Genomic DNA, 72,089 nt, shown 5'->3' on the forward strand with positions numbered 1-72,089 from the left:
TGTGATATTTGAGGCTCGATGTGCTGCGGTGATACACAAATTCCTTGTTGTATAGCTTGCACACTACCATGCTCTTGACGACGCTTCCATTCTTTCGTTTTTTAAAACAAAATTTCTCATCCACGGGGCCGAGCAAAGCGGTCTCATCAGCTTCTTCGTTCATGTTCACTCATGCCCTGCGCCTCAATCAGCTCCCTAGTTCACTAGTCAGGGCACTGATCAGGACATAAGTCATTGGACTGACTCCCTGATCAGTTTCCTGACTACTGAACTAGGGAGCTGATTGAGACGCACCCATGGTTTGTTGTTGTCGTGACTCCAAAGCGAGCGCTAGTTGGTGTTCCAGTATAATCGGTCCGTCGAAACTCATTCATTGAAAAACGTTCTGCGGTGCAAAAATAAGAGTGGTTAATTTTTTTTTAAAAACATTTTTGCATAATTAATTAACGCGTTAAAGTCACGTAATTAATTAATCTTAATTAACGCGTTAAAGTCCCGGCTCTAGTAAATATTTTACGTTTTGGCAAGTTGATGGTGAATTTGTGATCTTGTACGATTTGCTTCATTTTTCCTAAAAGGATTTTGGACAAATCGAATTGTCAAGAATTTGCTAAAACATAAAATAGTTATGTGTTCTCATGAGAATGGGTTGTTGAAGCACAAGATGCTTTTTGATGGTCTAAATATATGCAGGACACATGATCATTGAGTTTTAACTTGTTGCGTTCTTGCAGGAGGACAAAACAACTGATAAGAATTATAATAAAGATTTAGAATAAAACTTTTAGACCTCACAAGTACAGTATGTTTAAAATGTGTACATAATATATATTTGGGCATATATCCATGACTGCTTCAGATGCAAAAGGTCCTGACAATTTGTCAGTATAGGTTTCTACCTAAGTACTGGTACTTCTTAATGGGCTGAGGCTAGGATTTAATGGGTTTGAAGTGAAACGATTATAAGTATGTATGTATGCTATATGCGGAGAGCATTCACTCAGTAATATTATCTCATTTGTGTGGCTTTGAGAGGCTTTTGCATCTGAACTCTTCACATTTATATGTTGGGACCATTCTGTCTAATAACGGTGTGTAAATGCTTGTTGTTAAAGTGAAATCTTGAAGTCCTGTGAAACTTGGTTTTGGGAAATTAACCCCTGGTTTCACAGACAAGGTGTAAGCCAAGTCTCAGACTAAAATGTGTTTGAGCTGTTTTACTTAAAGCAACTTACACTGGCATATCTTAAATATATATATATATATCTGTGTCATTGTTTTGTCTCTTTGTCTTTTTTGACGAGTTTATAAAAGCTATTTAAATGGCGTAAATTAACTAAGGCCTAATCCTGGCTAAATCTAAGTCCTGTCTGTGAAACTAGGCTTAAATAAGTCAGGACACTTCTTAAACATAAAAGTGCATCTGTCCATCTTTGAGGTGTCAATAACTTTGTTTCTTATCATAGTTTTCAGACAATGTGTGACACTACTGCCCACACAGGCTCTGACCAAATATTACTCTTATTCCACTTAACAGCAATATATTTTAGCTGTGTATGGGTACAAAGTGGTTTAAGTTTAACATTCTACTTATTTAGCTGACCTTTTTGTATTGAGTCTCACTGCAATGTGAGACTAATAATTTAGACTGCTTGCCACTCTATTAACATGTTTAGCGCATGAGCTTTAGCACTTAACTTGTATCTGTGGCCACAAGCTTCAGCAAATCTGCAAAAAAAAAGTAAAATAAAAGGGTTTAGCATAAGCATATGTGTTCTCTGTTCCTTCATGTTGGAAATATTTAGCTGTATGTGTGTGGTTTAGGTATTCCCATATATTAAGTGCTCGAAGTGGGGCGGTACTTCTACATTTTACTCTTAAGCTTACCTGTACTTTTGTGTGCATTGCTCTACTTCTCGCATGTACCCGGTACCCACAGACAGAAAAAGCATCAGTGTCAGAGAGATTGGTAATGACCTAATGTTACATAAACTACACTACCCAGAGGGCACTACGTGACTTACTTCAGATCTTGACAAATCATGTTAAGGCAAGCAGTCGACCCACCCTATCAGAAGTTCGCTTCCCAGCGGACGCAAGTTTGAAAAAGCCATCTGATGCCTCCGGCTTTCACCTGACCGTAACAGATTTTCAATGCTGAAATTGAAAACTTAGAAACTAAAAAGAAATGTGTTGAGTACCAGAATGGTCCTAAAAGAGCGCGTGTGGCCAGAGCCAGACATGTCAACAGAGGTCCAAATCCAACCAGAAAAATCGGGTATGATTCATGAACTTCAAACTAATGTTAACATTGATGTGAGCGGAATAGCTAGCGTTAATGAGGAGTCAACAATAAGATGAGTAACAAACAACATGGATGGCCTGACTGTTGGTCAAGTTTCGTCCATACAATTATGCTAGATCATGGTTAGCAAAGGGACAAAGATCTGCAGAAGGACTTGCATGTGAAGCCCCTCACCATTCAGCAGCAGCTGGCTCTAAGACCTTCTGGAGCCTTTTTTAGGTAAACCAGGGGTCCCCAAACTCGGTCTGAAATAAGATTAATGTGCCTCACAAAGGCACCAAAAATATTATTAATAAATATATTTTTTTATACCAGAAATGTATGCTCCAGTCTTCAGTGTCATATGATCCTTCAGAAATCATTCTAATATGACTCACTGCTCTAGAAACATTTATGAATATTATTATTGTGATTATTATTATTTTGATTATTATTATAACTTTGTTGAAAACAGTTGTGATGCTTCATATTGCTGACTAATAAGTGTGACAAATTTCCCCCCAAGCATTTATTTGAAATAGAAATCTCTTTACTGTCACTTTTGATCAGTTTAATGTATCCTTGCTGAATAAAAGTATTCAATTTCGTTAAAAAAAACACTGACCCCAAACTTTTGAACTGTATTAATTTATTTATAGCACTGTGTGTAAAAAAACAACATTTTGTGTAATACTGCTCAATAAGTGACTAAATAATGCCAACATTTTCCTATTTACATGTTGTGATGTGTATAGTTACATTGTGTACTAAGCGATGTTCTAGGCCAGGGCTATTCAAATCTTACCCTGGAGGGCCAATGCGGTGCAGAGTTTAGCTCCAACCCTAATCAAACACACCTGAACATGCTAATCAATGTCTTCAGGATCATTAGAAAATCACAGTTGGGTGTGTTTGATTCAGGTTGGAGCGAAACTCTGCACCGCATTGGCCCTCCAGGGTAAGATTTGAATAGCCCTGTTCTAGGCCGATATGGCTAGGAACTACACTCTCAATTCTGCATAATAATCAAGGAACTTATACTGCCCTAAGACAGTGGTTCTCAAACCTGTCCAGGGGACCCCCACCACTGCACATTTTGCATGTCTCCCTCATCTACCACACCTGATTCAAATAACCCACTCATTAGGAGACTGCAAGACTCGAATTGGGTGTCTGATGAGGGCAACATACAAAATGTGCAGTGGTGAGGGGTCCCCTGGACAGGTTTAAGAACCGCTGCCTTAACCCTAGTTTGTGCTTTGGGGTCTATATGACCCCAAAGCACTTTTCTTTAGTTAAAAAAAATGGTTCCCTTTATCTCAGTGGAATAAAACTTTGTGACTTTTCCTAAGTTATCTATCTGTACATGCACAAAAAAACTGGGCTTGATTCGGTTGTTCTAAAGGCATGTAAAAAAATTTGTCACACTCAGGAGCTTTGGGGTCAATATGACCCCACATTGAAATGAATGGGAAAATCGAAAAAAATTTGTTTTTTATTTTTCATTTGTCAAAAAAAATATATAAATCCAGAATAAATCTGAAAATTTCCATACCACAATGAAGCCCTGGTACTAGAGCACAAATGTAAAGTGGAACGAACATGATCACTTGCACACACACATGCTCACGCACACAAACACACATAAACAAACACACAGGAGTGACTCCAATTGAAAGCATTTTTTTTAGAAATTGACAAATAAAATCAATAATTCCAGAAAAAAATCTGAAAATTTCTACACAGAAATGAAGGCCTGGTACTAGAGCAAAAATGCAATGTAGAAAAGACATGCTCACTCAAACACACACACACACACACACACACACACACACACACACACACACACACACACACACACACACACATACATACATACTAACAGGAATGACTGCCATAGCCAAATAAAATCAGCCACAAATGCAGAACAAAGATAAAAGGGGTGAGACCTAATGCACACACACACACACACACACACACACACACACACACACACACGCACGCCCGCGCACATGTGCACGCATACACGCACATGCGTACTGAGGCACCACCCACATACGCACTGGCGCATTACGCACGTGCGCCTATGCGCACGCGCACATGGGCACGCGCGCACACACACACAGAGAGAGAGAGAGAGAGAGAGAGAGAGAGAGAGAGAGAGAGAGAGAGAGAGAGAGAGAGAGAGAGAGAGAGCATCTATGGAATTTGTCAAATGAAATCAGCAACAAATGTGAGTACCTGAGTGAATCAGTGAGACCTAATGCATGCACACACACACACACACACACACACACACACACACACATACACGCAGAGAGAGCAAGGGAGAGATGAAAGGAAACTGACCCGTTCAACTTTGAGAAAGTTTACTCTGAGATCTAAGAGCTGCAACTTTGTTTTGAAAGCAAAGTAATTGTTCCCATAACATATATTCCCATACAAAAGAGGGCCAGAGCATGGACTGATTTTTGTTCATGATACATGTTCATTCACAACATTCTGAACTGCTTTTTTACCATGTGAATTATGTAATAATTTTTGTAGCTAGTTATTGCTTTTATGGTCAGTGTTCAGAATTTGATTATCAAAAAATTATATTGTTATTCAATGTTCATTCTTCACTCCTGGTCATTTATGCATATTGCTGCTGTTTTTTTATATATATATTATTAAATTAATATCTTCAAAATTCTAAAGTTAATAATTTTTCCCCACATTTGGTTCATTAAAATAAATAATATTCAACTACAATCCGATTCTAAGTCTTGTACTTTAGGTGTTTCTTATGTGGCGATTTATGTGGTATTTTGTTAAAACAGACATTTCAAAACTTATCAAAAACTACCAAAATTCTACTATTTGAAGGAATATTTATTTTTTTATGTCTTGTATAATGTTTATACATGTATAAATTCACAAAATGTATAACAAAAGTTATGATATGAGCAGTTGGCCACATCCAGTAAAATGAATGGATCTCTATTGCCCCCTATGGACAAAACAATTTCTTTCTTAAATTGTAATTCCTTCAAGTTTGTCTTTGACCAACAGATGGCAGAATTGTACAGCTAACACCTATATCAATATCCAGAAACAAATTGATTTTAATTTAGATCATGATTTAAGTATTTTTTTCATAAAAATTGATATTTCACACGCAAGCTAATGGTATAAATGAGGATTTGTGTGGTAAATAGGTACAAAAGTACTTTGAATATCCAAAAACACAGCATTACTGTATAGATGAGAAGTGAACAAAAAAAATAATATATTATATGTAATATTAAAAATGTAAATTTTTTTTACAATCACTCTTTACATTTTGGGGTCATATAGACCCCAAATGCACTGAGTGTAAACAGGAAACTAAGGACATATTAGGGTTTTAAGGCTGCGTCCAAAACCTGGAAAAAGCTGCCGTTAGAGGACACATTTGAAGGCAGGAAGGCTCCCTAGTTCAGTAGTCAGGGCACTGATCAGGGAGTCAGCCCATTGACTTACTTCCTGATCAGTGCCCTGACTACTGAACTAGGGAGCTGATTGAGATGCAGGGAATGGCTTGAAGGCAGCGTTTTGTGAAGGTCCCTCACAAAACTAATTTTGGACAGACTTCTAAACGTGTAACAGTTCAATGATCTACAGCAAAACAGAGAGAGCTTTGGTGGGAACTAAACAAATATTTAATTACTACATTAGCCTACCGGCTGTGATTATTATTTTTTAATTTATGAAAAAATGTAGGCCTAAATGTAAACATGTAAATGTAGGGATTTCACAAGTACCGTACTACCGGTACGTATTGGTACCATGTCTTAAGTAAAAATGTAAAAAAAAGTGACGATACCAGCATTTCTAGTAGGCTACCGACTCCCGAGCCTATGTTCGGTACCCGCAGCCATAGATATCCACAATAAAGGCTAGATGTCTTACGGCGAAGTCACCATCGACAAGGGTACAAAAAAATAGGATGAAGTATTGGAAGTGTTTTAACAATATCGTGTGTTGAAGTCAGGATGTAGCATGTATAATAAAGTTGTGAAATTCAGTTTCTCATGTCTATATTTCTGACATAAATTATACCCTGTCACAATCAAATTAATTAACCATTTTCAGTTCGAAATGTATACAGAAATCAAAGGCAAGCACTTCATAGGGCTTTTCACACTGAGCTTATCGTCATTCTAAACACACTTTTAACCTTGGGTAAAGTAACATTTCACACTTTTATATTTACCTGCTTTGGACAGTCACTGAAACACTGTGCATTCTATATAAATAATAAAGTCAGCATTGAAGAGGAAAAACATCAAATGCAAACAGAAAACACAATTGCAGCAAAGAAGAGACCATTTAAATTATTGTATAGTCTGAAATGTCCATTCAGGATATACTTAATACAAGGACATGCAAAGCTTGAGCATTTATAAAAACATATTGTGTGCAGTGCAGTGTCTGTCAGTGACCCTGATACTGCACATATGTTATCCCATGGTTTATTAAAGTACAGTGTGGAACGGCAGTGTATTAATACCCAGGATTAATTGTTCATCTCGGGTAAATGATGATCAGTGTGAAACATGAAGCAAGATAACCCAGGATTCTGTATATCCGGAGTTTACCATTTCAAGTGTGAAAAGCCCTCATGTTTTTTATCCTAATGAAGGGAAGCTTGTATTTTAAAAAAGTTTTACCTTTCCCTTCTTTTTCTTAACATTAACATGAAGATCCTACTATATATATATACACACACTTGAAACTTTGTAACCAACTAATTCAAAAGAGACAACAAATAAATACTATTTCTTGTCACTGTGTATAAACAAATAACTCAAAACCTTCATTCCTCCATGGACAGCTGCTTTGTGAAGTGAATTTGAAGGTGTACTGTGCCATCTGGTCAGTTTAAAACACTGGGCAGTAGAATCAGAAACTGTTGCAGAATGTCTTGCATGATGTACATGAAGTAAAGCTGATCCTCTCCAAATCGTAATGCCTCTATAAATTTGTGTGAAAAACACATGAAACACTGATCAGTATCAGAAAAAAGCAAATAACAAATACAGCGCCAACAACAAAGTAAAATCACAAACAATTATGTTTGACCATATCAACAGACGCGATAGACATCGTAAAGCAGAGCACATTAGAAAAAAACAGCCACGTTCTGTATAAAGTGTTAATACAACAATGATGGATCAAATACACAACACATATAAACTTGATAGATTAAAACCACAACACAAAACAGCTGTTTACCGTGTTCTCTTCTTCCGCCGTGCAGATTGTTTAGTTTTCGTTAACTCCGCCCACTTCCGGCATGAAACAGTGGCGTTGCGCTGTTGTCCTCAGACGGTTGTGAGTGACGTATATGGTTCTGCGATTCTGTAGTTGTTGCGTTTGCGTGCTTCTAGTAAACACAGAAACAGGCGAACGGTAGGGCTGGGCGATATGACGAAATATATCGTCTGGACGATAGAAAATGTCTATCGTTTTATATAGACCATTTCAGAATGTTTGTAAACAATCGCCTCAAGATACTTCCGGGTGGCAGAACGCGAGCGGCTTCTACTGACAAACTGAAGAGATCAGCCGGCTACTGTAAATAGTAACATAGTTAAGAACATTGCTGTTGTTTAAAGTTGAAACTATGACGAAAACGTGTTGTGTTTGGGGTTGCGCCATCAGATATACAGGAAAAGGTGTAGGATTTTATCGATTTCATTCAGAAAGAAGTAAATATATGCAGCAAAACCTGTGGGTGAGGAGGCTAAAGCGAGTGGACGTCGTCAAAAGTGGCGCTACAGAGAAGTATTCTCAAAATGGTCCATCTACAAAATCACAGCAGAGCATAATTATCTTCAGCTGGGGAATTTCGAGACTAATATTAGTAAACTTTAGATCTCTTTTAACCCCTTATGATTCAAAGATCATACGGCCTCAGATTACTATTGTTCAACATTCACTGCTCATCACACATTATCTGGACAAACATCATCATCAGAAAGATTTAAGACTCCAGCTTTGATATTTGAACACTGTTTATGATAAAACTGGGTTGCAGTGACATTCAATTCTTAATTTATGTCAGGAGTGCATTATTATCGATCCGTTATGAACGATATTTTGAATAGATTATCAGACGCACTTTATTCTCTCGTCTTCACTGGCTCATTTGTGTTCACAGAGATCGCAAAGAACAGCTTTCAGTTAAGCTCTTAGTTTAAAAGTCCTCATATTTGGAGAAATATTGACATATCACGTTTGCAAAATATTTCGTCATACAGAATACCATTTCTATTCATTTCTCACGGAATTATTCGATATAAAAGAGTTAAAACATGCGCAGACCTCTCTCCTACTGTCTCGGACATTTCCTCATTCTGGCTCGAACGGGCCTATTCTAAATTTCTACGCGTGAACTAAGAAGCTAATAAACACACGATAACTATGGAATAAGGTTTTTGTGTGATTGTTCATGTGATTTCGGCTATTTTATATCAATAATGGATGTTTACATGACTGCTAACAGGTGTAGTGATTAGTTCCATATAAAATTATAAATGTAACATATTTTAACATCGGGAGTTTGTGAGATATTGCAGATGCCACGAGTCATTAAAGTGGATCATTGCATCAAATCAGCTGGGAAACAGCATGACTGCACCGCGAGCCGGCCGCAATCACACAAGGTTTCGTGTTAAACACAGACACCGGAACTTTCAATGTTGCTGCTATAGCTTCAGATACAAAAAATAAAGAAAAAATGTGTGCAAAGGATTTGTTGAAAAGCAGAGAACAGGGAAATAGACTATCTACGATAGCCTAACATATTGTAATTCAAACAGCAACAGTCACTAAAATAACTACTCAATGGTAGGCTGAAGCTCATTTAAAAATTGTGGTATTAGACTAGCACTACATCTACTAGACCAAGGTTAGGCATTTCATGTATTGCTATCTCCTGAATTAATTAATCGGTCCCTCAATAATCATGTTAACTATGTCTGAATACTAGCGTTGCCATAGGAACGCTTCGGCTTTTGCCACCCGGAAGAACGTTTATTACTGTTGTGACGTCATGGTGAATTGTCGTATTAGGCTCTATCGCTTACGCCACGATAAGGCGTTTATGGCAGAATTTTACGTCAAGATGCACCTCACGCCACGGCATGCCCATGCAATACATAAACAAACATGGAGGAAGACGGCAGTAGAGGCGGTGCAGACCAGGGTAATTCTCAGAGTAATGATGCCAGAGTGGGGGCATAAGCGCTCAAAACACACTTCAGACACAGACGCTGCAGCGGGCTTTTACGCGTGGCACACCATATAGCCATATATTGAAATATTTTAATGGCAGGTGTAGGGATGGCGAAAACTAAACATTTTCTTGACCGACCACCGAGCCTCATTAGCCGGTTGAAACCGGTTAACCGATTAGTTTAAAATATGCTGCGCTATTTGAAATAACAGCCGCGAGCCGCGCTCCCTCTGTCTCTCTCTCGCTCTCTCACTCACACACACGCGCTGCCGCCTCCCTTCCACTCACTTCACTTTTTTAAAATCCCCCACAGCGCGAAACACGAGTCCCGCAAACGCGCCGCAGAGGAGCTTGTTTGTAATCAGAGGACAAATGGCTCCTTAGTTTCGAAATGGTTTGGTCAAGGTGATCGCGTTGAAAATAAAGGCGTTTGTCCAGCGTTAGAAGCTCATTTGAATCATTGCCGCGGCTCATTTAAGAAAATGACAGCTCTGAAGAGACGCCGCTTTAGTTCGAGGTAGTGCTAACAATAATAAAGAGAGACGATCAACACCTTATGTGTTTCCACTGAAATGAAGATGTGATATATTTCCAAATGTAAGCCCATCTTATGCGGAATGACGCTTCATCCTGTCGTCTGCCCGGCTCTAACCTCAAGTGTTTACTTTCTGTAAACCTTGTGAGCGCGCAAACCCAAACGCTGTGACCTCGCGCCAAATGTTCTTATTGGTTTATTAAGTACAAACAGGCGAGTTATGAAGAATTGAGTGCGTGGGATATGTTCAATCACACAAAAAGGTTTCGGAATGAGACGGCTAACTGTAGTAGCGTTTAGTCCACTGTATAATAGCCTAATTTAGAGATCACTTTTTTATTTATTTTAACCGACAACTTTGATCGGTTAACGTTGATACGGTCAGCCATCGGTCAAACAGTCATCGGTTAACATCCCTAGGCAGGTGTTAACTTTACCAACAGTCTTGCTTTAAAAAAAGGTTCTGAATAAAATAAAAATGTAGTCCATACTACCTTTATTTGTTTTGTATATCATTTCAAACTGCATTTCCACATTGCAATTTTGTATAGACTATTCATAAACTGAATTAACAGAAAAATTGCTATATCGTTATCGGGATATCAAATGAGCTATATCGGGATATGAAATTTTGGCCATATCGCCCAGCCCTAGCGAACAGTGGTCTTTCGAATCAGCTCTGACCGCAACTCTGGAAGACTTGGAGTTAAGCTTTTCTCTGAGAAAAGGACAAAGAACGGCACTGAAGTCATTCTTAAAAAAGGTAAGATGTGTTCTGAGTTTTGCCTATATGGCTAATGTTTAATCTATCAACAAGCTCTGTTGCTCTGGTTGGTTGTAGCGCTATCCTATCGTGTACAGAGGGAGTTTGAAAGACAACCGTTTATCCCGCCCCTCGGATTGAGCCCTGTCTATGGTGAGTTTCCAGACCAAACATCTTGATGTGGGTCTGGCTTGTCAGGCTAGCGTTTAGTCGCTTCCGCGTTATTCCAAGCGCAGGGCTCCAGACTGTGTCTCTGAATATTAAACTGCAAAACACTATTTACACTATTTCACTTCTTGAGAATTTACCGTTTCATTTAAGAAAACTATCATGAACCGAAATTAACACTTATAAAAAATAAACTTATTGAATTTAATTACTTTTTTTAAAGAGTTAAGTAAAATGAAATAAAACAAAAAACATTTTGCTCTGGTAATAAAATACTGAGTATAGTGTAAAATCTTTATGTTATACCGACTAGCTCATGGAACTAGCTATCAAGTGAAAAAAAGGTTGGAGACCCCTGTGTTAGACTAACTCTAACACAAAGAACCATTACTGCATATAAAGGGTTATTCAAGACAAGGTCCTAAATATATAGAAAATATAAGAAGGTTCTGATATATTTGTAAAGAACCTTTAAAGCACATTCCTTTTTAAATTCTTTATAGAAAGAACCAATAAACACTAAATTCCAACGTGTGTGCGTACGCGTGTGCGTGTGATTTTTATTCCATAAGAATATCTTCTTCTTTCTCATTATTGACCACAAATTCTCTGCTTTAAATGCAACATTACATGCTGTTATCATTTCACCATCTAATTTGAACTCTAAAGTCATTCTCAGTCACTGCAGTAATTCTAGTCTTTTTTTATCCGCTTATAAGCTCAGCAATTAGCAGAATAGTTATCTCAGAATAGTTCTGTAATATGAAAACCATTTTTTAGTAGCCTAATTAGTTTGATTTCGTTCAGCAAGTCAGAACTCTGTGTAGCTACTATATTGTCAAATTGGTCAAAGTTTTTCCATAATGAATGATCAGTTAATGGTTGTATGAACAGCATAGAATTTATAAAACACTGTAACATATGAAAAACTGAGCAGTGTGAACACATTGCTATATGCGTGCTGTGGCCTTCCCTTAGTGGTGCACTTCTGAAAGAACTACACTGCCAAATCTTAAGAAATTTCTGAATGACACATGGATGGATGCACTTTTTTGAGCTTCAAACTTGTGAGCTCCGTTCACTGCCATTATAAAGCTTGGAAACCTCAGGATATTTAAATATAACTGATTGTGTTCATCAGAAGGAAGAAAGTCATATACACCTTGGATGTCTTGGGAGTGAGCAAATCATGGGGTAAATTTAATTTGAAAGTGAACTTTCCCTTTAAGGCTACTAATGTGCATATGTTATACAGAGACTCAAAAATAATCCATCTGTAATAATACTGGAAGGAAAAACAAGAACATAATCCAGCACAGGAATGTTTATCACTTATCAATGAGGACGAATGGCTAATGATGGCCTTGACTGACGTGCTGGAGGGAGAGCAGGCTGTGATTCAGATGATGTATTGGAGTTTAGCATGTGTAGGCCTAATTGGCATCACTTATGCTCTGATGCAAACCACAAAGCAAATGTATGACTTATAACCACAGGGGTCAATAATGGTACAAAATTTACTTCTTGTTCTGCATATTCTGTGCCTTGAACACACAACACCACCCAGGGGGAAGATCATTGGGTTTAGTTTACAATCATCATCATTTTGCTTGAGTGATGTCAAAGTTAAATGAAAGCTGTTTCATATGACGTTCTTTCATAGCGATTGAAGATTACAAAGACATTATTTTTTTCAATGGGAGTAGCCTATCCACCGATGAATTGTTCACAGTAAGAACAGCAACGCACATTAAAGGGTTGGTTCACCCAAAAATGAAAATTCTGTCATTATTTACTCTCCTTCAAGTTGTTCCAAACCTGCATGAATTTCTTTCTTCTGCTGAACACAAAGGAAGATATTTGGAAGAATGTTTGTATATAAGCCCCATTGACTACCATAGTATTTTTTACCCTACTATGGTAGTCAACGGGGCCCAAGATCTGCTTTTATACAAACATTCTTCCAAATATCTTCCTTTGTGTTCAGGAGAAGAAAGAAATTCATGCAGGTTTGGAACAACTTGAGGGAGAAGGAGACAGAATTTTCATTTTTGGGTGAACTAACCCTTTAAGAAAGTCAAAAGCATTTGAATGTACATCCACACAAGAGGGAGCTATAGAGTCATTTCTCATTCATGTGATTATTCGAATTAATTGAAGATATGGAATTTGCTGCCATCTACTGGCCAACAACTTGTTGTTGAAATGATTTGACTAAGTGTGACATTTACAAGCAAAACACAGAGATCTAAACACAAATAAAAGTAACAATAAAAGCAAATGCTGTCAGTAGAGTGTATGGATCCTGGCCATCTGCAGATGGCATTTATGGCAGCTAAAACTTTGATTTTGATATTGCTAGATATTGTCTGGGGAAGACATTGAGCAGGTGGATTTAGATGGATTGTTCCTGGGTTTTAACTCCCTCGATTGAAAAGGGAAGAGGCTGGAACAGAGAGTTTTCAGGTGTGATTTTATTTTTTTGTCTGGAGCATTAGGCTATTATGGAGTCCTATAGATCTGTGAATGAGTGGAGATGGCAGCGGCTCATCTTCTCAGCACATCACATAATGTGTCTGCTTGCCTTTGTGTGCAGTGATATCATAAACTAATTTAATTATAGGCTAACAGGTGCTTTTGGCTCGCCAATTTTTTCTTTTTTTTCTGTAGTAAACCAACACACACAACAACAACACCCACACACAGAATCAAACACATTTATAAATGAATCTAGGTCATTAACCCTGGTCTATTAAATACAGATACAGATGTATTCATTTCATTTATTTAAATACTGTAACTAAATCTATTACAAACTGTTTTTGTAAATTAAAATAAAAAGACTAAAACTGAAACAAAATAAATCTAAATAGAAATATATACAATATATTACAATATATATATAAAAATGAAAACTAAATATACAAAAATAACAGCTAATTCAAAATATTAATAAAACCTATAATAGTATAGGCCTACACATAATTCTAAAATAACGGTTAGGAGGGGTTTGCATTTACAGTGTTTAACTTAAGATCAATTATGTGTGAAAACACTTTTTACTCTTAGTTTACCCAGAAATGACTTGCCCTCCCTTTTCATTTTATAAAAATAAATCTTCTTCTATGAATTATGTAATTAAAGAGTGCATCATGACGTTCAGCCATTCAGAAGTCAGAAAAACTGACCTCTATGGTGCTTTTCACTTCTTAGAGTCTGATAGAACGCTGTTCTTTTAAACAGTACGGGTTTGGAGCAATATATGGTTGAGTAAATAATTGTCATTTCTGGATATTAATATAATGGATATAAAGAGCCTAAGTATACGGTTTCAGCATGACTGTCATATTGAGTGTATTATTCACAGGCAAATTCATATTAATTATTAAAATGATAAATGAATAAATCATCCAATGGTCTTTTCACAGGTTCGCAGAACATAAGGAAAGTATAGAGGATATGGAAACAAACAGAAGGTGATGGTGGTTGATCTTAACCCTTTAAAACCGAACGTGTCGTCGACGACACAGCCAACCAAGCTGTATTGAAGTTACCGTAACTCTTCAACCCTTTGCACTATCATAATAATTTAAATTGCTCCTGAAAGTAGACATCCTGCGCTTTCCGCCTATATACGGCTTATTACGGTAATGTCATGTTTTCCATCGGCAAATCACCGCGGCTTTCGGGGGGGAGCGGGAAGGGGCGAATAGAACGGAGATACAGAGCGCGGCAGAGTTTTATAGGATTTATAGATTTCAAAACACAATTAAAAAAGGACAAAAGCATGGTGAAGACAGTGTATACAAGATAGGAGGCTATTGAGTTTATCTTTGACACTTGGAAAGCGGCTGAGAGGGACTCTTCAGACCCAGAGACTGCATATTCAGATGTTGAGGAGGCATTTGTTGCTACCCTTGATCTAGACATGGATTGGTAAGTGAAGCTTGTCTTTTCTATGCTGAAACTGTGAGAAATGTCGGTGAAATAAGCATAGATTCAATGTTTTAGTTAAAAATATCCCTGTTTCATGCATCATAGTGTGTGTGTATGTGTGTGTACACGCGCGTATGCGTTGCATGTGTCGTTCATGTGTTTACATGCACTACATTCATGTGTTTGCGTGTGTTCAAATGTGTTTGCATGCATGTCGTTCATGTGTTCATGTGTTTGCATGCATGGCATTCATGTGTTTGTCTGTGTTCATGTGTTTACATGCATGTGTATGTGTTTACATGTGTGTGATGTGTACATGTGTGTGTTGGCATGTGTGTAAGTAATTATTTTGTATTATTACGTCATTGTTATTTGGTTGCATTTATAAGTGTTTATTTTGTTTTTTTACAATTTTGCTTTAATGTATTATTTTATAATGGAAAATACATTTATGCATATATTGTGAGTTTGTAATACAAGCTTGTTTTGTTTTTTTCCCCAGTGTGGCTTGTACAAAAGCAATCGAGCCCTCCACAACACCACCTCAGAGGGGCCATGGGGTAAAGAAAAAGGCTCCTGAGTGAAAACTCTGCAACCCAGTGTCACAAAAAGACTTGTATATATGTATTATAGTTTATTCTTCAAGTTTAAAGTGTTAGATTCTTTCGTTCAGTGGGTTTCTGATTTTTTCTCAATAAAAAGCAGTAAAATGTATTCCCATTTTTGCAGTTTTTGCCTATTTAAATTCTATTTTCAAACTTACCATATACAGTGAGGGTCAATAACTGTAATTTATTGAAAGCCAGTTGTCTTCTGAAAAAAATAACACCTTGCACTTGAGGATAGCACATTGTGTTATAATTCTACAGTCAAAAAAACAAAATATGTGAAAACGCCCCTTTTTAGCTTTAGGTTCTAAAGGGTTAAGTATGTCGTCTTCTTCTAAGTTCTCTGATCTCATTAAAAATCTGAAAATAGAAAGGTTTAATTACTTTTACAGCTTAGAAATCATGTTCCACATTAAAAGCTAAAGCATCCTTGCTATGTTGATTCAGCACAGTACTAAGACCTTTAGTGCTCTGTCTCTTTGGGTAAATCTGCTGCAGTGCTGAATTACTTAATTACTTCTAATAATTCAAATCAAATGCAAAAAGAGATGAGGTAAATCAGCTACATTTACAAATACTTACCCATATGCTCACAGCACTGAGGATGAGTTTACTCAACGCTAGTCCTGCACAACCCCAAAAGACGGTTAAAATAAAGAGCTCCGATTCATTATCCACACGAGTCAATGGGATGCTGTTGTTTGCCCACGACGCATTCATAAACTTAGTGGTGGAGAAATCAAAGATAATGGGTAAAGGTGTTGACACACAATCTGGGGAGACAAATAGATCTGTATTATCTCAGCAGAAAAGATCTACACACAAATTACAGATTTGAAACTGAAAATCCATATGCCGAAACTGATGTTTTGTGTAGTTAGCCAAAACTGTGTCACCATTTCAAAACATCAAACAAAATACAGTATGTATGACATCATGCAAAAATATGATTTAGTTCATTTTTTTTTTTTTTTTTTTTACATTTGTTTATTAATAGTGAAATACCTGAGATATTCAGACTAAACTGTGTTTGACAGTTCATTCCTCCAGCCTTGGCTCTAGTTAAACATGTGTAGATCCCAGAATCTGAAGGAGCAACTTTCCTTAAGACCAAGGATGTGTTTTTAACCGGTGACACAGAATCATTGTGCTCATCAGTTTGGATGACATTTTCTAACCTTTTGAGGATTGTCATTGCAGATTTGCCACTGCTGTTATTGTAGACCTTTTAAAAAGAGAGAAAAAGATTTAGATATAGAATAGATTTAATTTGATTAATAGCCTAATATTAGTGTGTAAATGGTATGTTATTTCACTGCAATGTCCCTATATGTTATTTTCTGAAGAAATTTAAAACACAATAACATATATAAGAGGAATGGGTGTAAAGGAAATGTGTGTCAGCAGCATGTTTCCTGCTTAAAGCCGCAGACGTTATAGCTGAAGGCAGAACACATTTCACTAAACTGCTTTTCCATTAAGCTTCTAATTTTCCATAGAAGCTTAAATATAAAATCAAATAGGCTATCAATTTGGTTCAAGCCTTGCAGTTAGACATGTGAACGACATGCGGTGTTCCTCAAATCAATGTGACTAGATGTTTGAGAATGTTTACCTGTACATATCACATGATTTATGGACATACCGGTATGTCATTACTCACCTTGTACCATGTAAGAGAGGTGTAGTTCTTGCAGTTTTGAAGGGCAGTACATGGCAAAATTATGTCACCTCTGCAATCTGCAGTGACGACGGTGAGTTCATCGTTGCCGACTACTATACTGAGGCTCAACGCTATAACAGACATTACAGAGCTAAATCACTACTGGAAAATAGTCAACAGGACAAAAGACTATGATGTATCTACACTTTAGTTGCTCGTTTTTTGTTTTGTTTAAACATATATTGTAATACACACTTGTTACATGATAGAGCTTTTGCATTATTATTGGCATTTACTGCTTTGTAACTTATAGCAAATGTTAGAATTTGAGGGGCATGTTTAACCCTTTACAATTAACTGAAAGCTGTGAGTAAAACAACAAGTAGATAAATCTTACTTACCCAACACTATCAAGCGAATCATCATTGTATGATGCAATGCATGAACTTCCTCTGAAGGGCTGCTTCCCACAGTTATCAAGAAACACATCAGAAAACTGGGTTTGGCAATTATGTCTTGCGGTTTCGTCCCCCCTGCTCGTTTTAACCATGTTGTTTTATTGCAAAGTAGCCTGTTAAAACAATTATTTGTAAATTGATTTGACGTCACATACATTTTAAAGGAAGCTGAACCATTCGTATAGGCTGCTGTAACGGTTCACAGGACATATTTGTAGTTGTGGAATTCATTTTTATAGAAATATGAAAAGTCCTGAAATAGCCTAACCCCGTTCATTACGGTATATTTTGCCTTCTTTGAGCCTTTAAGCAGTGCGGGGCGATTTTGATCACACGCTCATTATTTACCCTACGCAATATGATATCTATGATATATCATTAAAAATAGTGGTGGTGTTTTTCCTTTTTAAGACTGACACTATAACAAAACATTGAAATTTATTTGTGTTTTTTAAGTGTGTTGCCTCAAGGCAACATTGTAGCTACCACAACGGACAAATTGAAACATTGGACATTTTCATGTAGAAAAATTACATTTATTAATCCACTTGAACAAACGCATTTATATAGTTTTTTATGTATTAAAATTCTCATATTTAATAAAAAGTAACATTTCAAATTCAGCCGTTGCAGCATTGTACCACAGTTGTGGAACACAACTACCAAATCATCCTCATATCAAGTTATCATCTCTATCTTCAGTCTCACCCTCACTCTCTCCATCATGACCTTATCTTCCTCGTCCCAGTTTGACACATTATTCTCACCCTCATCAACCCGGCAGTTGTGTTTTTATACCTTTAAGTTCTATATAAAATGTGCAGATTATAATATGTGCAGTTATAGTGTGTGAATTACTATTCTTATAAGTGCATTACGAAATCATACAAAAAAGCAATATTTATATAATTCAAAATCTTTTCCTTTATATCCAACATAGTCTGGAATAGCCTTATGGGATTCCATTATAGTACAATGTTGCCTTGAGGCAACACAAAGTTCCCTTTTAAGGGCACTCGTGCTCTGTCAAATTCTGCGGGAACGCCTCTGTGTGATTGCGTCATGAAACACTCATGAAATCAGTCTAATGGCATGACAAGACGTCATAGGCGGGTGACGTCATTGACCAGGAAACTATAAAGCACCCCTAAACCAAACAGTGTCAGCTTCTGTACCTTCACAAGTGCTCTATGTGAAATTTTGTCTATTTGATGTGTTTGTCTCATATATATATATATATATATATATATATATATATATATATATATATATATATATATATATATATATATATATATATATATATATATATAAATAGCGAGTCAACAATTCAGACAGCGTGTTACTCCCTGCTCTTGCTACATCACAGGTGGGGATACACAAACTCTGTGTAACGTGTTTGGGACTGGAGCAGCCATGCCTAGGCAGCTCTTGAGGGTGCTGGCTGTGAGCATTGTGAGAAACTGGCAATGAAAACTCTCTAATCGCACCGAGCACCCTTTGAGGAGGCTGCTTCGGCTCGCGTGCCTCAGGGCTCAGGCACAGTGCTGCCGAGGCACAGTGGAGGCTCACGTCTTGGGGCTTGCAGATGGACCTGTGGAGTTGGGGTTAGACACGGGTGATCCCCTATCTCTGCCCTTACCTGTTAAATCTGATGCTTCAGTTCGCGGATCAGAACCACATGCTGCGGTTTCTTCTGCTTGCGTTGAAGCACAAGTGCAGCAGCACTCCAGTTCTGAGGAATTGGATGCTGTGACCCTGGAAGTAGTAGAAAATAAGGAATTTTCACCATCTCACACACACACATACACACACACAACTGCACAAGAGGGAGCAGCGGAAGCAGCCCAGCCAGTTACGTCCTCCTCTCATACAGCCCAGTAAAAAGAGAGCATGGCTTCCCATGCTCCCCCCCCCAGAGAGACTGGGGGTTGGGACAGCACACTCAGCAGAGGTCTTCCCAAGGTAGAGCAGATTTGAGGACTGTTATTATCTCTACAAAGGTACTCGACAAAGAAGTTCTGACGACAGAGGTGTCAGTCTTCTGATGGCAGTCCCCTCCAGAGGGGAACCGGTGCATCGAGGCGCCCTTCTCCTCTCGGTGCCATCAGGGGGCTGTTCCACCAACCCTGCCACTTCTGGTGCTCTGGGCGCAGCAGTCCTCAGTGAGTACAAATCTCCATGTCGGCCCAGAAACATAGCGGCATGGGGAAGCTCGCACCATCCACGGAGGATTCGAAGTGGGTCAGTTCAGTTGCTTCCTGCCTGTGCTCCATTTCAGGACACAGAGGTGACCGCTCAAGTAACACCAGAGGCCAGCCTCGAGAGGCTGGTTACCTTAGTAGATTTTCTGGCAGCGTGGAAACTTCTGCCAAATATCTCAGATAGGGTCCTGGGTACAATAGAAAAAGGGTACAGAATTCAGTTTGGTTTACACCCGGCCAGGTTCAATGGGGTAGTACACACTGTAGTAAACTCCGAGCAGGCTCTGGTTATGGAAGGAGAAGTACAAACGCTTCTGCAGAAAGAGGCTATAGAGAGGGTTCCTCCCTACAGCAGAGTCAGGGTTTTACATTCTAGATCTGCATCAGCTAAATCGAGCAGTCAAAAAAATAAATTCAGAATGCTCACTCTGAAACAGATTGTGTGTCAAATCAGGTCAGAGGACTCACGATAGACCTAAAAGATGCATACTGTCATGTCGCCATCCTTCCACAACACAGAAAGTTCCTCAGGTTTACTTTTGGGGGCGATGCTTACCAGTATCAGGTTCTTCCGTTTGGCCTAGCACTATTGCCTGCACATTCACGAAGTGAGTGGAAACAGCTATGGCTCCCTTGAGACTCCAAGGCATTCGAGTTCTGAATTATATAGACGACTGGCTCATTGTGGCACAGTCAGAACATCAGGTGGCTCAACATCGGGATGCTGCGCTCGCTCATATGAAAACTCTGGGGCTGAGACTAAATATTAAAAAGTGTATTATCTCCACAACAGAATAACTCTTTTTTGGGCCTAGTATGGGACACAAAGACCATAAGGGCCTGTTTGGCGTCCACCAGGGTAAAATCAATCCTGGAAGCAGTGCACATAATAAGACTAGGCCAGTCACTCACTGTAAAACCGTTTTAGAGACTTCTGGATTTGATTGCAGCAGCGTCCAACATGATACATTTTGGCCTGCTGTAAATGAGACCCTTACAGTGGTAGCTAAAGACCAATGGATTCTACCCAAGGGGAAATCCGATTCGCATGATCAAGGTCACACAGCGATGCCTTCGTGCCTTGGTTATGTGGAAAGATCCTTGGTTCCTGTCCCAGGGACCAGTGCTGGGAGCTCCAGGTCGTCACGTTATAACGACAGATGCATCCCTCACTGAATGGGGGGTGATGAGTGGTCACTCGGTTCGGTGTCTGTGGAGCAGCCATCAGCTCTCCTGGCAAATAAACTAGTTGGAGTTGATGGCCATGTTCCTGGAACTCAGGCACCTTCTCCCAGACCTCAGGGGCCATGTGTTGGTTCGCACGGACAATACAGTTGTGGTCTCCTACATAAATCGCCTGGGGTGATTACAATCACGCCGACTTCTAGTTTGGGCCCACGGAAAGTTGCTATCAGTTTGAGCATGTCACGGTTCATGGATTCCCTGTCTCACTCTTGGGTGCGTGTTGAATGTAGGTGAGGGCGGAGCCTGGGATTGGCTCATCACGCACCTGTGGCTGATCACCTGCACCAGCTGCAACTCATCACCTTCACCCTATTTAGTCTCTCTGTTTCTCTCTTGTCTTTGTCAGAGCGTTGTTGGATGTTTCCCCTTGTGTCTCCGTGTTGGTTGTCGTTTCCCCCTTCCGTGAAACGCTGGATCCCTTCCCGGATTACCTCTACCGATCTCCCGAGTCACAGCTGCTCACAGCCTGCCCGTGTCGCCAACAGAGCCTCTCTCACTGCTCCGTCTTACCCGGACTTCAGTGTTCTGAGTTTTGACTTCTGTGACACTATCTGTCAAATTAAACTGAGTTACTTGCAATTGAATCCTGCCTCTGTGAATCCGTTACAGAGCATTGTATATTCCAGGGTATCTAAGGCGGCAGACTCCCTGTCGAGGCAGGAAGTGGTGTCGGGGAATGGAGACTCCATCCTGAGGTGGTGGAGCTCCTTTGTGGCCGATTCGGTGAAGCTCAGGTGGATCTGTCTGCGTCTTGAGAGACCGCTCACTGTCCCCTATATTATTCCCTCACGCAACCATCTTTCCTTGAGGTTCTTCCGTGGAAAATTCCGGTCAGGGAGGACCTTCTCTCCCAGAGGTCAGTTCTGCATCCATGTCTGGAGTTGTGGAAACTGTGGGCCTGGCCTCTGTGGGGTCTCGGCACATAGTACTCTGAGGCTAAAGCCCAAGCTATACTTCTGTGTCAAGTGCACGCAGAAGGTATGGTGTACCATACACATATACGCATTACATACGGTGTACCCTGATGCGCACCTCTCCAAAAATGTAGCTACGCGTCAATTCTATGCGGACCGCAAGCGCCGTGATTGGTCTGCCAGAACCCCTCTCTCATTGTGTAAATAAATAAATAAATCTGCAATAGGAGTGCGTGTGTCCAGAAATGATAGTTTCATCCTGATTATCTGCTATATAACACAATATTTTGTAGTGCAGAGATTCTTTATGTTACTGAATAAATACATAGATCCGCTGTGTATAGTTTATTTATTTTCTTATTAAAACCAAATATGTTAATAAGTGATTGTATATCAAGAACAGGGACATGCAATGACAGTGTAATCAAGTCACTTCTTCAGCGTTTGCCTTGAGACTGGGGGTTACCAACAACATGCCTGGGGACACTGCCCACAAGCGGTCTGCATGTGTAATTGCATATTGACGCTGACAACAATGCAGAAGTATAAATGAAAACCAACATGTAACTTGCGGTGTAGAGGATACGGTGTAGGTCCAACGCAGAAGTATAAATAAGCCTTAAGGCCTGCTCAAGGGTGCCGCCCTGGGATTTGGCCATAGTATTAGAAGGTTTAGCCCGACCCCCTTTGAGCCAGTTGAGGAGGTGCCAGATAAATTTCTCACGTTAAAAACTCTGTTCCTTCTTGCTATCTCATCCTTTAAAAGAATCTGGGATCTGCAAGCGTTGTCAGTTGCTCGCTCTTGTCTTGAGTTTGTGCCTGGTATGGTGAAAGCGTTCCTGTTTCCGAGAGAAGGATATGTGCCAAAGGTCCCCACTAATGTGGCAGGCCCAATAATGCTGCAGGCCTTTTATCCACCTCCATTCCAAAACCCAGATCAGGAGAAATTAAAACGGCTCTGCCCAGTGAGGGCTTTAGATGCATATGTCCACAGAGATGCCCTTTGGCGCAAGTCTGATCAACTGTTTGTGTTTTTGGTCCCAGAGTAAAGGGAAGCCCTTTGAGTAAATGGATAGTCGATGCTATTTAACTCTCATATGAGTCGGCCGGTCATCCTTCACCACTAAAGGTCCAAGCCCACTTGACTAAGAGTATGGCTGCTTCTATGGCTCTGTTGTCAGGAGTTTCGCTTCAAGAAGTATGTGATGCGGCAGGGTGGTCCTCTCCGTATACATTTGTAAGGTTAAATAACCTGGACGTGGCCTCTACTCCAGGTTTTCGTGTGTTTGTAGTATAATGAGCATTACGAGACGGTGAGAGGGAGCGTGGCCTACAAACTCCTTGTGAGACTTGAAGCTGGCTTCTGATGTTGAAACTGCAAACTATTCTTAAGTAAATTTTTCTTTTAATTAATTACACTCCTGACTCTTGGTCTTTATTATTTACTACTGGTCGTGGGTCATAAACCCTAACAGGCTGCTTACCTCAGTTCTTAGGAATCACATTTGCTGAGAAAACTCCTTAGAAAACCCTTGTGTGGGTTTGGGAATGCTGTCTTGTTTTGTCACCCATTCAGGATCATCTTAAATTTGTTGTTTCATTGCAATGTAACTCTAATAATAATAATAAAAAATACTATTATTATTATTATAATAATAATAAACACTTGTAAATTGTTTTGATATCAAATAGTCTAAAGAAAATTCAAGGAAGCTGAACATACTCATATTGTACAGTAGCCTGACAGTAAACACAGGTGTTCAATATGTAGCCTTGTTATGGAATTCAGATTTACAGAATTATGAAAGTAACACTGTCCTTCAGCGACACCAGTCAATAAAGTATAGTCTATTTTGCCTCATTTGTGCCAATTGAATCCACGCGAAAATGTAATGATTGACTCATTTCCCTGTCCTTGCGATTATGCCCACCTATCATGTTCTTTTCATCACTCTGATTGGCTGCTAACTGTGTTAATCAGCAATACCTGCATGCTCGCAACCTATCCACTAGAGATAAACAAAATGATCCGAAGCCGTGAGTCTGTCTGAAATCGCGTACTCGTACATAGCAGTAAAGGGCACTATCATAAATGAGTGAATGAAATGGAGTGAGCAAATTCGTACGGCAAAAGAGTAAACAACTCACCCCCTTCGATATCATCACTTTTTGTAGCCTAAAAATTAAAATGAATTTGAAATTATTTATAGGTCTACATAGGCTACATATTCAGCTCAGTCAAATTAAAGAGCATCTCCACCATCATTACACTTGCAGTGTTTATTAAAAATGGCCATTAAAAGTTACAATTAATAATAAATAAATAATTAAATAGCTTGGTGACAAAAAACAAGAAAAATTGCTACTTCATTGATGTATTTACATTGGCTTAACAAATACATTTTAGTGTTCTTTTTTAATAAACATTGTTATTTTAATTACTGTAGGTATTATGTAGCAAAAATACAACACCTAGTTTCTTCTTGATATGTAAGATGCTGTTCCAGTGGTCTCCAACATGGCGCCACTACCAACTCTTTTTGATTGCGCGCTGTCATTTGCGTTGCGTATAAGAAACGTCAAGTGGCAAACACTCCAAAAATGGACAGAAAATCATTTGATGTGCGCAGCAAGGACATTAAAATTCAACACAAAGTTCTCTACCTCTGCTATGACTCTGTGATTTAAACTAGTTTAAAGCCAGACGAAACAGCACTGACATTATCAACATATTAATGCAAAAAACATTATTCCGAGAGGTTAGAAGACATTTCACTCCACAACTCATGAATTTAGGCTAATGTATAAACCAGCTGTTTTGGCAGAAATGTTGTGTATATTCATAATTGAAATGATGTTATTATAGTATATAATTATTATAGTAATGTATACATGTTTTAAACGTGTTAGAGTAGTGGAAAATAATTACAGTAGGCCTAGTTTTTTTACACTAAATGTTTGGACTACTGTTTTTAATAACATATAGGTTTATAGAAAACAATTGAAGAGCCATGCATGGCTTTACCTGTGTTACTGTGATCTAAACATGTATACTAAGGAAGAACAAATGGAAATTGTAATGAGAAAATAAAAAAGCAAGGGGTCCCAACTCAGTATTTAATAGTTCAAATTTACAGATATATCCAATATAAACACATTTTTGCAAATCTGTGGAAAAATATACAACTGAAGGAAAAAATAGTTAGTCTTTCATCATAATTGTATACCATGAGTTATATGATTTCATCAGTTTGCACAATTTTTTTCATAATATTATCTTTCTTAATCATTTTATGTGTCAGAAACACGATAACAGCACAAGCCATCAGACTCAGCACACATACGGCGGCTATGATGACTTGATGATTGGTAAACAGTTCGTCTTCCTTACTGCTTACCGCTTGCAGTTGAGGCTTTATGCAGTCTAAGCACAAAAACATACACACACAACATTTTTAGTTCACACGTTTAGTTAACATCACAACTATCATTTAAAGATTGTTCACCCAAAAAGGAAAATTCTATCATAAATTACTCACCCTCATGTCATTCAAAAAAAAATTGTTACATTGATCAGCAGACATAAACAGAACCTGCTTGACCCACGAGAACAAACCTCATTAGTTCTTGCAGAAGTTCAAACGTGCTGCGTAACACACGAGAATGAGCCTCATTGCTTCTCGCACGTCAAGTGAACGTTCTTACCACAACTGCGTTGTCACAACAAAAGCTGCAAAACATTTTAAAACGGAAATGGTGGTGTGTTGAACAACCTGTATTGATTATGTAAGAGTTGAAACTATGGCAGCTGAGAGGGCCATTCTTTTTTCTAATTTTAACTTTTTTAATACCTTGTATTTTCTTTCTCATGTTTCTGTAAAGCACTTGATTAACCATTGTTTATGATATTTGCCTTGCAATAAAGCTAAAAATATAAACTACAACATTATGTTGATATTCTATATTTTTTACTATAAAACTCTTATGACAAACATGTCTTCTAATATCTTCAATTGTTGCATATACCGAGCTGCAGCGGACACATTTTTACACGACTTTAATCGCTACCCACTGAGGGATGTTTCTTTAATAACGCGTGTTTTATATACATGTTACTGCTGATTGGGATGACATTTTTGACACACCCACCAAAGAAGAGAAAAAGTATCTCCTGTTGCACACCTTTCACACCAGGAAACATTTAGTTCGACCCAGAACCCGTAGCAAAACATTGCACACTAGCTTAAGCTTGAACGTACCACTGATGTGTGCGTTGAAGAACAAAAGCCTAAATTAAATCTGTTCATCATATAAATCGATCTTGTCACTTGTCACGTCGTCCCTGTCACTTGTCAGTTTTACGATCTCTTTATGACCTTTTTGAAGCGTCTAATTAGCTGCCAACAGAGCGACAGAAATCTCTTGAATTTCACCAAAGATCTTCATTTGTGTTCCAAAGTTTTGGAACAACATAAGGGTGAGTAAATAATGACAGCATTTTTATTTTGGGGTGAAGTTTGGTGAACTGTCGCTTTAAGTGGGTTTTTCATTCCAAACACAAACTGTGAAAATGAAACAAATGTATCATGCATGTCAGTTTATAAATAAGGTTTTTTATGGTTGGCCTACTTCTCCTATAATACCTATCCTACAATAATGAGTTTTTAAGTCACCATGAACTCAAAATTAACCACTCTTTATATATATATATATATATATATATATATATATATATATATATATATATATATATATATATATATATAAAGAGTGGTTAATTTTGAGTTCATATATATATACACACACACACACACACACACATATATATATATATATATATATATATATATATATATATATATATATATATATATATATATATATATATATATATATATATATATATATATATATATATTGCAGTAGGCTATGTATAACTGATTTATCCATGCATATCACTATTTGTTTTGTGTGCCCTCGTAATCTTTAATCAAAAGAACTTCCCCTCCTCTTCTCACCTGCTGTATAATACTCTGTATTCCCTTCCTGAATGTAATGACCCAGTGGCGGCCACAATGTGCATCTGTAAACACCACAGTCTTCTTCGGCAGTACCCGGAACCAGGAGAGAGTTGTCCTCCCCCACCTCATAGGAATGATTTGCAAACTTAAAGAGTGTTGTTGTGTTTTTTAGCAAATCTTTCAAAACAAGCCCAGTCAGCAAATCAGAAGAACTCTTTTCAACCTGAAAAACAACTTTGCTTTTATAACACATTGCCTCCGGAAACCAGGAAATATAGGCTATTCCTTCTTTTGTGTCCAATGAAATAAACAATGTATTCAGACACAAACCTTGTACCAGGTTATCCTCCTGTACTTTACACCGTGTTCAGTTTTAGCCCGACATGGTATTTTAGTCCAGCGGTGCTCATCAATTGACATTGAGAAGTAAACCATATGAACTGAAGGATTGAAATTATAACATAATTTAATATATATATATTATTATTAAAGGCTGTAGCCTACACGGTGTAACTTATTGTAGCCTATGAAAACAGTCTAAGACGAACGCGGAAACTTGCAAACAGATTAAACTTGCAAACAGATTAAACTTTAGAATTCACATGTCCTTTAGCCTACGTGTTTCTCTTTTTGCAATTTTATGCATTGTGCATGTAAGATAGGCTAATAAATGTATTTTCTACTTACACATTAAAAAATAGATGTGCAGCATGATCGTTGGTTTGTTTCGGTTTCTCTTCTGTGAATCTGAACTGTAAAATGTTTCATGAACCAGGGTTGCCAGGTTTCCAACAAAACCTAACTATTCCTAAACATATATATATATATATGTTTAAAATTCCCATTCCGCGGGATAAATGTCACTGGGGTGTGGGGTCGCTTTAACCCACGGACATAAAAATCAGACCGCGGCAACATTATTAAGGTACCCCAATTTAACCGCGGACTTGGCAACACTGCCGGAAATGAAGATTCAAATAACAACAAACACGAAAGGTTAAAAAAAACAAAAAAAAAATTGTTGTAGCATTTTTAAATTTTGTTTTTGAACTGTTTAATGCATTTGTAAAATGTTATCCAGTACATAGTGTGAATGAACTCATCTCATCTCATTTGTTAGTAGGCTATTATATAGCAATGGGTAGCATAGTGGCGTAGGCCTAATTAGGCTACAACTGTAAAAAAAAAAAAAAAAAAAAACTATATCTAAACAGGATGTCGCCATAAATAAAAAGGGGTAACATTAAACACGAAATAGCCTCCGTGTTTCTTACTTTCATTTTCATTTCTCCCTCTCAGTCTCGGTTCGACTTTTCACCACAATGGTATAATTGTGAAACTTCTTCTGGAAAACGGGTAGGCTACTTGACAAACAATTCCAGTGAAAGCACCAGAATTAGATAGAACTGAACTAAAACATTCAGCAATTTAGATAGGTCTACTGATGAACCTCAGAATAATTAACTCAGTAATACAGAGAAATGAACTGAACTGAATTCAAACCATTTAAGACCTGTTGAATATTAATCCGTCCTAAACATGATGGATATATAAATATTTATACAAATATTTATTGCCTACTCATGTATTATCAACATTTTTATTATATATATATATACATGCACACACTCTAAAAATGCTGGGTTAAAAACAACCCAAGTTGGGTTGAAAACAGACAAACCCAGAAATTGGGTTGTTTGAACCCATTGAATGGACCCATTCAAACAACCAAATTTCTGGGTTTGTCCATTTTCAACCCAACTTGTGTTGTTTTTAACCCAGCACATATATATATATATATATATATATATATATATATATATATATATATATATATATATATATATATATATATATATATATATATATATATATATATATATATATATATATATATATAAATCAATTATAAATATAAGAAAATATATTTAACATTGAGATCCATAAAGTAGGCTTCATAATTCAGCTATGGACAGTAAACATATTTACAGAGCATGTGCAATTGAAAAGGGAAGGAAGGTAAAAGCAAACAAAATGCAACAGTGTGCTTCTGTGACAGAATCCAGGCCTAATGAATTACAACCAGCCATGTCTCCTGTCCCTCAACAGCCATAAAACAGCCCCATAGGCCATCCCTCCTCCCCTAGGAATAAACCAACTATAAAAAGTAATTAAGAATAGCAAAAAAGCACACAGAAATGGAACAAACACCATCAACCCAACAGTGCCAACAGCCTTGTAAATGTTTACAAGCTTGTCGACTGTTTTATCTTGGTTAATGGATGCGTAAAACTAAATAGGCCCCATCAGCTTTTGCTGTTGTTGTTGTTGTGAATCTCAGTCTTTCCAGCTTGAACTTGTTCCAGCCTTGCTTCCGCTTACTCCCTGCTTTCTTCGTGTCATGCTAAAAACTCGATCACACACCTGTGAAAGGAAATTGATATCAGCAAGGCTTCAGAAGCACTGAAACACACACAAAAAACTCTCCCACAAAGCCCACTCATAGCAATCAGCCATGTGGTTTGTCACTTTAATTATCTCTGAAATCATAAGGGTTTTCAGTTTTTACAGCAAAACAATCAGTTAGTAAAATAATAGAAATTCCATCACAGAGGGCTGATGTCTATAATACTGCTTGCTACACCATCAAAGGGTTCTGCAGAAAGAAAGAAAAACATTACTTCCTGTGATAGATAAACCACAGAACGTGAAGAAAGCAAGTAAGTGAGGGGGATACGTGTGAAGCGAGGGGACTTATGGGCCTCCCCATCTCGTTTTCCTGTTGTGCAACAGTTTCTGGAGAAGTTAAATGCAAAAAGAAGGTGTAAAATAATACTAAAAAAACAATTTGCTGCAGGTCTGTGCTGCATGCTATAACCACAATAAGTGAAAATCAGACCAGAAACACAAATGGAGGGTAGTGGCATAACCATGAAATGTAACCATGAAACCTTAAATATTTTAAAGGGGCTGTTCCGTGGTTTTTTTCTAGGCTTGGTTGTGTTTATGGGGTGCAGTATAATATGTCTTAATACTTCTTCTTTTTTAAACGCTGTTTTTTTCTTATATTTTACCTTTATTCCACACCGCTGTCTCCACTGTCCTTTGAACGGCTCGTTTGCTTCCTGCTTCCTGCCCGTTTGCAACTCTGTTGAGATTTAAAACTATTGGATATGCCCTGAGCCACTCTGGATCTGCCATAACCAATCGCTAACATTTGGCTGTGACGTATGTCATGCGCCCTTCGCCTGCAACCATATGTTGCTCTGCAGGGGTCAAAAATCATTATAAACAGTGAATTTTGAAGAGATACAAAATTCAAACTCCATTGCCTCCTACTTCTTATGTAAATCTTGTGCATGAAAAACACCATGGGGAAAAAAGTGCTTCTCAACATAAACCCAACCGTGACGCAAGCGTTGGGGATCATTTATATGCACGCCCCCAACATTTGCATCTGTCCAAACATGTGCATTGTCAGGCGGAACTGACGGTAACTGGGACTGCAGGTAACACACGTCATGTTCCAGGCTGTGCAGGAGTGAGGCCTTCTAACATGTCAACAGTCATGGTTGATGCTTATAATCAGATACCACAACAATTTAATTCAAGATTGTTTGTTTGTTCGGCCCGAAGAAAGTGGCATTAACAACTGTATTCTTGCAACCAGTAGCGATTTTATCCACTTATTGACTATTTAAACAATTTCTGATTAAATTGAAAGTTTCTTAGAGAGACCACATTGTCTAGATAATGCAAGCAGTAACAATAGGAAACACAAAGTACCATACAAAACTAAATAGTGTGTCTAATGACAAAGGTTAATATTTTGTATTACAAAATACAACCGTAGATACTTTTCTTACCTCAGGTGAAACGTCACCTTTTCCACCATATAACCTAAGTTAAAACGACAGTCATTTGATAAGTATATATTCATTCACGTTATATAAACATGCAATATCGTTGACAAAAAAAGACGAGTCATCACAGGTTTTGGTTTGGGAAAGAAGATCCTTCGTGCGGTTGCCAGATTTCAGTAATTTAAATCCCCCAAACAGAGCTTTTCTGTGTTTTACCTAAACATGCACAATATGGCAACCATGCACGCAAGCTCTCTCTCATGCACGGATGATCGGAAAACACCAATAAACAAGTAAGCTGCATTTTATCAATCTCCATTTGAGATGTTCTGCTTAAAGTGTCATTCAGTCTGTCTGTGTTCTGTCAGGACTCATGAGCTGAACTGCTGTGAGCTGCTGAAATAAGCCAATCAGAGCAGAGCTCAACATTAATATTCATGACCCTTCCAAATAAGGCAAAAACAGAGCATTACATCCTAGGGACAATTTATAGGGTTGTAAATGGACCTGTAAAACTGTATCTGGACAATTTTTGACCTTAAATAAGTCACCCTCTATTTAGATATCAGAGAACAATTTAACATATTGTTTCAAATAATTCTAGGGCACCTTTAAATGATGGCAATACCTTCCGACCCCACGAGAAACAGTTACCGTCCGAATACAGCAACATCACTAACAGAGCGAGCTTGAAAATCAAACTTTTCCCGAATTCCCCCTGTTGGGGAGGAGGGCCACCAACAAACCCCAGCAAAGATTGTTATTGCTCCGGCTTTAACTTCTGGATATTCGGCAGCGTTGTCACAACGGAATGAATGGTTTCATTCGCATCTTTCTCTGCTGCCATTACTGAACTACAACTCAAACTAGTGCATGACATTAACGTCATCGTTCTCAGCCACTCCCCCATGTTGGCTGCCCCGCAGAGTGTTATATTGCCAACTACATCATGGTCAACGCTCAGCTGGAGGGCCGAAGAAGCGCTATAAAGATCAGATAAAGAATGCCTTGAGGAAGTGTAAGATCAGACCCGATCGAGGAGCTAGAGAATAATGCTGCTGACCGTATCATCTGGCGCCAGCTGTGTAGAGATGGGACTCATACACTGGAGATAGAGAGGACAAACAGAAGACAGCAGAAGCGAGCCAGGAGAAATACAGCCATGGCTGCCACCGCTACCACCACCATCACATATACATGCCCCACCTCTAATAGAGCTTGTGGGTCCATGATAGGACTGTTCAGCCCTCAAAGAACTCACCATTAAAGGCATGGACGTCGTCATCGGATTTCGATGAACAACTGAAGTGTGTGTGTGTGTGTGTGTGTGTGTGTGTGTGTGTGTGTGTGTGCGCGTGTGTGTGCGGGTGTGCGGTTCACGCTTATATCAACCGATTGTGCGGGCCATATAATACAATCGCGGGTGGATGAGAAATAAATCATTCTGTTTGTTTGATAAAGACAAGTTGCAGTTGCCGCTTTCAAAATAATCCCTCCTCATGTGAACTGAGAGGGGCATAGATATGACAGCTGAAGCTCATTAAATATGCAAATCTTCTCCAATCCTAGCCGTGGGCGTTTACAAGTCTCCATTGCAGCATGCCCATCAAAAGCCAGCGTTAGGAGACAGCCTCAAAACCAGTGGAGAAAATAGCCTATTACTTATTAGTTATGATGTTTTTGAATGTAAAAACACACAAACGTCATTATTTGGCCTCAGACAACAGTATAAAAAAAGGAAAAAAAGCCAGTGCATTATACATTTAACACGGTTAAAAATGCTTGTTTAATTTCCACACCACACATAATACAATGAAAATAGATCTATTGGCTTTATACCTTTCTCCCAAGTGTGGCTTTATATTTGGAAATGTGACATAAACATCACCTCTTAACAGATCGGGGATGGTAAGATTTAAAAAATAATTTTGAAAGAAATCTCCCATGCTCACCAAGGCTGCATTTATTTGATCAAAATACAATAAAACAGTAATATTGTGAAATATTATTACAATAAAACAAGCTTTTCTATTTATTTCTGTGATGGCAAAGCTTTTCAGCAGCCATTACTCCAGTCTTTAGTGTCACACAATCCTTCCGAATTCAAGAAATGTTTCTTATTATTATTATCATCGTTAAAAAAACTGTAAACTGATAACTGTTTTTCATGAATCTGTGATGAATAGAAAGTTCAAAAGAACAATCAAAGATTCAAATCGTTTGTAATATTATAAATGTCCTTACTGTCACTTTTGTTAATTTCTATTCATCCTTTCTAAATAAAAATATGAATTCCTTTACAAAAAAAAAAAAAAAACGTAATGACCCCAAACTTTTGAACGGTATATTTAAAAAATTATCCGATATCAAGTGGGCAAGCATTAATTTAATGCCATTGTTTGAATGTGACGTGCATTGCTGTTTGTGCATTTCCTGGAAATCTTTGTGGGAAAGGTGAAAGGTCATTTGATTCACTGATTGAAACTGATATTATACTCACCACCACAGTTACAATGCAAAGGATGATTTTGCATATGCTGAAGAGGAAAAGGCCTAGCACAGCCCAGGAAACGGTTAATTCTTCTAGAGCAGAACAAGATTCGGTAGGGATCGCGACAGATGGTGGCATGGCTGTGGAATAAACTGTGTTGGGTGTGCTCACATCCAGACATTCTGAAAATGAAGAGAAACATTATTTGTTTTATATTTAGTTTTCTGAGATATCGCATGCAATTACAAATTCAAAAAGAAGAGGTTTGGTTTTGGTGACACCAACATAAAGACTATCAATAGTACTGTCGAATAGATTAAAGAGACTAACTAGATTGAATGGGAAATTACCTGAGATATTCAGGCTAATGTACGATTCATCATTTTGACCCCCAACATCTGCAGCCAGGTAGCATTTATATACTCCAGAGGTTGAAGGCTGCACATTACTTAACTCCAAGGCCCCTTTTTCTCCCAGAGAAACAGATGTAAAGTTATAGTATGTATACTCTCCATTTTTTTTCTTGATGACAGGCACACGCTAGGAAAAAAATAATTGATTGTGTTAGGGGATTTTGTTGTGGTGTGGGGTTTTCTGCCAGATGATATGCCACTGAGGTGTAGAGGCTGCCACTTTATATGCATCTTTTTTTTCTTTTTTACTTAACTCTTTCACTGTCATTGATGAGTGATCTCGTCATTTATGAGAAAACGAGTTTTTACGGCTTTCCATGTTTTCACTGTTATAAAGTAGGCGGCGCCCCTACATTATCTTCATATCAAAACACAGGAAAAGAAGAAGCAGAAACGGGTTTCTCATATGTAGTCAGATGCATATGAAAAATAATGTGATCATCAACAATAAACAGCATAAAAATCCAAACTGCCTAATGTTACTGAATAAAATGTCAGCGCAGAAAGTGCTACAGGACTGTGAAAGCTTAGATGAACAATCTGAATCCGATCCAGATGTAGTCTTTGGGCCATTATAGGTCACCCCTCCTCCCCTAGAAATAAACCATCTATAAAAACTTAAGAATAGCAAAACCACACAGAAATGGAAAAAACACTATCAACCTAACCTAATGCTGTTTACAGGCTTGGGCATCAATCTGAATCCGATAGCCTTTGGGTGTGTTCACACAAACCCAGCTGTGACCCTAGTGTGAACGCTGCCATCTGAACCCTTGTGTGCACCAAGCAAGCAGAGCAAGACCGCTGAAAACATGGGTCTCGCTCCGCTTCATAAACAAACCAAAAACAGGAAGATGAGACCATAAAAGGACAGGATGCTCACGCATACCTGTTTTTTCCACATCATAGTCATGATGTTGCCCATCACAGTTTGGCACAGGCATCAGAACTACGTCACTTTGTAGCAGATCATTTGTGCGTGTTAAAAAAGTGAAGGCTACTTTTTTTTTGTCCGATCCAAATCAACCAAGCGAACCAAGCTACACCCTTTGACAAAAAGCACCCTTTGACAAAAAAAAATTCTCAGCTTTTTGATCAATCTTAACTATATTTAAGTGTTGATATTCAAGTGTCTTTTCTTTCTTTTAATATATTGCATGTTCAGATAATCATACAACAAAATAATCTCGGGGTCATGACATTTCTGTGAAAATGGCCAACACACTGGCGGTGACTGGCAACTTTATTTTTTAGAAACGCTGGCAGGGAAAGAGTTAATAAGTCCCTGGTAGAAAAAAAACAACCCACAAAAGTACACAAACATTTTATTAAGTAAGTCATGGAGGTAACTCACCTCTGTTTTGTACCACATGATGTATCGGTACTTTTTTGTTCGGTCAGTAGCTTTACAAGGTAGTCTGATGTCATCGTTACAGTTTCCCTCAATGGAGTCCATGCTGTCTGATTTCCCACAGTGCAATGCTACCATTGCAAACAACAGCAAACCTGCAAAGGGTGAGCAATACATAAAGGAGATTAGCTAAACATCAAACGATTTGTTAGTATTTCTCAAGATATTCTTATAATTCACATCAGGATAAAAAAAAGTTCAGTTTTGGTAGTAATGGGTTCATTGTTTGAACTTATAAAACAACTTACTATTACACTATGCATTCAGTGCTTGGATTTTTCCTAATAGCCATATTTAGAATTTTGTATTTGAACTTCCGTTTTTGCAGTTGCTCTATATTTCTATAGCATTGCTTTTGAAGTGTAATTAGCTGGCGAAGTGGATTTACTTATAGTTAATGATAGTTATCATGATTATTGTAATGTTTGTATCGGATATCATAACAAATGTCAATAGACCGGGATGATTTTAAGATGAGCAGTTCATTCATAAATCCATAAGATCTCACCTTCATGCTGTACAATTCTTGAAATACAAGATGAATATGTGGAGGGGCTACATATTTTTTTCGCGCCATGAGGTTTTTTAAGGTGCACTGTGTATATTTTAGCTGCATTTGGCGGTAAGGTTGCGATTTTTAAGCGCTCACCCCTACCTTTTGAACCACATAAAGAAGCTATAGGGGGCCAACACAGGACAATGATGCTGTCATCTGAGAATGGAGAGAGTAGCTGGTAGCAGTTTGTCATTTTAGGGCTACTGTATAAACATGGCAACGCAAAATGGTGACTTCACTGTAAGGGGACCCGCGGTGTAGCCTTTGTAGATAGAAATGGCACATTCTAAGGTAATAAAATCATAACGGTTTATTATTTATGGTCTTTACGCATCACTGAAAACATAGGTTTGTATATTATATTGCATTTCTGTCAATAGAGCCTCATAATTATTACACACTGCACCTTTTACATGGTTAAAATGTTTAAAAACTTAAAATGCTTGTACCACCTATACTGGCTTTATAATCTTTAAACAAATAAAATAACTGATACCTAATTTTCTCATAAATAATTTGTCTCACTAATCCATATATTTTATTACACACACACACACACACACACTATAATTTTAAAAAATGGGGATGGTAAGATTTCTAAAGGTTTTTGAAAGAAGTCTCTAATGCTCAACAAGCTGAATTCGTTTGATTAAAAAAAATAAAATAATAATAATACAATATAGCGACATTTTACTACAATAAAAAATTGTTAACTGACACTGAAATGGCTGACTAGATTATTATTATTTTTACATATCTATACAATATATGGATGTTGGTCTATCATTGTGTTGACTGTTTACACACACTCAAATACATTTTAAATACTTGGCCACTCATGACACCATTTTCACAGCTTTACTCGTGGTGTTAAAATTACAGTGCAGTTAACTCTTTGTTATACCGCAAAGAAATAGTCCGCCAATTCGCTTCACAATGCAATTGCTCGAAGTAAATACATCTATGATTTTGAAAAACTAGTCACTTTTACTTTTTACTATATCAGGAATAAATGTATTTCCTTAACTAATAAACCTCAAACTCATTTCTTAAACGGAAAAGAGAACAAGACTATAAAGGGAAAATCCCTTCTGTGTGGCTTTAAGTCTGTTTTCAGCGTAAATAAGCATACACGAAGTAGCCCACTTAAACACCACACAAATACATTTCTGTAGAATATTATTCAAAAATAATATAGTATTATTAGATTCTTTAAAGTATTTAAAGAAGTTATGTTTCGAAGTGAGGGAGTGAGAGAAGAGTTATGAGCTAAAGCAAAATATTCTGAAATAATGTCAGATTTTGACTTACCTGAAATCTTTAGATTAGCCATTGTGAGTTCTTTACTGTGGGTAAAATGCAGCCACCAGTGGTGATGGAGAAACAGCTGTTTCTTATCTGCAAACAGAAGGAAAAAAAAAGACAAACGAAAAAATGTCTTAAATGACTCATGGTCTCATGCGTGTCTCAATTCTGCCCTCTAGTGCGTCTGGTAGATATGCAGCTAAAAAAAGGCTTTTGTAAAACACAATATAAAATAAATCAGTTTTAAACTTAATCAATGACTTTCAGACAAAAAGTGAAATCGATAATTTCATAACTGTCTTTAAATCCCATCAAGAACCATAGGGTATATATTTAATCCAGATTTTTTTTTTTTAAATGCTGGTATTTAGATCAAAATAAGCTTGAATTTGCTTGATGAAGATATTTTTGTGAAAAGTTTGTGAGCAGGGTTTTAATAATTAAAGTCTAATAAATTCTTATTTAACGATATAAATGGCATGAAATGTTCAAAAACAGATTCTGGTTAACTGATCATTTGTTAATTGCAACAGTAGCCTATATTGTAATTAGCCTAATGAAAATTATATATTTTTTAAGTCATCAGAATTTTACAATAATATAACTATTAATTTTTAACTGAATAAACCTACACAGATACAGAAGAACATAACATATACATATTTTATACATATACACATTTTATCTACATATACACATTTATTTATCTCTCATAATTCACAACAGTAGCACATTAACAGAAATTATCATTCTTAAAAGCCACTAAATGTTGTGTTTTCTGTGTATCTTTTAAGTACAATCAACTTGGACGTGTATGCCATTTCAACTTAAATTAAATTTTTTAATTTAAACTGACTTAAAAATGGGTTGAATCCTTTATTACTTATAAAAAAGTTGAAAATTGTTTAACTTGTGTTGATGAGTTAAAGCAATGTAAAAGCATTTTTACAGTGTGCTAAAACACTTTTATACTTTATTAACATTAGTCAAAAGTTATTGTTATTACAGCAAAGAAATTGTTATTAGCACTTAACTATCCATTCATTTTTGTTTGTTTGTCCAAAAAAAAAAAAAAAAACTGTACTGTGCTAATTAACTGAGACTTCTTACAGCTCTTACAGGTTGTTGGCCTTGTTTGTTTCGTTGCTTCTATTGCTCTCCCCTTTTTTGTAAGTCGCTTTGGATAAAAGCATCAGCTAAATGATTAAATGTAAATGTAAAGCAAAGTTGCTCAAACCTACAACAACTGGCTGAAAAAATAATAATTAAAGTATATTAAACACAGAAAAATGCATAAATATTTTGTCACTAGTGGGAATTGAATTTGTCACATCAAGATCTGACATGTCAAGTTCTGATAAATATATTGTGATGGAAACACTGACAGTTAAGAAACTGCTGCTCACATAAAGAGCAAAGTAGGGGGAAAAAAGTGTTTTTCATATTTTTACAGTTTCATAGTAGGTGAGTGGAATTTTTTTAAAATGTTGTGTTAGTATGAGTGGTGCACTTTTTGCGGAGTCTGCACTTGTATCAAAATGGAATATTACAGTCATCATTATGTTGAACAAGCTTTCGTCATTTGAAAGGTATTATTTGATAAACACCTTTTTAAGTAATTTAATTTTTGCTCATACAGACTTCCATTAAACAGTCACTCGCTCTGGCCCCACTTTATATTAGGTGGCCTAACTAACTGTATGTGTGTACTTACATCAAAAAAAATAGTGAAATGTACTTATTGTGTTCAAATTGTATTGCAAAGCACTATTGTTGATATTGAGGTGGGATACGGTTAAAGTTAGGGACAGGCGTGGTGGTATGGGTAAGTTGAAGTAGGGTTACGTGTAAGAGAAGTGTCAGAAATGTAACTAGAAATTAATTAAAGATTAAATTACATTCAGGTTATTTTTTAAATGTAAGTACAATGTAAAAACATGTTAGTATCAAATGATTAATTTAAATGTTAGTACATAGTAGGCCACCTATAAAAAGTGGGTCCCCTGCTCCCGTTGTGGAAGTTACATATATTTCACAAAAGGTTTTCACCACTATCTTCTCCCGTTTCTCTCTCTCACTCACTCTGTCCTGCTCTTTTGAAGTCTTTGTGTTCCTTTGAGTCCCATTTGCAGCCACAAATGGCTGCATCACAGAGCCGTAAAGCTGCTCTTCCCCTGCAGTAAATAAGTTCTCTGTGTGACGGTGGACTTGCTTTTCCTCAGTCCGGAACTCAGCCCTCTCCTCTCTGGACCCAGAGATCTTTCTGACCGTAACTGACCGTACGACATGCTCTCTTCCATCCTGTTGTTCTTCATGTTGGGGATTCCCTATACTTTTCTCCTTTTCCTCCCTCCTTCTCTGGCTCTCTCCATCTCCTTATTTGTCCTAGTGTTTGTTCGAGCCTTTCTTTCTGACAGGATAGTGAGGGATCAGGATATTAATAGGAGGCTGTAAGAAAGGGAAGAGGAAGAAAGCGAGAGAGGGTTGTGATTACGCCATCTGGATTAAACAATGCCTACCTCAAGACGGACACAATGAATGGGGGGACAGCAGGGGGAAGTGAGAAAGGAGGAGAACCTCGGCTTCAATTGCCATCTATACAAAGATTTATGCACATATGAAGTGTGTCCTCTCTAACCCAACGCTCTGGTCGTGGTTATATATCATCTGCTTGGAAACATTTGGGAGAATTTACAGTTTGTTCTTGGTACCATTCTTTCACAACAATATGTACAGTAGTAGTCTTATAATTACATGATAACCGATGTGAATATGCATTTGCAATATTTTATATTGGACACCCAAATATGATCATTCTCATCGACCCCAAACTTTTTACGAATAATTTAATACAGTATGGATAGTTGATAGTGATGGATAGTAGTGTATGGATTTAAATGTGCAGTTAATCCAGCTAAATAAGGTTTTTGCAACAGTCTTCATCACTTTTGGGCAAATTAGGCAACACACTATGGGAAAATGTACTTTTAAAAGTGATGCATTACAATATTGTGTTCCTCCATAAAAAGTAACAATGTAAAAATGAAACACAAACGTGATATTTATCTAAAGTTTATCATTTTTGCATTGAAGGGGATCATCGAAGGTCAGCAGGAAAGACATTGGTTAATAAAATAAGATTAAATACATAAAGTATGTTTGTGTAATTTAATGTATTTATTTATGATTTTCATAATATTTTGACATTGTATTTTACTGTTTTACGTGTTCACATTTATTCTAAACCTACAACGACCATCATGTTCACACAGACACAGGGCACAATGCATCTGCACTCACGACTTCTTTTACACTGTAAAAAAAAAAAAAAAAACGTTGAGAAAACGTTAAAGTTTAAGGCAACCAGCTGCAGAACATTTTTGAGTTTTGTCAACTTAGGGTCAATAGTTGTACAAACTTTGAGTTATCTCAACTTTTAATTAAATTAAATACGGTAGTTTGATCAACTTTAAAAGCTGAATTTGTCATACAAAACATAAGTTGGATTTATTACAGTGTACAGTTTTTCTCGATTGTTTACACACATTTTCTGAAAGCGTGCTTCATACTCTCAGAACTCTACACACAAATCAAAACACACACACACACACAATGGGCGAAACCCCTCAATTTTCCTGCAAAATTAAACTTTACATTCAAAACAATTTTATTTCTTCTCAAATTTGTATTTTGTTTTTAAATGACACACACACACAAACCATCATATGAATAGACATTTATAAGAGCCAGTTGAACACTGATGTTCTCAATGTGAAAAACACTATGATGAATGGAAAACACTTTTCCGTTCATCATAATGACTTAGGTTTTTTTTTTTTTTTGGTTCAGTGTTACACTACCTACATGCATAGTGTGTTGTATAATATTTTAGAATATTGTTTTTATACTCAGAGCACACAAATACACGGTAAAAAAATATATATTTTATTTTCCCCGCAAAGACAATGTGCACCAACCAACACAAAGTTACACATACAGTGGTCTACAAACAACACAATAAGTTATACAGTTACAGCAAAACAATGTTTCCAATGTTGTCATCCATTGCAAACTGCAATTTGAGTGTAAATTAGGAATTGTGCTAGTTTAGCATAATTGGTTCAGGGGTTGGTCCATGAGCATGAGAAAAACTGTAACACAGGGACAGGAGAGCTGTTCATGGAAAAACAAACTGTTTCCTCCACAGTAAAATAAAAATAAATAAAAATATCAAACTTGCAAACAACCAATGGAAAAGTTAGATAATATAACATCCACCAATCACATAACTCAACAAGCAAAAGATCATGCATCAACCAGTGGTTTGCTTACACTCAACACAGTAAAAAAAATAATTAAAACTTCCAAACAACCAATAGAAAAATGTATTTGAATATTCATGGTATTTACCATCTGGACACTGTGAGATTGTATTAGTGTGTAGTATCAAGAAAGAAGAGACTGACATAAATAAAGATTAATAAAAAATAAGCTGCAAAAAGCACTAAATGAGTTATGAGCTACATTTGTTTGCAGGTTCCTTAGTAATATACTTGTATCATGGAAATATTGGTTTATTATTTAGTTTGACTATTGGTTAATATCTGTGGGGGTGTGTATGTGTTTTCGTGCGGTCGGCAGCAGCTCCCTGAGGTTGTTAGCAGCCACAGCTGTGTGTGTGTGTGTGTGTGTGTGTGTGTGTGTGTGTGTGTGTGTGTGTGTGTGTGTGTGTGTGTGTGTGTGTGTGTGTGTGTGTGTGTGTGTGTGTGTGTGTGTGTGTGTGTGTGTGTGTGTGTGTGTGAGCGTGTGTGCAATGGCCTATGTTTCTGTCAGTGAGCTTGTTCAGAGCACTCTTTCTGGCGTCTGATTGAGGATTTCCTCTAGATGATCGTTACCTCTACACACACAGAAACACACACATGCACACATAGAGGAACGCCCCAAATGTTCCATCAATACACAGCAGACTCTCAAAGCCTCCACAGCTGGGAGATTTTCCCATGCGAAAACAAATTACAAAAATGCACTTGTACACACAGAGACACACACACACCAGTGACATCATAAACATAATGACAATACTTTTATATTTCAGTTCATTTAACAATTGCAAACTTCTATCAGATAATAAATATTTTATAATAAAATTATTTTAGACTGATTTTGAACTGCAGGAATACGATGTTGTATTATAATAGATTTAGCTAATTTCAGATGTTAAAAATCTGTGTGTGTGTGTGTGTGTGGGGGGGGGGGGGGGTCATGTTTTTGTGACATATGAGGATACAAATGTGCATTATGACATGGGTATGACAAAGGTATTACAAGGAGAGGTTGAAATATGAGGACATTGGCCATGTCCCCAATTTTCAAAATGCTTATAAATCTTACAGCATGAGTTTTTTTGAGAAAGTAAAAATGCAGAATGTTTCCTGTGATGGGTAGGTTTAGGGGTAGGGGCAGTGTAAGGGGACAGAAAATACGGTTTGTACAGTATAAAAATCATTGCACCTGAATGTACGGTTTGTACAGTATAAAAACCATTACGACTATGGAGAGTCCCCACAATTCACAAAAACAAACGTGTGTATGTGTGTGTGTGTGTGTGTGTGTGTGTGTGTGTGTGTGTGTGTGTGTGTGTGTGTGTGTGTGTGTGTGTGTGTGTGTGTGTGTGTGTGTGTGTGTGTGCGTGTGTGTGCTGAAAGGTGACTCCACTGACCCAGTTTTGTCATGCTCCTTATTAAAAATACTTGAATGATGTTTGATGATGATAATGATGATGATGATGACCTGTCTCCCTCTGCTCCCCTCCTGCTGTGTGGGTGTCTTATTGTTTGATTGTTTTCTTTCGGAAGCATCGCTAGCACGATACCGAAAGTGACCCCTGCACGGTTAATGTCTGGGAGGGTCACATCTTCTGCTCGACGGCATTCCGCGCTGATAGCAGTGGAGCGTTTACATTGTCCAGCAATTCCCAACTCAGGGAATTCCGCTTCCAGACTCCTGAACACTGAGAAAAAAAACAATAAGTGTGTGTGAGAGAGAGACTGAGAATTTGAGTCAGTAAGTGTGTGCAGTGTGCATTACTGATGCTTCCTCTTACAGAGAGAGAGAGAGAGAGAGAGAGAGAGAGAGAGAGAGAGAGAGAGAGAGAGAGAGAGAGAGAGAGAGAGAGAGAGAGAGAGAGAGAGAGAGAGAGAGAGAGAGAGAGAGAGAGAGAGAGAGAGAGAGAGAGAGAGAGACGTCCAATATATATTTGGGTCCATTATGTGATGCTAATTTCTTTTTGGTTGCCGATATCTATTACAGGTTTCTATTGATTTTATAATATATTCAGCTATAGACACAAAACTACACTAATGAAAAAACATGTTTGTCATAAAGTTCTTCAATGAGAAGTACATACAGCAAATGTTTCAGTACATGCAACCCCTGAACTTTGTTGGTCATGCCTCTATAATTTACATCTGTCTCAAAATAAGGAATTGGTTCGAGTAGAGCCAACTCAAATTGAACAAATTAGTTTAAACAAATTGACTTTTATGAGTATTTAGAACTTTCTTTTTATTTTGAGTGGTGCTGGAGTCAAGACCACTTCATCCGAGACCAAGTCGAGACCAAGACCAATGTGTGTTGAGATTAAGACAAGACTCAGACCAAGACCAGGACAGGGCGAGACTGAGTCAAGACCAAGACCAGAAAAGCACTCCTTAAATTCATGAAGATCCACATTACCACCTAAAACTGTTTATTTTTAATAAAATATAATTAGAATAAGACACTATATAGAGCTGTTACCAATCAAATTAAATAATTAACAACACAATTCATATTTGCACTGCAGAGAGATGCATCTAAATTGGTAGATTACAGATGCATAAACATTATTATTATTATTATTATTATTATTATTATTATTATTATTATTACAGAATGTTTGTATAAAAGCAATATCATGTTTGCCATCATGCTGAAATTTGTAAAAAAAAAAAAAAAAAAAAAAAAAACTTTTAATATTGCTTAATTATATCACGTTATATATGTTATATAAAAATCCAGATCTCATACAAGTATGAAAAGTATTTTTGCAACAATATCTTGAATTTTGTGAGCATTTGTATTCATTTTGGTGACATTTTGACACAATCCCTCATTCATTTCTGAACCGGCACAATCACATTAATGATGTTAATTAATAAATCAGGCAATGCACCGGCAATATAGTAATATCCCAGTATTTGTGGGCTTGATCGGTCTTGAGATTAAATCCAGAGTCCTCGAAGTCTGAGACGGAGACAAGACCAAGACCTTCTAAAAATTGTCTCAAGACCGGCCTCGAGTATTACAACACAGTGCTAAATTTTAAAGCTGCACTATGTAGTATTTTTGCAGTAAAATATCCAAAAACCACTAGGCCGGTGTTATATATTTTGTTCAGTTGAGTACTTACAAAATCCCAAATGTGTCCAACTATTTGTAAATTGTGAGAAAATTGCTATTTTAACCAAGGACCCGGGACGTGTCAGCATAGTGTCTGAGGAAGTCGCCTGTCAATTGCGTCATATCTGCGCTACCCTCGGTTTTGGGTTTTATTTGGCAAGAGTGCTTTAAACACCCTTAAATGTATCTAATATGATAAACAGGGCTGCATGACCTCATAATCATGACCGGAAAAGTAGAAATAGTGCGGGCGGCCGGTGACTGTGTCCCATCCCATCATTATAAAAGTCCCGGTGCTCACAAGGCGGGTATTTGTGTGGCAGTCGCTCCAGTAGCCGTGCTCAGCTCCACAACACTCTGTCCTGCTCTGCTTCACACTACAGTAACGTTAATAACCGTATCCATGAACATGATTTCTGCCCGTGTCCTATTTTCCACCGGCTGTGAGGTGAAGACCCAAGATGCTGCGCTCAAACTTTGCGTCATCAAACTACACATTTGTTTTGAATAGGCGCCCTCTGGCGGACAGAAAGTTGCATAGTGCACCTTTAAGTCATCTTAATTGTTTCATTGTTTTGAGTTTTATGAACTTATTTCTTCTAACTTATATTTAACCGAAACTGGGCTGGGATTTATATTTCCCAGCATGCCATGACACTCAATAGAGACAGTAAATACCCAAATTAATTTTATGTATTTTGTGAATCTGAAATCTTTTAATTTTGTGCACGATTGGTGTTGATGTGGAGATTTAGTAGCATTTAATGTTTTGCTATGTTAGTTTAGAAGAGTTTGTTGGTTTTGTGTTTTTTGGGGGGTGGGGACCAGCGTAGTTTGAGAACAGATATCCAGTATGTTGAATGTTTTATATTGCTATACTCATTCATAAATTTGTTAACTTAAAAAAATGTATGTAACCAAGTGCATGTTATTTTGATTATTGCCAACTTATTCCGGTTTTACAGTGTAATTTATTGTAATCGTACTAATACTACTTGGGACTAAATTGGTGTTTAAAACAATACTTTTAAGTATACTTTAAGTGTAACAGTATTTTTAAGTGAATATCATACTTGTTTACTATTTATCTATTATGTTTGCACTTTAACTATGTTCCCATTTAGGTATTCATTTTAACTTGAAATATACTTTTAATTGTACTTAAAATCTGTTTTGTAAGTACATTTTAATGAATTCATACACTGCCAGTGGATCACACAAACATTCAGATACTCTGAATTCTGTTTTCTTTATAAATCATTATTTTCCATCAGTGTACGATTATAAGGCAGTATCTGTAGAACTATGTGTGAAAGAGTATTTAATATACTCAATCAAAAGAGTAAATATAGAAGCCAAACTTCGAATACTGAATTATTCATCTCCTCTCCCCTCATTCCTTTCTATTCACTCGTCCTCTCTCATTGCTCAACTCTCTCCAACACCTGCCAAATCTTTATTTTCCCCTTCTCATGCTTTTTCGTATCCCATGTTGTTTGTTATTTTTGAAAGTAGCTTTATAGTTAATGTAGTTGTGATAAACCTTTTTTTTTAATGGCATTTCTTGTGACGTGTGTATTAGCAGATACCATTTTGGGGAATCATTCTATTTTTAGAATAAGAAAAATTACACATTTGTATTTGTTGTGTTTTGAAAAATATTAAATGGTTTTAATATTTGTCAAATAAAACGAGCTGCATTTTTTTCCCCTGGCTATGTGATCTATTGTGAACAGATTTGAGAATTTTGCACATGTTTTGAAGGGGAAAAAAGCATATTATTTATCATTTGTATTGAATAAACCTTTTTGAAATAAATAAATAAAAGTAACAAATAAATGAAAAAATCTGTTTGAACATTACAAAGTGTTCAGATTACCGTGTTAATTGTTTTGAGTGATCTGAGTTTGGAGAAATGTGTTAAACTTTGCAAAATTACCTTTTTAAGTTTGAAATAATTTTGATGTTTTATATATTAAGCTCATTAAAAAAAATAAGTTTGATTGAATGCTTAAATTCATGAAGACAAACAAACATTTCCCTTCATTTCACATAATGTTCACTGTAAAAACTTACTTATAACAGGTTATAACAGTAACCTGATTGCCTTAAGAGTTTATTGAAATTAAAAATTTGAGTTGATACAATGAAGGAAATTAGTTTAATAAATAGAAACTCAAAATATTATTTTACCTGAACCACATAAAAAAAATTATAAATCATGTTTCACTGTCATCAGAAATAAAACACACACAATTACCCAATATTCTCACAAAATCTTTTAATAATATTTGAATAAAGATGGTCGATTCTCAAAAAATGTTCATTGTATTAACTCATGTATTCTTTTTTATTTCAATGAAAAAAAAATTATGTATTAAATAAAGTCTAAATACATATTGTAAATTAATATTATAAAAATATTCATGATTCAAACTTGTTTTTAATCTTCTTTTTTACAAGTTCATGGTTCTTTTTTTTCCTGATCTCAAATCCATTAAATGATTTTTCTAAAGCAACTGTATTTTACTACACTTGTTGCAGTTAGAAGGGTCCCAAAGAAAGATTGAAAAGCATCATGTTTTTATTTCAGTATTGATATAATTACCATAGAGGTCAGGGTTCTCTTCGTTGGCCGGATACAGTCCTGTCAGTGAATTATGGTGTCTGGGAATCATCCATCTGCTTGGCTGGTGGAGTTAAGCAGCATTGAGGTGTGTGTGTGTGTGTGTGTGTGTGTGTGTGTGTGTGTGTGTGTGTGTGTGTGTGTGTGTGTGTGTGTACTTGTCTACCTATCTAACAGGGGACCTTGGCGTCGTTACACACTCACCAACAGGGGACCTCTGAGCCAAGAGGGGACATTTTTCAAGTCCCCTGTTGGTCATGCACTAAATCATGTGAAAATGAAGTAAAAAACTAAAGAAATGCTCTGGTGATTTTTTAAATGTTTGACCAAGTAAGGACCTACAGGTGTGTGTGTTTAAATCATGTTAAAATCAAGAAACAACACTCTGGTGAATTTTTAAAAATTTTGACCAAGAGGGGACCTAAGAGTGTGTGAGTGTTTAAGGCCATGCTCAGCAGCTCCCCTGTAGGCTGGAGCAGGAACTGTAATAGCCCTTAAACACACGTCGTTCACACACACACACTCCTCTATTGTTTGAATGGCCTGCTGTCCTCTGACTCTAGAGCTGCTGTTTAACAGGCTGCTTACTAAAGGAACAAACATTATATAGATTATATCTCTTTACTAAACACCCTGACTAGTTTCAAACTTTGCATTACTTTAAAATTAAATACTACAGGATCCAAGAAAAAACGATTAAAAAATCTAAACAACCAGGATGTAATTAGAAATACATCTGCCATCAAAATGTGTGTGTCCTCAGTTTCTACAAATAAATATAGTAAATACCATCCATCATGGCCGTGGAGAGACTGTAAAACTTTATTAAATTATTAAGGGATCTCATTCAATGCTTTTGTAAACATTTTTTGTTTCTGTGTATATATATATATATAACATTTTAATGACAGTGGCCTATAATTATTGAAAAATAATGCATTATTTTATTTATATTAAAAAAAAAGGTACGGTAAATGGGACAAACTTTGCATCTAAAGTTCTTTTAAACAAGTGTTAACATAGACATTATTAAAAACATTTTATTTTAGCCAAGTATTTGAAAAAATAATGTGTGACTTTTGGCCCATATAAAAGGCCCATCTTACCACCTTATACATTTATGAGCTTTTTAAACTAACCACTTTTGAATTATTTATGTTTAACAAAATGATGCAGGTCCCCTGTTAGATAGTAAATCACGACGCCTGTGTGTTTGCTGTGACATTTCTTATCATCATAAACACACTGCAAAGATTTAGAGTTTTTACAGCAATACCTGAGTTTAAAGGGTTAAATCAAGCAGAAATAGCTCTCTAATGTATTAATTGCAGGTCATTATTGAATAGTGATTATGTTACACACACACACTGACTCAGGTCCCCTGTTAGATAGTAAATCACGACGCCTGTGTGTTTGCTGTGACATTTCTTATCATCACAAACACACTGTAAAGATTTAGAGTTTTTACAGCAATAACTGAGTTTAAAGGGTTAAATCAAGCAGAGATAGCTCTCTAATGTATTAATTGCAGGTAATTATTGAATAGTGATTACGTTACACACACACTGACTCAGGTCCCCTGTTAGATAGTAAATCACGACGCCTGTGTGTTTGCTGTGACATTTCTTATCATCATAAACACACTACAAAGATTTAGAGTTTTTACAGCAATACCTGAGTTTAAAGGGTTAAATCAAGCAGAAATAGCTCTCTAATGTATTAATTGCAGGTCATTATTGAATAGTGATTACGTTACACACACACACTGACTCAGGTCCCCTGTTAGATAGTAAATCACGACGCCTGTGTGTTTGCTGTGTCATTTCTTATAATCACAAACACACTGCAAAGATTTAGAGTTTTTACAGCAATACCTGAGCTTAAAGGGTTAAATCAAGCAGAAATAGCTCTCTAATGTATTAATTGCAGGTCATTATTGAATAGTGATTACGTTACACACACACTCACTCAGGTCCCCTGTTAGATAGTAAATCACGACGCCTGTGTGTTTGCTGTGACATTTCTTATCATCACAAACACACTGTAAAGATTTAGAGTTTTTACAGCAATACCTGAGTTTAAAGGGTTAAATCAAGCAGACATAGCTCTCTAATGTATTAATTGCAGGTCATTATTGAATAGTGAATATGTTACACACACACTGACTCAGGTCCCCTGTTAGATAGTAAATCACGACGCCTGTGTGTTTGCTGTGACATTTCTTATCATCACAAACACACTGCAAAGATTTAGAGGTTTTACAGCAATACCTGAGTTTAAAGGGTTAAATCAAGCAGAAAAAGCTCTCTAATGTATTAATTGCAGGTCATTATTGAATAGTGATTACGTTACACACACACACTGACTCAGGTCCCCTGTTAGATAGTAAATCATGACGCCTGTGTGTTTGCTGTGACATTTCTTATCATCATAAACACACTACAAAGATTTAGAGTTTTTACAGCAATACCTGAGTTTAAAGGGTAAATCAAGCAGAAATAGCTCTCTAATGTATTAATTGCAGGTCATTATTGAATAGTGATTACAATACACACACACACTGACTCAGGTCCCCTGTTAGATAGTAAATCACGACGCCTGTGTGTTTGCTGTGACATTTCTTATCATCACAAACAAACTGTAAAGATTTAGAGTTTTTACAGAAATACCTGAGCTTAAAGGGTTAAATCAAGCAGAAATAGCTCTCTAATGTATTAAATGCAGGTCATTATTGAATAGTGATTACGTTACACACACACTGACTCAGGTCCCCTGTTAGATAGTAAATCACGACGCCTGTGTGTTTGCTGTGACATTTCTTATCATCACAAACAAACTGTAAAGATTTAGAGTTTTTACAGAAATACCTGAGCTTAAAGGGTTAAATCAAGCAGAAATAGCTCTCTAATGTATTAATTGCAGGTCATTATTGAATAGTGATTACGTTACACACACACTGACTCAGGTCCCCTGTTAGATAGTAAATCACGACGCCTGTGTGTTTCTCTCCTCAACCCCCACAACCCCCCACTCACAATTTACATTTCAACAAGGGAGACTTGAAAAACCAGTTTGTGAACCACAGGCCAATAGAGCTCAAACTACCAATGTGGCAGAACCCTTCGCAAATAAACTAGAGAAGATGCTGGGATTTGCCCTGCCAAATTAAACTAAATTACAGTTTTTACAATCGCTAGGCCACGTTTCTCAATACTTTGGTCATTTTCAAAACTTGTTCTCCAAACCAACTTTCTGCTTCACATCAGTTATTTCACATTCAAAATCCACAAAAACTAACAAAACACTTCATTCATGTCTCAAATCAATTGCCAATGATCCACAGTTTAGCTTGCACAGACTGAAGTTGTGATCACTCTGTGAAGAGTTTTGAAAAAGTGACCAACATTTGTTTGACAAATTTGAGAGTGCCAGAGACTTTGACTAAGGAGAATATTCTGAGCACACTGTGTGATGTTATTGAGATCTTTTATGAAACTTTTTAGAGGTGACAAAAGTGAGAGTTCCAGAGTATCTAGCTGAAGAAAAAAGTCTGAGCACAGCATGCGATACTGTTGAGATCCCTTCTGAAACTTTAGAGGAGACACATATGAGCAATCCAGTCTCTCTAGCCAAGGAGACAAATCAGAGCATAGTATGTGATGTTGTTGAGATCTCTTATGAAACTTTAGTGGAGATAAACATGAGAGAATGTCATTTTTTGTCTCAGGATAAACATGTGAGAAGCAGGAGACTTAGCCTTATGTCTCAATTTGATGTTCACTTGATCTCATTTCTTTCTAGGAGAAAGATGTGAGTTGAGAAGGAGATCTCAGGTTTGATTTTCCTTTCCTCTAGGTTGGCCTTTGGTTCACAAACTGGGTTTTTAGGGCCCTATAAAATCTCTTTTATTTTTTCCCAAATTCCGTTTTTTCCGTTTTAATTTTTGCAGATTCCTTTTTTTCCGTTAAAATGTTTGGTAATTCAGTTTTTTTACCCTTTACTGTAATTTTGGTGAAAAATAGAGTTTGCTTTTAATGTTAATATAATACAACATAAAACAAAAAATAGGAATGACCTTAAATTTATCGAGGTAACAAACATCACATTTACTTTTTAGGACAAATATGATATTTGACATAACACTGCACTTCAAATACTTCAAATATTAATGGTTATTAGCTTTAAACTTTCCGGTAAAATAAATTATAATAGTTTATATAAGTTAAAATGAAAGTGCTCCATTAGCTTTTTCTTTCAAGTAAATTTTTTTAAAAAGAACTAAAAAAAAAAAAATCATAAGAATCATATTTTACAGTACTCTTAAGTATTATTAAGTAAAACATTTAAATTTGAAAATTAACATAAAAAAAACATTGCACCATGAAATCATGTAGTGAATTGTTCTGTGTGTTTAACAATCACCATTATGATATCCAGAGCTGTGAAAAATAAAAATACACGAAAACACAACACTGCCAGAAGTTTTTTTCCCCAACTTCAAAGGCCCCTTTAAATGATTAAAACTAGATGCTTAATTTTAACTTTAAGGTTACTTATCATGTAAACTACCCATATAGAGCATGTTAAATGCATGTTTGGAACAGAGTAACAGAGGGGAAAACGGTCGCATTTGCAGCAGATATGCATTGCTGCCTAATGTGCACATTATAAATCAAAGCACGAGATGACAGGGGTCGAGCAGAACGCTGGAAAATCTGACAGAATGGACAATATTTGTCTGTCTGTGCAATACACGAGCGCGGCTCCCGCTCTCCATACGGAAAGCTTCTGCGCCGCCTGCGCGTGCAGTGTGAAACCGCCGTTAGCGTCGAGTTTCTTAACTTTTCCGCTGCCGAAAGCAGAGCCGTGGAGACCAACTTCGCCATACTTTCATTGTTTTGAAGGGCGAGCTGAAATGACGGGAGGGGTTGTGTCGCGGAGATTTGCTTCCCCCGGTCTGCACTTTCCTCAGACATACGTTCTCCACCCACACGACACAGAATTTCATTACAAATATGTAAAATTCCGGGGAAATCTGCGTTAACACCAGATTCCGCGTTTATATGCAGATTCCGCGATTCCGTCCGCGATTCCGTGATCACGGAAATTATAGGGCCCTAGGTTTTCAAGTCTTCCCTTATTTATTATTATTAAAATGTAAATTGTGTGGGGGGTTGTGTGGATCTACTGTGTTTGTAGACCCGGTTTACAGCAGTTAGTTCACCTACAAATGAAAATTAGCCCATGATTTACTCACCCTCAAGTCATCCCAAGTGTATATGACATTCTTTTTTCAAATGAATAAAATCTGAGTTATTTAAATTTATATTAAAAAAGTCCTGGCTCTTCCCAGCTTTAAAATGCCAGTGCCTTGTCGGTCCATAAAAGTGCATCTAACCATCATATAACTGATCCACACAGTAACTGATCCATAGACTAAAATACTAGCTTTCGGTTTTCAGTGCTACACGAATCACATTGCGCTTAAAGGACAACTCCAGTGAGAAATGACCCTAGGGGTAATTAACAGATGGTTAGCGAGTAGATCGTTCTCTGGGATGCGGTTTCATGAAAATCGAATTTAAAGAGTTTTATCTCTAAACACAGATTAGCTTATAATGTTTGTCTATGGGGCATGGAATAAGTGAAATTAAATCGCTAGTTAATACCACTAACAAGGCTCAAAATAACCTCACACTAACAAGGCAGCATAATGAGGATCCCTACATGCAAACCGCAGCATTGAGAACTTGTTAGAGTACAAATGGTTTAATAAGAAGATACTTTATAAAGACAGTACATTACACGTTTACAGACTGCAGCCATCTTGGAAAACAGTCTCGACTAGTCGAGCCACGAACGTTGTGCTAAGTGAGCTGATCGATAGGAATTAAGTTTGTGAAATCTAATTACATGGACTTTTTTTTCTTTTTTTTTCTCTACTGCGTTCAGTGCTTTCTTCCGGAAACAATGGCCCATATGAGATTCCAAGTCACAGTTCATCACTTAGCACAGCGTTCGTCACTCAAATCTGTTTTTAGAGATAAAACTCTTTACACTTGATTTCCATGAAAACGCATCCCAGAGAAAGATCTACTCGGTAACCATCTATTAATTACCCCAAGGGTCATTTCTCACCGGAGTTGTCCTTTAAAGAGTAACCCTTCTTCACCCATGAATCCTTGACGTATGTGCACTGACAAACACTGAAGAGAGAAGATAGAGCTAAACAAAACTTAGCGTCAGGGGTTACTCTTTTCATAATAACACTAAAACACAATTTCTTTCAATAAAAATAATTAGTTTAGTCTATAAAGTTTAAAATATGGACATTGTTCTTACACAAACGTGCCACTTTGCTTCAGAAGGCTCTTCATTACTCACGTGCTATATGGGTGAACACCTAAAGCACACGCCCCAAAAGCTGTATCTCTGACAGTCCACGAATGCTAAACTAAAATGCTAAAATTAATACAAAATTATTTAAAAAAAAAATAGGAAGTATCCCAGTAAACATAGTTGCTTATGTCATAGTAGGTTCAGTTAAGTGAACATACACTTTGAGAAAAAGTAACTTATAAAAAAAAATATATATATATATATATATATATATTTATATTTTTTATTTTTATTTTTTTTATTTATTTTTTTTACAGTGAGGACAATACAGTGTTATATTACAACTACTGAAAGGCTGTCCTGAAAAGCACTGTTTATTTCATGTGTATCATATCTTTTGTATTTATTTGTGCTTTCACTTGTAGTGTGTTTGAGCTAGTGGTTTAGATGTGCTCTTGAAATTGGAATAGAGAATAGTGTGTGTGGAGTTTGCTGCTCAACCCCCCACCAGTAATTTACATTTCAATGCATGAAGACTCTCACAGGTGAGACACAGAACCTCACTACTGTTACCTATGTCCTAGACCAAATACACTGCCAAAAATAAATTGAAATTACATGATGAAATGAAATTACAATCGCTAGGACATATTTCCCAATATTTAGGAGAACTGAGTGAGGAGTTTATACATTTGTTAACCAACTTTCAGCTTCACAGCAGTTAATTTTACTTTTACAAATCAACTCATTCTTACAGAGCACGGCACAGGTTTACATCAACACTAACATCAGGAACATTATACAATTAAAATGTCTTTACAAAACTAGAATGACACTCTCTGCTGCTTATAATTCACTGCATACTTACAGTACAGTACAACATTATTCCTAAGTTTCCTCTTTTGAATGGATGGTAATGGTCTAACACTGGTGTTGGTGTTCAGTTTCATCAAAGTTGCTTTGATAGTGTTTGATTTTTTTTAGCAGTATAAATTGCAATACAATATTACTGTATAGATGTTTTAAATTGCTGTCTCATTCAGTTTTGTATTATGTTATTGTTTTGTCCATAAGTTTAACACTTTTGAAAACAGCATGTAAGGATGTGCGAATTGGCCTGTAGAACAAATATTTGATTGTGTTTGTGTCAAAGTGAGAAAAGATTTCAGGTAAATTGAAAGATGTTGCCATTGAATGCATTTTTTGCTAAAGCAATGTTGATCCACAGTTAAGCTGTGATATAAAATGTTCTTTTACAAAACATTTCTCAATAATAAACACACTTTTTCAACTTTTTCAACTCTTCACACAGTGATCACAACTTCAGTCTGTGCAAGCTAAACTGTGGATCATTGGCACTTGATTTGAGACATGAATTAAGTGTTTTGTTAGTTTTTGTGGATTTTGAATGTGAAATAACTGATGTGAAGCAGAAAGTTGGTTTGGAGAACTGTGTGAAGGATTTTGAAAATGACCAAAGTATTGAGAAATGTGGCCTAGCGATTGTAAAAAATGTAATTTAGTTTAATTTGGCAGGGCAAATCCCAGCATCTTCTCTAGTTTATTTGAGAAGGGTTCTGCCACATTGGTAGTTTGAGCTCTATTGGCCTGTGGTTCACAAACTGGTTTTTCAAGTCTCCCTTGTTGAAATGTAAATTGTGAGTGGGGGGTTGTGGGGGTTGAGGAGAGAAACACACAGGCGTCGTGATTTACTATCTAACAGGGGACCTGAGTCAGTGTGTGTGTGTAACGTAATCACTATTCAATAATGACCTGCAATTAATACATTAGAGAGCTATTTCTGCTTGATTTAACCCTTTAAACTCAGGTATTGCTGTAAAAACTCTAAATCTTTACAGTGTGTTTGTGATGATAAGAAATGTCACAGCAAACACACAGGCGTCGTGATTTACTATCTAACAGGGGACCTGAGTCAGTGTGTGTGTGTAACGTAATCACTATTCAATAATGACCTGCAATTAATACATTAGAGAGCTATTTCTGCTTGATTTAACCCTTTAAACTCAGGTATTGCTGTAAAACCTCTAAATCTTTGCAGAGTGTTTGTGATGATAAGAAATGTCACAGCAAACACAGAGGCGTCGTGATTTACTATCTAACAGGGGACCTGAGTCAGTGTGTGTGTGTGTGTAACATAATCACTATTTAATAATGACCTGCAATTAATACATTAGAGAGCTATTTCTGCTTGATTTAACCCTTTAAACTCAGGTATTGCTGTAAAAACTCTAAATCTTTACAGTGTGTTTGTGATGATAAGAAATGTCACAGCAAACACACAGGCGTCGTGATTTACTATCTAACAGGGGACCTGAGTCAGTGTGTGTGTACCGTAGTCACTATTCAATAATGACCTGCAATTAATACATTAGAGAGCTATTTCTGCTTGATTTAACCCTTTAAACTCAGGTATTGCTGTAAAAACTCTAAATCTTTGCAGTGTGTTTGTGATGATTAGAAATGACACAGCAAACACACAGGCGTCGTGATTTACTATCTAACAGGGGACCTGAGTCAATGTGTGTGTGTAACGTAATCACTATTCAATAATGGCCTGCAATTAATACATTAGAGAGCTATTTCTGCTTGATTTAACCCTTTAAACTCAGGTATTGCTGTAAAAACTCTAAATCTTTGCAGTGTGTTTGTGATTATAAGAAATGTCACAGCAAACACACAGGCGTCGTGATTTACTATCTAACAGGGGACCTGAGTCAGTGTGTGTGCAACGTAATCACTATTCAATAATGACGTGCAATTAATACATTAGAGAGCTATTTCTGCTTGATTTAACCCTTTAAACTCAGGTATTGCTGTAAAAACTCTAAATCTTTGCAGTGTGTTTATGATGATAAGAAATGTCACAGCAAACACACAGGCGTCGTGATTTACTATCTAACAGGGGACCTGAGTCAGTGTGTGTGCAACGTAATCACTATTCAATAATGACGTGCAATTAATACATTAGAGAGCTATTTCTGCTTGATTTAACCCTTTAAACTCAGGTATTGCTGTAAAACCTCTAAATCTTTGCAGTGTGTTTGTGATAATAAGAAATGTCACAGCAAACACACAGGCGTCGTGATTTACTATCTAACAGGCGACCTGAGTGAGTGTGTCTGTGTAACGTAATCACTATTCAATAATGACCTGCAATTAATACATTAGAGAGCTATTTCTGCTTGATTTAACCCTTTAAACTCAGGTATTGCTGTAAAAACTCTAAATCTTTACAGTGTGTTTGTGATGATAAGAAATGTCACAGCAAACACACAGGCGTCGTGATTTACTATCTAACAGGGGACCTGAGTCAGTGTGTGTGTGTAACGTAATCACTATTCAATAATGACCTGCAATTAATACATTAGAGAGCTATTTCTGCTTGATTTAACCCTTTAAACTCAGGTATTGCTGTAAAAACTCTAAATCTTTGCAGTGTGTTTGTGATGATAAGAAATGTCACAGCAAACACACAGGCGTCGTGATTTACTATCTAACAGGGGACCTGAGTCAGTGTGTGTGTGTAACGTAATCACTATTCAATAATGACCTGCAATTAATACATTAGAGAGCTATTTCTGCTTGATTTAACCCTTTAAACTCAGGTATTGCTGTAAAAACTCTAAATCTTTACAGTGTGTTTGTGATTATAAGAAATGTCACAGCAAACTAATCACTATTCAGTAATGACCTGTAATATTCAATAATGTAAATACATTGGTGTACCTGACAATAATCTTAAATGAGAGATGTGGACTGATCATATACTGTAATTATGAAGACACAACAGAGAATGAATTTCTTAAAGAAATGACTTTTCTGTAATGTATTAGGTATTATGTCTAAGGTATATTGTGTTTGTGTGTGTGTGTGTGTGTGTGTGTGTGTGCCTATTGTGATACCAGATGCCTGTGTAAACAAGTTAACTTATTTTAATGTGTTGACTAACATACTAAAGCACAAGAAGACTTGTGGACTAACTAAGTGTAGTGTGTTACTTGATGTTACATCTTGTAACTTTATTGCGACTGTGTAATAAATATATTTAAAAATAAATTAAAGTATTAAAGTATATTTTAGGTTACAAATAAATACTTCTCAGTACATTCAAAAGAACACAGTTATTATAAAAAGACATATTATTACTTGACACATTATATAGTCTGTACGAAGCTTAACTGCATTTATGTTATTTATTTGTAAAGACATGTAATGGTGGAGATGGCATATATATATGCCAAATGCATATATATATATATATATATAAAATGAAGACAGACTTGACTGCCAGCTCACTTCACATTCACACACAGCTCCACTGCAGACTAATGGAGGTCCCCTGTTGGATAGGTAGACATCGGTCACACACAAACACACACAGCTCCATTAGAGTCTATGGAGGTCCCCTGTTGGATAGGTAGACATCGCTCAGGTCCCCTCTTGGCATATTTTTAAAAAAATAAAAAAATGCTTATTTGAAGTTATATTATGAATAAGGACCTTAAAAGAAAATTTTGTATGTGATTTTTGTTTCTTCAAAATGACTAGAAACACAGGTCCCCTCTTGGATAGTGTAGAGTGATAGTCCCCTCTTGGTAATATAGACGTGTATGTGTGTGTGTGTGTGTGTGTGTGTGTGTGTGTGTGTGTGTGTGTGTGTGTGTGTGTGTGTGTGTGTGTGTGTGTGTGTGTGTGTGTGTGTGTGTGTGTGTGTGTGTGTGTGTGTGTGTGTGTGCACGCATGTGAGGCACGGTGAGACAGTCATGGTGGGGTCGGACATGCATGTTTTGCTTTCCTGTGTGCCCGTGACAACTTCCTGCAAAACAGAAACCTTGGGGAGCCATCTCACATCGGACATATGAGCCAAATATGCACACACCGGAAAAAGACAGTTCTTCTCTATTTGTGAATGGTAATGGAGTTTCCATGAACACACAAGCACCAGGGAGTCTTCCTCAATTCTTCCTCAACCATTTACTGACCTGTCTGCTCTGTCTGCTCTAAGCTTGTCAAACCTTGTGTGTGTGTGTCTGTGTGTCTGTGTGTATGTGCCTGGATCCATATACTGGCTGTAGACTCTGTGTTCCTGCCAAAATGCAGAAGGGAGAGTTTCCTTCAGGGACGAGTGTCGCTATGGCAACCACTAGTCATTAGTAAACGAGTGTCAAGTTTTGGGGTCTGACAGGAAAGAGGTCGTTGGTTTTGTTATGAAATGTTTCTAATAAGCCAAATAAAAGACCCAAAGAGACCAAATCAAACTCGATTTATGAAGCTCCAAATATCAAAGTTAATCCTATAGAATCTGCTGTGAAATGATGAAATCACAGCAGAGATTAGACTGCAGTACATGCGGCTGGGAGACATCAGTCACAGATTTGACACTGCGGATCTGCATCTTATGAGGGGAATTCAGACTCAACCAGCTGCCAAAACACTGAAGTACCATCACTGCACATGCTGAACCAATTCATTATCATTAAACATATATATACAGCGGGGTTCAAAAGTCTGAGTGCACTTGTGAAAATGTGTCTCTAAATCTTTTTATTAAATTAATTTAGAATTTGAGAATTCATTAGGGGGATAGCTGTCACATTTTAGCCCCATGTAATATTACATTTTTGTATAGGCACAAACCTTAGCATCTTAAGTTGGATCAACTAGTATTGCCCATTAAAAAATAGTTTGTTAAACAGACATTTTGTGATAAGAAGGGCAATGATGGGGCAAGTTTTCTACATCTTACAATTATGAAACAATTATAAATTGACATTACATGCTATGTGTATAGATGTGTGTGTAGTACTGGGTAGTCACTGTAAGTTCAGTTATATATTCAGATTCTGAATTTTTTGTATTTACAGATTATATTAAGTAAAATGTTCATAATAAGGTTTATTTTTAATGGATTACATCATCACATACATGGCAGTCAATTATTCATAATTTATTGATTATCCTTAATTCTTCTTTTTACTCTTTAAAATGTTCCATTCATACAGTATATATATAGTTTCATACCCTTTAGCTTTAACTATATTCACAATATGCAAATATCATGTAAATAAATTTGTGATACTCTAAATTTGGTGGCAAAAGCAACTCTCATTTGCATGAGATGAACAATCATGCAAGTTACTAAACACTGCTCACAGCTGTTGTTTACGTCGAGAGACTTATTCTTTTATTGTTGTTCTGGTGAGTTATTGATTTTGTATCATTGTATTAAAGTATTTATCATTGTTGTTAAAGAACTGTGTTTTAGAGTGATGTGGTCTGTTTTTCCCCTGCGTACAACCAGGAGTGGGGCATATGGAAAACATTTCAATTGAATTTAAGTTGAAAACTATACCGTTATTGTCACTGTGTAAACTACACACATTTGTGAAAACGGTGACATCATGTGTATGTGTATTACATCTTCAGCCTATAGGTGAGTAGTGTTTCTTTACAAAGTGACATCATCACCAACGACTACAAACCCCTTCCACCTAAAATATTTACTTGGAGACCCCTGAGATTATAATGCATTCTTCATTATTTTACCAACACATTTGCATGTTCACAGTTCTCGAAATGCAGGTAAACAAATAACATATTTTATACTATAATTTATTTGTATTTTTTTTAGTTTGATTGATTTTAATTTCAAATAATTTATTCATGTAAATGTTTTCAGGATTTAATCAATCTTTAGCTTTTCATCAACTCATAATCCCCCTGCAGTTCATTCGGAAACCCTAGCAAAATGTCATACTTAATGCATTGATAATTAAGAATAGAAAATATATTCTTTCTCTTTGTTTTTATATCCCAATATAATCCCACATAATATAAATTATAAGTTAGGTCAAGTTAGATCAAAATTAATCAAAGAGTAATCAGTAAATAAATAATCTATAGATTACATTTCATCCATACTTTTATTAACATATATTTTTTAGAATAATTCATAATTAATCATGATTTCTCAAATAAATCTGGGGCTGTGACTAGACAAAATAATAATTTTAGCATTATATATTCAGATAACTTTAAATATATTATTATATATACTTTATAATACAGCTATTTTAATATAATACATCTCAATCATTAATTCAAAAATCAAATTTTTCTGAGCAGATCCAAAATGCAATCTCAAAAAAAAACAACAACAAAAAAAACAACAACACACAATCCTGGATTGTTTATGAGAAACATGCATTCGTGTAGCTCTGGTGGAATGAACATCTCTGCCTGGGTCTGATCGCAGCATGAACAACAGCTAAAACAAGAGCAGTAGAGGAGAGATCAGACACAACATATTTGCTGTCTCGGGTTATTTAAGGCTTTCTTTTCTCAACCAGTTCACCCAAGGTTAGTCTTTTTTTATTAGCTACATAAAGTTCACCGAATAGGGATATTAACAATTGTAGCTACAGATCTATATTTGTCTGTGATTTTAAAATACCCACTCAACTTATGTACAGTAACCTATGACCTTCATCCAAGAGCTTGGATGCTTAATCTTCACCCGGACCTTCGACCCTGCTTTCTCTTTATCAATCCCCCCGTTACACTTTCTCTTGCTCTATATTACCCCCACCCCACCTTCCAAGTTGACCCTCACAGTGATTTATACAGCTCACAGATGCACAGCTGCAGCAGGTCCCCATGCTGACCGAAGGGTAGTATTTACCGTGACTAATTCATCCCAGATCTCAAAAACACATGGAGACAGAATGAGAAATATGTATAAAAGAATTAAAAAAAAAACTTTTCTGTCCTTCACATATGTTACATACTAACTAAACAGTGATACAAGGACCATACAGAGAATGAGAGGAGTTATGCTAAAGATGATTTATGAGTTTTATCTGAATTTGAATTCATGTTTAGTTTCAGATTCCCCATGACTACTCTTCCATCTTTTGGTTGTATTTTGTCTGGCAATGTTTGGATTTTTAACCACGTTTTTAAAGGGATGCATAGTACTAACCAACACAAGTCACTATAGGCCTATACGCATAACCACAAGCTGATAAGCTTGTATGCTATTATGTATAATATACATTATATATATATATATATATATATATATATATATATATATATATATATATATATAAGTCCCACCAAGCTGAATTTTGTGCTATAAATAGGAATTAATGAAAAATGAATTAAAGTTAAGGACAATTTTCTCTTGGTCAGCAGATTTACTGGATAATGAAAAACTCAAAATATTTACAAAAGAGCTCTTTTTTTCATGTGCCATCCACGCATAACTGACAAAGGACATTTGAAATTTGAAAAAATATATTTTATTTCACCATGGTGTTCTCACAAGTTGTGTATAAAATGTATAAATTCTCTTTTTAAAAATGAAAAGGAAAAAGAAAGAAAAAAATATTTTATGCACTGCATTTAAATGTTCATATCTCTATACAAAACACAAACAGAAAAGTACAACATTTTAAATCGACGCTGTTTGAATGGCGAGTCTTCCGAAAATCTCCGTGGCGAGGTGTCTCGCTCACCTCTCGCGCTCCCTGAGTGGCGGTTTCGTATCACGCGCTGTTGCTGCTGCTACCGGCGTGTCACGCGCAATGATGCGATTCCCCGCATGCGGACGCAGTCGGACCCGTCCTTTACCTGCAAAAGCACAAATATACAAAACAAAGGGGTTAGACTATTATAATGGCAGGCCAAATAATTCTATGTCCTAGGCTATCTTTCTTATATATTAATTTATTTATTTTTCCGATTCCGTTTTATTCGTCGCTTAAGATGAACTTGGGGTTCTGGATGTTGGAAAACAACTCAGGTTTATATTTAAGGTGTGTATTGCAGGAATATTACGTTCACTTTAACTAAGTAATAGGCCTACTTTAACATGATTATAATTTTTCATATACATTTTTTTATTATTATTTTATTGTATCTTCTGGTAGCCTACCAAAAATGGGACCAATGTATTAGATGGGACCACATGTAGCCTAAAATAAGAATTAGCCTAGGCCATTGAATATTTGATGGGCATAATTACAACAGTGTTGCCATTATTGTTTTGCTATGTTCTCCTTTCGATTTCTAAAGCTCTTAAAATTAATTCATGCATGAGTTCATTCTTAAAAATGTCTCTTTTTAACAACCCCTAATATATTTCAAGGGTCCTTCACACTGCCTGAGGTGCTATATCCGCCCATTTGCCATCCATAAGTGTTTACTATTATAAACATACATGTTTATTATTACTATTCTCCCCAGACAGTATCAATAACCACATGCATTTTCTCGCATGCTCACCCATTTGAGTGGTCTCTTACCCCTTTCCTCTGGCTGCTGAGGCAGAAAGTACAGATGGTGCGCGGCTGCTTTCCTCCGCTGTCCCCCTGCGCGCTGTACACCGCGCTCACGCACGGCTGCGCGTCCTCTCCTCCATCCCCTATCAGGAGCACATTGGCCAGATGTGAGATGTAACTGGAGGCTAGGCGCAGAGTCTCAATCTTTGACAGCTTTCTGTCCACCGGCTCGGTTGGAATAAGAGTCCGTAACGCCGTGAAAGCCGTATTGACGCTCTGCGTCCTATCGCGTTCCCGCGCGTTCGCTGCGTTCCGTTGCTTAACTATAACCACACTGCTCACCGTGGACTTGCGTGACATCCGCCGCCTCTTCTCCGCACTGGGACAGCAACCGTAGCTCTGCTCCGAGCTGCCGTCGCTCTCGCTGCGGTTTTCCTCATCCTCGGACATCATGGCAACATCCGAGTACGCTAGATGAGTCGCTATGGGCCGCAGCATGGCAAAAGCCATTGCTAAAAATGTTTGGACAAGAGCTCGATGAAATGAAGAGGGAAGTATCCAAAGTATCCAAAAGGAAAGAGTGGCTTGTTGTCAAGCACTAGCCACGCAAACACTGCATGGCCAAACCCTGATGTGTGTTTCTCTGATGTACTTTCAGGAGTTGATCGGTCTCATAACATATTAAAAGATCCCTGATGTGCACCCACAGTCATTCCATGCGCGAGCAGCTAAACCAAGAGCAGCGCGCGCGGGGTTTTATAGGGAGGAGCGGTCAGTCTTATGCAAATAACCAAAGCTACAGTCTCTCAGAGACTCGCTAAATCATATTTGAACACACCAAACCTTACTTTTAATAGTTAATGGGTTTACAAACAAAATAAACCAATAGGACAGACATTATGGTTAAATGATAGAAAAACGTAAAGTAGTCTATAATGCATTCACATTAAAATTAGTACCAAAAGGTGTGTTTTTTGGACAGGTAACAGGACACTGGACAGTGGTATTCTAGGAAGTTAAACACCGTGTAAATGCCATGAGATGAATTTCAGTACGGTATGGTATTTTCTTCTGCTGTATGGTATTGTCACAAAAGGCTAAATGTTTTGTGCTTCAATTTATTTGTAAATATATTTATAATTCCCTTTAATATTAACTTCAATTTTTTAAATTTAATTAAATTAGTTTTATATGGTTGTTGATGAAATATTGCAGTTCTGTTTCATGTCGGTTGTCAGTGTGTTTCTTGCTGCTAGATTGTTTCCCCTTTATAAGTTTTAACAGCACTTATAATCTTACAAACTTATTTCTATTTTGTGTCTATATGCCTACTGTAAAACAAAATCACAAAAAAATCCAATAAAATTTAAATCTCCGTTTGATTGCTGCATTGACTTTTTAAATATTTATAGGGATGGCAGTTTTTTTGCACAATTGCCCTTTTTAGACTGCATTTTAATGACTTATATTGAAATGATTATTATTATTATTATTATCAGTATTATTATTTTGCAAGAGATCCAGAATACAGATTGTTCTCGATAAAAGAGCTTGTGGAGTAATGTGAACATTCACTAGGAAAAAAACAGAAGCTGCACCTGCAAGTAACTCACGGCCGGTGATTATCTTCTGAATTTACTGCTTTTATTGCGCGACCATTTGACAGAGGCGTTTAAAACAACAGTGCGCCTAATGAACGTGCAACAAACAGGCTGGCAAACGCACTGCTAATGCTGCAAAAATCAACATGTTTATTTGCACAAGCACTTTTCGTCAAAACGAACTAATAGGAACCTAAGCAATAAAAAAAATAAAAAGTCATGTTCATCAAGTAAAAAAAAACTGGAGCGTACATTTCCTTTTTAATTTGTTTATTTATTTTTAATTTGTCACATTAGTCTATTACTAATTTCATTAAGTGAGAGTTTTAGACCCTTTTGTTTTCATGCAGTAGCTCAAAGAGCATGAGGCCATGATAAAGAACAGCAGGGGTCTCTCTCTCTCTCTCTCTCTCTCTCTCACACACACACACACACACACACACACACACACACACACACACACACACACACACACACACACACACACATACAGAGGCACATTTCATATTTATACCCTACATTCACTTGGGTATATGCAATACATGCACTTTAATGACCCACACTTTAATTGGTCCACACTTCGCAGCAATGTCTTGGTATGCTGAATTAAGAGTTCCTTTCACTGGAACTAGGGCCAAGCCCTGAAAAACAACCCCACACCATAATCCCCCTCCACAAAACTTTACACATGGCACAATACATTCAGGAAAGTATACTGATCTCAGCAAACGCCAAACTCAGACTTGTCCATCGGATTGCCAGACAGAGAAGTTTGATTTTTTACTCCAGAGAACATGTCTCCACTGCTCTAGAGTCCAGTGGCGGCATGCTTTGCACCACTGCATTTGACACTTTGCATTGCACTTGGTGATGTAAGGCTTGGATGCAGCTGCTCAGTCATGGAAACCCATTCCATAAAGCTTTCTATGCACTTTTCCTGACCTAATCTGAAGGCCACATGAAGTTTGGAGGTCTGTAGCTATTGACTCTGCAGAAAGTTGGTGACTTCTGCGCACTGTGCGCCTCAGCATGCGCTGACCCCGCTCTGTTAGTTTACGTGGTCTTCATGGCTGAGTTGCTGTTGTTCCCAGTTGCTTTGTTATAATACCACTAACAGTTGACTGTGGAATATAGTGGACATTTTATGAATGAACTTGTGGAGTGACCCATTGTTTTGTTTGTTTTTACAAATGTTTGTAGAAGCAGTCTGTATGCCTAGATGCTTGATTTTATACCATGGAAGTGATTGGAACATCTGAAATCAATGATTTGAAGTTGGAGGGGTGTCCCAATATGTTTGTCGATATATTTCAAATGTGTTCACTTTCACTCTTGTCTTTGGGTTCACACGTCACATTTATTTCCTCTGCTTCACACTCATTTAAGTTTTCACTTTCCTTCCTGTCATAATTCATGACTGGCCTTGTCATATAAGAATAACATGTCTCACGGCTTCACAATCATGCTCTGACTACGGGTCTGTTTCAGTGCAAAGGAATGCAAGACCTTAAATCATCCATATGGGCTTATGACCAAACTCACTAACCTGACCTCTCATCTTTGACCTGAGCTTGTGCCCATGCAAGCAATGTGATCATCCTAATTTGGTCCAACAATCGCTCTGTTGCAATATGCATAAATAAATAGTGCTTTATTGGAACAAAGACATTTCTATGTAAAATTAATATTCTTAATTTGGGTCATTTGACCTGGATTCTGAACCTGGAGAAACAATGTTGCGTAACAACAGTTGAAATCACAGCTTCCAGCTCTAACTGTCATCAGCAAGATAACAAGTAACAGTGAAATGAAATTCACATAATTATGTTTGTTGGTCTCTCAGCTGTTTGGTTTGCGGCTGAGGGGCAGAAGTTCTGCTGGAGGTTATGAGCTTCTACAAGGGCTGAGCTCATGCAGAGATGGTTTGTTTATAGCCAGAAGCGGGTGTTGGGTAAATAAACATGAGGCAGATGTTAAGAATGATCTAAGAAAGAGAGAGTGAGACAGTGGCAAATGGTTTCCAGACCCTTTTTCTCTGTCTCATTTATTTTCTCTGTGCTGCGTGGTCCATAATATGTCACTTGGAGCAGCTTTCACAAACATGCCAGTGTCACTTAAACCCGTGACTTTCTGTCCCCTCAGCTGCACCAACAACCCCCTCCCCACCATCTACGACACCTACGACATTTTCAAAACACCTGCACGCTGTTTTTACAAGCACAGGGGGCAATAATCAATAAAGCTGCCAATCCATCACAGGGGGAAAACAATATTCATTCAGAAAGTAAATTTCACACAATGAAACAATGAAAAACTGAAAGTATACTTTCTAAAACAGTAATCTTTTGTTTTATTTACAACTAAACTTTTTTTAATGTTCCAAACAATCATCAATTTAAGAATTACATTTCAATTGAATGTAATTTTTTTTATATAAATAAATAGTATTACATGTTTAGGTTTGTATAACTGCATTAACCAATATGTTAACGGATTTAAAACGTCCCCAATCAATTCTTTGCTAGTTTCGTCTTTATCATGCATTTGCAGATATTCTCATATGAGTTGGATGGGATGAATCAGTGAGGTAAGTTTGCAGCTGAACACAGATCTACAGGGCCAATAACATCATGTCAGAGTGTGTGTGTGTGTGTGTGTGTGTGTGTGTGTGTGTGTGTGTGTGTGTGTGTGTGTGTGTGTGTGTGTGTGTGTGTGTTATGGGAAGCGGGAGTAGACTTTGCTATAGAACTCTATGAGAACTCCATAATGGCATTACTATATTAAAGAAATATTGGTAACACTTTACAATACAATGGTTCAATTTAAAATTTATCAAGCAAGTAGAATACTTTTTGTGCGCAAAAAACAAACAAAAATAATTCTGCTGTAGAAATAGGAAGCACTCTTTACACTGTCACAGTAGAGACTGACAGAGAAACTGTTGAATAAAGTTGTTATGCTTGTTTGTGTTTTGCGCACAAAAAGTATACTTGACGCCTCATAAAATTAAGGTTGAACACCTTGGAGTCACATGGACTATTTTAACAATCTTTACTGCCTTTCTGGGCCTTGAAAAGGTTAATTAAATTGCTGTCTGAGGGGTCAGAAAGCTCTCGAATTTCATCAAAAATATCTTAATTTGTATTCTGAAGATGAGCGAAGGTCTAGGGTTTTGGGAGCGACATGAGGGTGAGTAAATAATGACAGAATTTTCCCTTTTGGGTGAACTAACCTTTAATGTATGACTGATGAAGAACTAAACCATTTATTAATGATTACTGATTACAGCAACTAATGAAATTGATTAATAGTTTAAGTAAGAAAAAAATTGTTTCTAGTTAAATGTGTCATAATGCATTAATTCCCTAATTATATTTACTAGTGTAAATGCATGTGTTAATTACCACAATGGGTCAAAGCCATATCAACCTCTATAGTTGTATTCTTTGATTAATCATTAGCTATTGATTTGCAAAGGTGTCATTATGTTATAATACAAAACCTACAACAATGACATATTACTTGTGAATCATTAATGAAAGAAATTTCATTTTTGGGTGAACTAACCCTTTAACAATTAGTTAATAGCTATGTGCCTCAACAGGGATCCCTTTGCAAATCGTTAGCTATGATTAATTAAAGCAAACAGCTGGAAGTTGAATTGCATGGCTTTGACCATTGAGGTAATTAACACATACATTTAATGTATTAGTTAATATAATGTGTTATTAAGGAATTACTTAATGACACATTAAATTAATATCAATGATAAATGATGCGGTGGTGGTGCAGCTGTATGACTAGGGTCAGTGTCTTATAACTCATATTGTGGCCACATGTGATGGAGGTGTGTGTGTGAGAGAGAGAGAGAGAGAGAGAGAGAGAGAGAGAGAGAGAGAGAGAGAGAGAGAGAGAGAGAGAGAGAGAGAGAGAGAGAGAGAGAGAGAGAGAGAGAGAGAGAGAGAGTTTTTAGGACAGCTGATTCTTCCCAACATTTGCAAGGCTAATGTAAGTCCACCCAGAGGGGATGAGAAGTCCATTTATCATTTGCATGTAACTCCACAAATATGCCGAAATGGTTTGGTACGTTTCCCAGTGTGAGTGTGCAAGTATATGTCATTATTTTGTCATCACATAACCCCCCTGGACTGCAGCGTCAGCAGGGGATTCGTACAGCGCACAGAACCGCAGTGTGAAATCAGACGCTATGCAGGGAAATGTTGACTGACCCCTGCAGGTAAGGGTCAATGGTAGGATCCTGCCAAAAGCTGTACAGGAAAAGGAAGTCTATTCATGTCCTATTGCTCCATAACTCTTGGACTCTGACATACAAAACAAGACCATACAGCAGGAGCACCAAGGCACACTTAATAGACACTTTAAATTAAGTTTTAAAGTTATATGTGAAGGCCAGGTATAGCCCATACTCAGAATTTGTCCTCAGCATTTAACTCATCCAAGGTAGTCCACACACAATAGAAGTAACGAGTGGTGAGCACATACATACCCAGAGCAGTGAACAGAGATTTAATGCCGTTATTGGGAACCAAACCCACAACCTTCGGGTTACCAGTCTGACTCTCTAACCATCATGTCATAACCCCAGCCCCTTAGGGAATGAAGCAAGTCTACATCAATGTCCCGCCGTCTGATACAGCATTCAAAATTCATTATATTTTATTAAATGCACTTCTGTGAATGCTGAATCCAAATGGTTCTGGATCAACTGCACTGACCTCTGAATAGGGCGACCAGGAAGTGTTACAACACCGTAAGTTTCATCAGTGTTGTCAAAAAAGGGGTCAAAGGTTTTACTATCATGATTTATCATACATCATTTGTTTGTGAATTATTCCTGAAATTGAATTAATTTCAACAAAAAATGAAGACGTTTATGAACAAATCATTCTGCATGTTTTTTATGAATAAAATCTTTGGTGTGAAAAATTGTGATGTAAGAAAAAAAAAACATTCACACCTAGCTTGTCATTTTTCACACCTAGCTTGTCAAAGTTAAATGACTGAACTGGCATCTTCTGAAATTCTGAATAATCAAGTTTATTAACACTAAAGAGTTAACAATTATTATTTTTTAATAAGTTCATTTTAAATTGGTATGAAATGCTAATCTATTTTCTAAATTAATGTTATTGATCTTAATTATTGTGAACGATTCAACCATGCATCTGTTTCTTTAAAGAAAAATACAAATTTGGCCATATTTTTATGGTGATTTTTAATCAAAACTGGTGAAACAAAAACTTTCCTACAATCAACTGTAAGTTTTCATTCAGATCTGCCACCATCCAATCAACACCCGTGGGATTGAACCAGTTTCTGCCTTCCATTGTTTTATTTAACAATCTTTTCGAATTTACATCACAATAATAAAAAATAAAATAAAAATATGAAAACTGTACTTAATACCACAATAACTTAGTAAATTATTAGATACTAAATATGGAAGTAAAATTATGAAAATTGACATAGCACAAAGATATCTCCTCTATTACAAGTTAGTATGGAGAATTACATTATCAGCAAAAGATGGACATTTGTGCATAAATATAACAAGTTCTACAAAAAACATTCAGAATCTTACACTCATGATCTTACGCCCAAGAACAAAAGGAGTGAAGATCGGCTTCCAGGTCGAAGCCTGTGTCTTGTGACCTTCTGATCCTCAGAAAGGGTTTGTCTGTGAGAAATGATTTCTCACGCCTGTCAAAAGGAGAGCAGTCGAATTACATCAGTATGACAGGTGTCCATGAGGTTGAAATATTCATGAGACTTTCAAACATGTAAATTCACATTGGTGTTACAAATGATACAAGTGAAACCTTACCTTAAGAACCTGGAACCATTTCTTCTCCCTCCATCTGTCATTCGTCGTCTTTCTCCTTGTTAGGATGAAAAATCTCTGGGAAGTAGGAGACAATCTTACAGCTTCCTTTATTTCCCCAAAAAGCGTCAGGTGCAGCCCACACTTCCCAAATTGGGTGTGTGTCGTCTCTTTCTTTGTGTCTCCTCAATCAGGGGTTGTGCGTGTCAGAAGACTTCTAAGGATACATTTTTTCCAGGCCGTGAGGAAGCCACAGGAAGTCTTCTCACACGCGACCATTCTTTTGCCAGAAATTTACAGTCGGGCAGGTTTGTTCCGCCGAGGCCCGTGGCCCCCACTTCACTTCCTGAGGGGCCCCAAAGGGAGGCCAAGATCAGGGCCGGCACCCCAGGGACTCGTATATCGCCAATGGAGAAACTCTGTTATCTACCAGCAGAGATCTACAAGGTAGTAATCGCCAATCACAGGCCTGCACCTTCCTCCACGATCAAAGGATGTGACTGTAAAGACATGATTCCTGCAATCAGCAGATGTTGGTGTTCAGCTAAACGCTGTTACTATAAAGATCCACGGTAAGACAATATCTCTTAAAGGGGTCATAAAATGGTACATGCACTTTTACAAATTGATTGTACAGAAATGTGTGTTGCCTGTACACAACCATCCTATAATGATAAAAATCCATCCAGTGTTTTAATCTCGTTATATGTTTTCCCCTGTCTCAAATCAAGCTGCTCGACCGTGTGACATCACACACTCGGACACCCCTCCCACGATTGTTAACTGACAGCAGCATTCAAAACACAGACCCGCCCTGAGAGAGCTGTCATCATAGTCCGCCATTGTTGATGCGCATCAGATTGGCATCTAAGCAATTGTGTTGTTCTGTTCTTGGGTGTAATAACGAACACAGCAGTCATCTTGATGTTCCTATATCTGAAATGCTGAAGACGCAGTGGCTGAGTTATGTTTTCAACGGGAATATTCCCCCTGATCAATGTCAATGCTTTAATGTTTGCGTGAATCATTTCTCACCAGACTGCTTTATAAACGAGGGTTTAAAGCAGGTTTTGCTAAGAAGCTTCTCCTGAAAAAAGAATCGGTACCAACTATTCATGTTCCTGCTGCACCTCCAGAAGAAGTGAGTGTAACGTTTTATTAACCTTTATATTAATCTTTGCAAATCGCTTGGACGCTTCATGATGAATGCGGCTAAAGTTTACAGGATAAGTTACATTAGGCATGCTTTCTATGTATGACGTTCTCAATATAATTCATAATTCTACGTTTATAATGAACAATGTGTTATAGTTATTGTGTTATTACAAACTGTGTACGCTGGTTAAGTTAATGTGGTAACACTACACTAAGTTTACTAGATGGTTTATAATGGTGTGTCTGTTACTGAATAAGAAATAATGTAAAATAGAAATAGTAATTATTACACTGCATAGATTACGTTATGCATCACTGACAAGCCCATGAGCCCATGAGCTGTAACATCAATCTGTCAGTGAACTAACGCATACATCATTAAACACATAGCATTCGTCGCTAACCTTACCCTGCCAGTGCTTACAAAGATTGATCAAAGTGATGTTAACCAACCATTCAGAAACGTCCTGTTCGAGCCTTAATTGCCGAACTTTGTTGGGGCCGTTATCTTGTTCTTCATATATGGTTGTACAGATGTGTCCTCTCCTCAGAGACTCCCGTTAAAATTCTCCAAAATATTCCCTCAACTGTTGTCAAGGCAACACTCCACGTGTGTTGTTTAAAACCACCCCACAGAACAGAGGGGTGGGGTGAGCAATGCTCATTATCATTTGAAGTC

The 72,089-nt window shown here is 37.0% G+C and overlaps 4 protein-coding genes and 1 long non-coding RNA gene across 6 annotated transcripts in view; 2 read left to right on the forward strand and 3 right to left on the reverse strand.

Annotated features, from left to right (window-relative positions):
* mc3r (melanocortin 3 receptor) overlaps positions 1-1,705 on the forward strand; it is a 4,570-nt gene extending 2,865 nt beyond the window's left edge. Inside the window, exon 1 of the mRNA XM_067413623.1 lies at positions 1-1,705. This exon is cut by the window's left edge and continues 2,865 nt beyond it. The gene's annotated coding sequence lies outside the window, so the exon portion shown is untranslated.
* Positions 1,706-13,506: 11,801 nt separating this feature from the next.
* LOC137038167 (uncharacterized) lies at positions 13,507-23,612 on the reverse strand. Of its 2 annotated transcripts, XM_067412616.1 has the most exons (8): positions 23,527-23,612; positions 19,322-19,437; positions 17,623-17,792; positions 17,222-17,352; positions 16,564-16,783; positions 16,141-16,331; positions 15,874-15,918; positions 13,507-14,506 (listed from the first exon to the last, which is right to left on the reverse strand). In XM_067412616.1, the coding sequence occupies exons 3-7, from the start codon at positions 17,708-17,710 to the stop codon at positions 15,874-15,876; spliced, it is 675 nt and encodes a 224-aa protein (XP_067268717.1). In that variant the 5' UTR covers positions 17,711-17,792; positions 19,322-19,437; positions 23,527-23,612; the 3' UTR covers positions 13,507-14,506. The 2 variants fall into 2 exon arrangements, with proteins under 2 accessions (XP_067268717.1, XP_067268715.1); XM_067412614.1 differs by lacking the exon at positions 23,527-23,612 and having other exon boundaries at positions 19,322-19,588.
* Positions 14,778-15,664, forward strand: LOC137038168 (uncharacterized). The gene is made up of 2 exons (XR_010897405.1): positions 14,778-14,950; positions 15,453-15,664. It is a non-coding gene; the product is annotated as an uncharacterized lncRNA (long non-coding RNA).
* A 5,346-nt stretch (positions 23,613-28,958) lies between the features above and the next one.
* LOC137038169 (uncharacterized) lies at positions 28,959-39,497 on the reverse strand. Its single transcript, XM_067412617.1, has 6 exons — positions 39,185-39,497; positions 37,109-37,195; positions 35,185-35,336; positions 33,768-33,957; positions 33,427-33,599; positions 28,959-29,487 (listed from the first exon to the last, which is right to left on the reverse strand). Exons 2-6 carry the CDS (start codon positions 37,128-37,130, stop codon positions 29,401-29,403), a joined length of 624 nt encoding a protein of 207 aa, XP_067268718.1. The 5' UTR covers positions 37,131-37,195; positions 39,185-39,497; the 3' UTR covers positions 28,959-29,400.
* Positions 39,498-61,936: 22,439 nt separating this feature from the next.
* On the reverse strand, positions 61,937-63,521 carry tcf15 (transcription factor 15). The gene is made up of 2 exons (XM_067412618.1): positions 62,837-63,521; positions 61,937-62,162 (listed from the first exon to the last, which is right to left on the reverse strand). Exons 1-2 carry the CDS (start codon positions 63,320-63,322, stop codon positions 62,097-62,099), a joined length of 552 nt encoding a protein of 183 aa, XP_067268719.1. The 5' UTR covers positions 63,323-63,521; the 3' UTR covers positions 61,937-62,096.
* Between the last annotated feature and the right edge of the window lie 8,568 nt (positions 63,522-72,089).

Source organism: Pseudorasbora parva, chromosome 13 (genome assembly GCF_024679245.1).
Source record: "Pseudorasbora parva isolate DD20220531a chromosome 13, ASM2467924v1, whole genome shotgun sequence".
NCBI lineage: Eukaryota > Metazoa > Chordata > Actinopteri > Cypriniformes > Gobionidae > Pseudorasbora > Pseudorasbora parva.

Bases quoted from the DNA above. Each gene is read 5' to 3' on its own strand.
- LOC137038167 (XM_067412616.1), bottom strand. From the start codon at position 17,710: ATGTGTTTCTTGATAACTGTGGGAAGCAGCCCTTCAGAGGAAGTTCAT. The intron at 16,784-17,221 runs GTGAGTAATGAC...TCTTTTTAAAAG, and splicing joins CCTCTCTTACATGGTACAAG to GTCTACAATAACAGCAGTGG. The intron at 15,919-16,140 runs GTAAGTATTTGT...TTCTATTTTCAG, and splicing joins TCAGTGCTGTGAGCATATGG to ATTTTTAATGAGATCAGAGA.
- LOC137038169 (XM_067412617.1), bottom strand. From the start codon at position 37,130: ATGGCTAATCTAAAGATTTCAG. The intron at 33,958-35,184 runs GTGAGTTACCTC...TTTTTTTCCTAG, and splicing joins TCATGTGGTACAAAACAGAG to CGTGTGCCTGTCATCAAGAA. The intron at 33,600-33,767 runs GTAATTTCCCAT...CTTCATTTTCAG, and splicing joins CATTAGCCTGAATATCTCAG to AATGTCTGGATGTGAGCACA.
- tcf15 (XM_067412618.1), bottom strand. From the start codon at position 63,322: ATGGCTTTTGCCATGCTGCGGCCCATAGCGACTCATCTAGCGTACTCG. The intron at 62,163-62,836 runs GTAAGAGACCAC...GTGCTTTTGCAG, and splicing joins TCAGCAGCCAGAGGAAAGGG to GTAAAGGACGGGTCCGACTG.